Genomic DNA, 69,895 nt, shown 5'->3' on the forward strand with positions numbered 1-69,895 from the left:
ACTGATTGTGTTGTTCTTTTCACTAAGCCATGTGGTTTCATTCTTTCCTTTAATTGATTAAGGCCATAAATTCTCCACTGAGCACTGCCTTAGCTATATCTCAGAACTTTGAAATCTGATTTTGAATTATAATTTTTCTAGAAATTTTTGGTTTTTTCTCTCTGATCAAGAAAAAGACAGTTCAGGGGCGCCTGGGTGGCGCAGTCGGTTAAGCGTCCGACTTCAGCCAGGTCACGATCTCGCGGTCCGTGAGTTCGAGCCCCGCGTCGGGCTCTGGGCTGATGGCTCAGAGCCTGGAGCCTGTTTCCGATTCTGTGTCTCCCTCTCTCTCTCTCTGCCCCTCGCCCGTTCATGCTCTGTCTCTCTCTGTCCCAAAAATAAATAAACGTTGGAAAAAAAAAATTTTTTTAAATACAAAAAAAAAAAAGAAAAAGACAGTTTAACTTTCTATGTGGAGAATTATTTATCTTTTCTGATTTTTTTTTATAATTATCCAGCTTGTTCCATTAAGGTTAGAAGATAGTGTCTAGAAGATAGCATTTCTACTTTTAGGAATTTATAGAGGCTTTTTGTGCTGTAATATGTAGTCCATTTTCATTTATGTTCTGCTGGAACTTGAAAAGATGTGTTCTCTATTTCTTATCAATAAAGTTTAATGTAGACCCATCAGATCTAATTTTATACTGTTGGAGTATCTTCTGTGATCATCCTTTTTTTGTCCACTGAGAAAAGTAAATTAAAGTCACCTAACACTAGAACACTTCTGAATATTTTCCTTCTATCTCCCTTAATTTCAATCTTATTAGAGTTGCTGATGTGCTATTTGGAACTTGAATGTATCCCTTATATATGCATTATGAATTTTACACTTTACATTATAAAGTGCCTTCTTGTCTCAGTTTTTTTCTGTTTGAATTTCATCTGTTTAATAATGGTATCACGACTTTTGCTCTGCTTCCTTTTTGTTTACATTCTCTTGCTGTGCCTTCTCATAATTTTATTTTTTTAATACATGAGTGGACCTTCTGAGTCACTCTATTTTAGGTGTTTTGGGTTTTTTGTTTGTATGTTGTTTTTGTATATTGCAAACAGCAAAGTTTTTCTCTCAATCTAATCCAAAACTATTTTTATTTTATGTATCAGTAGGCTCATTTACAATTAATATAGCAAATAGATTCAGTGTAATTTGTGACCTGTCAGTAACACTATTTTCTGTTAAATATGCCGTTTATATGAGTATTTCTTTTAGAAAGTCTTTCATTATGTCTCATGTTTTTTGTTTTGTTTTAGTTTATTTATCTATTTGGAGAGAAAGAGCATGAGCAGATGAGGGACAAAGAGAGAGAGGGATAGAGAGAATCCCAAGCAGGCTCCACACTGTCAGCACAGAGCCCGATGCAGGGCTCTATCTCATGACTGACCTGAGATCACAACTTGAGCCGATATCAAGAGTCAGACACCTAACTGACTGAGCCATTGTGCTCCTCATTGTGTCTCATGTTTCCTAAATTGCAGTTTTTCAAATACTACAGACAAGGCCATCAGTAAGCTTGTTCTATATCCTTACTCATTTTTCCATTTAATCTATAATTATTGAGAAATATGTTTCTATTTGTCAGTTTATTCTTATAATTGTGTCTATATTTTCCGACACATTTTGTGGCATTTTTGCAAGGTGTACATTGACCCTGTTTTAGTATAATGTTCTAGTGGCTTCTTGCTAGCATTATGCAGTGATTGTCTTTGTCTCTACTAATGCCTTTGGTCTTAGACTATATTTTTAGATATCAAAGTGACTACATTGTCTTCTGTTAGTGTTAGTTTTGTGTATCTTATTGCATGTCTTGACTTTAACCCTTTCATGTCTTTAGGTTTTCTTTGTGATTAATGAGAAGAGCATATAACTGGATTTTGTGATCCCCTTTCCCACAGTTTCACTTTTTGCAGTTTCAGTGACTGCCCATAAGTCAATGATCCTCCCTCTGACATCAGGTCAGAAGGTCAGCCTAATGCAAGGTCACAATGCCTACATCACTTGCCTCACTTCATCTCATCACATAGTCCTTTTATCATTTCACATCATCACAAGGTGAAGAAGGGTGAGTACAATACAATAATTTGAAGGAGACAATACAAAACTTTTATTACAGCATATTGTTACATTTGTTTCTATCTTATTGTTAATTTTTGTTGTTAATCTCTTACTATGCCTAATTTATAAATTAAACTTTACCAAGTTATGCATGTATAGGAAAAACAAAGTATACATAGAGTTCAGTTGCTATCTGTGGTCTCAGGCATCCACTGGGGGGGTCTTAGAATGTATCCCCCTTAGATAAGGATAACTGTATTATTTACCCAATCTGAAAACCTTTTTCTTTTAACTCCATATTCAAGCTGTTTACATTTACTGGGATTATTAAATTATCTGAATTTGTTTCTACTATTATTGTGTTTTCTATTTTGTTATGTTCTTTGTTTGCTTCCTTTTTTTTCTCCTTTCATCACTCATATTAAATTGATTACATTCTAAAGTATTCTCTAATTTCCTCCTACTGGCATAAGATTTTTAATCTAATTTTAATTTTAATTAATTTTAATCTAATTTTAATTTCCTCCTACTGGCTCCATTGAATAAGCATCCTACTTTGGCTTGGGTCATGATCGTGTGGTTCTTGAGTTTGAGCGCCACATTGGGCTCGCTGTGGTCACCCTGTCAGCACAGAGCCAGCTTCAGATCCTCTTTTCCTCTCTCTCTCTGCCCCTCCCCTGCTCACATCATCTCTCCCAAAAACTAAATAAAACATTTTTTAAATAAAAATAAATAAAGAGGAATTTTAAATTCTAATTGTATTAGTTAAGAGTTACTCCTACATTTTTAACATGGCTACCTAAATTGGCAATATCCAAAGTTAATCTCTACCCTCCTTCCAAATAAGACAAAGGCTTTACAATGTTTTACTTTATCTGCCTCATTCTCATGTTGTGATTGTTCCATCATTTTCTTCCATTTAATAGTCATGTCTGTTAGTGATTTTTATAGTTACAGTCATTGTTCTTTCCTTATTCTGATCTACCAATATTTTTTTTAATTTATTTATTTTGAGAGAGAGTAACCATGAGTGGGTGAGGGGCAGAGAGAGAGGGTGAGAGAGAATCCCAAGCAGACTCCACACTGTCAGCGCAGAACCCAACATGGGGCTCAAACTCATGAATCGTGAGATCATGACCTGAGCCGAGATCGAGTCAGACACTTAACCAACTGAGCTGCCCAGGCACCCCTAATTTACCAATATTTTACACAGATGTTTTGCTGCTGTTGTTTTGTGTGTGTGTGTGTGTGTGTGTGTGTGTGTCTCATCTTTGTGTCCCAGTTCTTCTTGCTGAATTTAGAATCCTTCTTATGTAAGTGGTAGTAAAAACAAATGACAATACCATATAATATCATTTTTTATCCATAAGATTGATGAAATCTAAAAAATTAACAACATTTGGGATACCTGGGTGGCTCAGTTGGTAAAGCACCAGACTCTTGGTTTCAGCTCAAGTCATGACCTCACAGTTTCATGAGTTCAAGCCCCACATCAGGCTCTACACTGATGGTGTGGAGCCTGCTTGGGATTCTCTCTGCCCCCCACCCCCGACTCATGCTGTCTCTGTCTCTCTCAAAATAAATAAGTAAACTGAAAAAGATTATTTTTTAAATTAACACTTTGTGTTGGTGAGGAAACAGATGAATTCGTATATTGCTGATGGAACTGTGCATGAATATAAACTATATGAAGGCAATTTTGCAACAAGTATCAATATTAGTAATATATATACACTTAGACTCAGCAACTCCCCCTTTAGAATTTTATCCTACTGATATTCTTGCACATGTGTATTAATATGTTTATGTAAGGCATTGTTTATAAAACCAAAGACTTCCAATAACCTATAGGAGAAGACGGGTTAAATGAAATATGGTACTTCCATAAAACAGAATACTATATAGACATATGTTTCTAAGTGTAAAAAATAATGTTCACAACAGTGGGTCTAAGGACCTGCTCTTTGTAAAAAATAGGGAACAAGAACAGATACACATATTTGCTTAAATTTTCATAAAATTGGGGCGCCTGGGTGGCGCAGTCGGTTAAGCGTCCGACTTCAGCCAGGTCACGATCTCGCGGTCCGTGAGTTTGAGCCCCGCGTCGGGCTCTGGGCTGATGGCTCAGAGCCTGGAGCCTGTTTCCGATTCTGTGTCTCCCTCTCTCTCTGCCCCTCCCCCATTCATGCTCTGTCTCTCTCTGTCCCAAAAATAAATAAAAACGTTGAAAAAAAATTTTTTTAAAAAAAATTTTTTTTTCATAAAATTTCCCTGGAAGGACAATCATAAAGCTTGGAACATGGATTGTGCATGCAAGGGGTCTTGGTGAACCATGAGAAGGATGGGAGTGAGAGTTTGCCTTTGTATACCTTTTTGTGGCTTTTGAATTTTAAATCACATTAATATAAAGGCCTATTCAAATAAATTGTATCTTTAAAAAAGGAAATAGTAAGAAGGTAAGCAGATAGAGGGAGTATAGGCAACTCTTTCAAGGAGTTTTGTAGTAAAGCTGGGCAGAGTCCATCTTTTCCAAAGCTTTGTGATGCAGGCAAGTTAGTAAATGTGTCTGAACCTCCATTTTCTCATTCTTAGAATTGATATAGTAATATCTGTCACATAGGATTATCCTGAAGATAAAGTAAGAAGATACAAGTCAGGCACATAGTATAGCACTAGAATGATTATTGGCATTAAAATTCTTACAATTTTTGGGGCACCTGGGTGGCTCAGTCAGTTAAGTGTCTGACTTTGGCTCTGGTCATGATCTCATGGTTCGTGAGTTTGAGCCCCGCGTTGGGCTCTGTGCCAACAGCTCGGAGCCTGGAGCCTGCTTCGAATTCGGTGTCTCCTTCTCTCTCTGCCCCTCCCCAACTTGTGCTCTCTCTATGTCTCTCAAAAAATAAAGAAATGTAAAATAAAATAAATTTAAATTATTACAACTTTTAAGCCCATAAAACTCTAGTTTCAAAACCCAGTATTTCCTAGGACCACCAGATGGGCATCAGACTCAATAAGATGGGTGCTTTTTTACTCAGCACCAAAAACTGGGAAGATCTTTGTTTTCCCTACACCCTAGTCTTTTCCCCAAAATTCTGACAACTCCACTCTTCCTCCTCTTGAATCACAACTGCACTGTGGACTGTAAGTTGGTTACCCTATTGGGCTGGGGCATAAAGGACTTGAAATTCAACTCCATTTCCACACAGGGAAAAGCAGATGGAATGGGAGGTTTTCTGGGGGCTCCAAAAAAAATCTATGAGAGTTTCCTAAGGTCTCCCTTCTTCCTTTGGAAAGATTAAAATATGACTGAATAGAAAAGATGCTGAAGGTAAGTGACAAGATGGGGAAGTTGAGGGGCCAGAAGATCAAATGGCATTGGAGGGTAGGTGGGGTGAATGAAAAGAATTAGAACTTGGGCAATCCCTATCAAAATAACACCAGCATTCTTCACAGAGCTAGAACAATCCTACAATTTGTATGGAACCAGAAAAGACCCCGAATAGCCAAAACAATCTTGAAAAAGAAAACCAAGCGGTGCCTGGGTGGCTCAGTCAGTTAAGTCAGTTCTGGCTTCAGCTCAGGTCATGATCTCACAGGTCGTGGGGTCGAGCCCCGCATCAGGCTCTGTGCTGACAGCTCGGAGCCTGGAGCCTGCTTCAGATTCTGTGTCTCCCTCTCTCTCTGCCCCTTCCCCATTGGTGATCTCTCTCTCTCTCTCTCTCTCTCTCTCTCTCTCAAAAATAAATTAAAGAAAAAGAAAACCGAAGCTGGAGGCATCACAATCCTGGGCTTCAAGATGTATTACAAAGCTGTAATCATCAAGACAGTATGGTACTGGCACAAAAACACACCCTCAAACCAATGGAACAGAATAAAGAACCCAGAAATGAACCCACAAATGCATGGCCAACTAATCTTTGACAAAGCAGGAAAGAATATCCAATGGAAAAAAAGACAGTCTCTTCAGCAAATGGTGCTGGGAAAACGGGACAGCGACATGCAGAAAAATGAACCTGGACCACTTTCTTACACCAAACACAACAATAAACTCAAAATGGATGAAAGACCTAAACATAAGACAGGAAGCCATCAAAATCCTAGAGGAGAAAACAGGCAAAAACCTCTTTGACCTCAGCTGCTGCACAGCAAAGGAAACAATCAGCAAAACTAAAAGGCAACCAACAGAATGGGAAAAGATATTCGCAAATGACATATTGGATAAAGAGTTAGTATCCAAAATCTATAAAGAATTTATCAGACTCAACACCCAAAAAACAAATAATCCTGTGAAGAAATGGACAAAAGACATGAATAGACACTTCTCCAAAGAAGACATCCAGAGACATGGCCAACCAACACATGAAAAAATGCTCAACATCACTCATCATCAGGAAAATACAAATCAAAACCACAATGAGATACTACTTCACACCAGTCAGAATGGTTAAAATTAACAACTCAGGCAACAGCAGATGTGGAGAAAGAGGATCTCTTTGGCACTGCTGGTGGGAATGACAACTGGTGCAGCCACTCTGCAAAACAGTATGGAGGTTCCTCAAAAAATTTAAAATAGAACTACCCAGCAATTGCACTACTAGGTATTTATTCAAGGGATACAGGTGTGCTGTTTCAAAGGGGCACATGCACCCCAATGTTTATAGCAGTGCTATCAACAATAGCCAAAGTATGGAAAGAGTCCAAATGTCCATCAACGGATGAATGGATATATTTATTCATGTGATATATATATACAATGGAGTATTACTCGGCAATCAAAAAGAATGAAATCTTGCCATTTGCAACTACATGGATGGATCTGGAGGGTATTATGCTAAGAGAAATTAGCTAGTCAGAGAAAGACAAATATCATATGACTTCACTCATATGAGGAATTTAAAATACAAAACAGATGAACATAAGGGAAGAGAAGCAAAAAATAATAGAAAAACGGGGGGGGACAAAACATAAGAGACTCTTAAGTATGGAGAACAAACAGAGGGTTGCTGGAGGGATTGTGGGAGGGGAGATGGGCTAAATGGGTAAGGGGCATTAAGGAATCTGCTTCTGAAATCATTGTTGCACTATATGCTAACTAATTTGAATATAAATTAAAAAGTAATTAATTAATTAATTTTAAAAAGAATTAGGACTCTGGAACAAACCAGAATTAATAATATCTGTGGTTACCAAACAGACCACACTTGTAGGCATTTGCCTAAGGTCCACACTTTCACCGCCAGGGAACATTTTCAGAACGTGTCCCTGACATCAGGTCTACCTGGGGGTTTCCTTGAGATAGCCATCTTTCAAGATATCCTAAGATCCTAAGGTCTGCTACAACTTTCTGACCTGCCCATCTGGATGCCTGAGTTTTCTTCCCAGCTCAATCACTGACTAGCCGTGTGATTTCAGGCTGGTTTGCCTTTCTTTAAAATAAGATTTGACTGCTAGTTATTTTTAAGATGACTTCCAGGATTAAAGTATTAGGAATCTATGGGTGTAATTATAGTGAAGATATCAAAGAATTTTAACAAATCATCTTTTTCCAGAGGGCTACAGTTTCCATAAGGTTGAGAGATACAGGAATTATTATTCCTATTGTATAAATAGAGGAAGGAAGGAATCAGGCCAGATTTCTCTCCTTCCAAACAGGTATTTCATGCTCTGTGATAGTCAAGACATAAACAGCAGAATGAAGCAAAGGCTTATCTGCATAAGAAGCTACCTACTTTCACCCCACCCTGTTCCCAACAGTTGCCAGGCAAAAAAAAAAAAAAAAAAATCGAGAACAGCAGACATGCTGGCTAGTTCATTGCTTGAACTGGAAAGTACCTGCTGTTTCTGGAAATGTGAAAGTTTCTCTTTCCTAGAATAGGAACCTTCAAAGGTAAGGCCTTCCCAAAAGGCAGTAATGTACATGGCTTTGAATCTTCAGTGCTTGGCGTGTGTAGGGAGAACTGAGATTTATTCATTTGTGCAACAGACATTTGCTCATTGTCTACTATGAATGGAGCCCTGTGCCAGGTAGTCAATAGGAAGCTTAATAAGAAAAACAGCCTTCCATCCAGGAGTTCATGGTCTAGTGGAAGAACAAAGGTGTGGGAGGATAGTTTAATAAAAGCTGTGAAAAAGGCAAGCTCTGAAGCAACAAAAGTACTTTCTCCAGACTAAGGAGATAAGGAAAGTCTTCCTAGACCCGACCACTGAGTTAAATCTTGAAGAACTTGGGATAAATTGGAAGGGTGGTTCAGGGAATGGGAAGAACACACCACATGCAAAGGCACAAAGAACTTAGGAGGGCAGGAAGTTAGCTGTGGCTGAAGCTTAACACAACAGGAAAGGGGGCTACAAATGGGCTGGACCACCTTGCATACTCTGAGGAAGATCTGAGCAGAAAAGAATGAAGATCACTTGAAGGACTTCACAGAAGTGACATCACCCTATGTGTCTGCTAGGAAAACAATGACTTCGTGAATAATGGCTGGAGGAGATGAACCAATGGTGTGGAAACTTCTTTGGAGATGAGATCATATAAGACTAAATGAAAGTTGTTTGTTTTAGTTTTTAATTACTTATTTATTTATTTTGAGAGAGGACAGAGAGAGCTTAAACCGAAGAGGGACAGAAAGGAAGAATTCCAAGCAGGCTCCACACTGTCAGCACAGAGCCTGATGCTGGGCTCGAACCCACGAAACCATGAGATCATGACCTGAGCCGAAATTAAGAGTCAGATGCTCAGCTGACTGAGCCATCCAGATGCCCCTAAGACTAAATACAAGTTATAATAACAACGGGACTAGAGAGAGAGAGTGGATTCAGAGCCATTTACCTGATCTGATTATGAATTCAAGATTATGAACACAAGATATAATATAATTTGTTGGTTGAGATTGTGGACTCAGAGGTCAGGCCTGGATTCAACTCCAACTCCACCACTGTATAACCTTGGAAGTTATTTAATGTCTTTGAGACTGTTTCCTCATCTGTAAGATGGGGATAATAACAACCAATCTCATAGGGTTGAGAGGAAAAGGACTAAATATGATAATACCTGAAAAACATTTAGCATAGTTCTTATTCATATTAAAACTCTAATAAATGGTAGATATTATCAAATGTCTTATTAACACTGTTAATTAGGGAACTGTGCTCTACTCCCACCCCATACTCTACAGACATCAGTGAGAATGGGGAAAGATACAGAGAGGCAACCTGGTGAATATTTATGTCATATTGGCTAATATTTATCTGAAAGAACGGATAAGACACTGATAGGATAGCTGGCAAAGTAGTAGCTACGGTTACTTCTGGAAAGTGAAACAAGGGTTAGTTTTACGAATATGTGCCATTTACGTAATAAAACAATTTTTTTGTAATTTGACTTTTTTTTTACTTTTTAAAATTTACATCCAAATTAGTTAGTATATGGTGAAGCAATGATTTCAGGAGTAGATTCCTTAATGCTCCTTTACCCATTTAGCCCATCCCCCCTCCCGCAACCCCTCCAGCAACCCTCAGTTTGTTCTCCATATTTATGAGCCTCTTTTAATAAGAAAACAATTTTTAAATAGATGTATTATATCACAATACACTACTCAGCACCAGGGAAATGGTCACAGATAACGCCGCCCCCCCCCCCCACTGCCAGCCGCAATAAGAGCACACGTGGTCCAAACTTCCAGCATGCTCCCAGACTCCAGGAATGACTACCCAGAGACACGAGCCCAGGGAAACTGAAAGCACGAGCTGCTCTGGGTCACGGAGGTGGCCATGAGAGGGCTTGGTGTCCTGGGGCCTCAGTCCTCCAGGTGTGTCTGCAGCAGACGGGAATAGAGGTCCTGCCCCTCGGCGAGCTGAGTGTGCTCCAGCAGCTCTCCCTGCCTGAGCACCAGGATCTGGTCCGCACTCTGCACCGTCTGCAGCCTGTGCGCGATCACCAGCACCGTTCGGTCCCCGCGGGATCTCCAGTCCTGCAGCTGAAGGGGGAGGGTCACAACACCTCAGAAAGGTAAGAACGGGGTGGGCACCACGTCCCCAGTGGGCACCATCTCTTGTGGCACAGGGTGAAGCAAGCATGAAAGACCAGAAAGTTGGAATGAGTGCAAGATAAACTGCCCTTCCCTCTCAGCTGTCCCACTGCAGGAGGCGGATAGAAAAGGGAGCTGTGGAGAAAGAGGGGGTGTTCCCACACCCGGTATTCTCCATTCCATTCCCCACCCCCTGAAAAGGCACAGAGACTCAGAGACTCATCCGCCCAATTCTGCATAGACTGGTCCTTCAAACGTGCCTCCTCAGGTCCCACTGTCCTGCCCTCCCACACCAGTACTTACAGACTGCTCACACTGGACGTCCAGGGCACTGGTGGCTTCATCCAGGATGAGGACTTGTGGGTCCCGCACAAGGGCCCGGGCGATGGCCAGACATTGTTTCTGTCCCACAGCCAACTGATTCCCTTTCTCCCCTACATCTGAAGAAATGGAGAAATACCCTTCTTCAGACACCAGTGGCCACAACAACGTCCTCCTCAGGAGCAGGGGCAAGTGTACAACTGGTATTTCCCCTCGCACGCATCAGGGGGTATGAGAGCCGGTGTGAGGACCTGTGGGGGCTGCCCTCATAGAGGGAGCACGCTTCATAGAGGAGCACTACTCCCACCGGCTGTTGGGAACAAAGATTCCCGGACAGGACGGGCAACTAAAGAACTCCTGGTGTTGGGGAAGGAGAGGTCGGAGCCAAGCAAAGGGCAAGGAAACACCAGACATGGACTTGCGGGGACACAACCCACACCCCCAAGAATCTCCAGTTTCTCTTCTGACCGAAGGTACCTGAATCCAGTCCATGCTCCATCTCCTGTATGAACCTGTCTGCACTGGCACCACGGGCAGCAGCCATCACCTTCTCATCACCGCAGCTCTTCAGCCCATAAGCAATGTTGTCCCTCACAGAACCCGAGAACAGCACAGGCTCCTGCCCAACCGAAGCCACCTGTGCAGAGGCGATGGGCGCAGAGGGCTGTGCGTAAACCCCCATGGCAGGGATCCTCCTTACCTCCTCGTCTGCCTCCCTCAGAATGGACTCTTCATGGGGCGCCTGGGTGGCTCAGTCGGTTAAGCATCTGACTCTTGATTTCGGCTCAGATCGTGATCTCACAGTTCATAAGATCGAGGCCCGAGTTGGGCTCCACGTGACAACATGGAGCCTGCTTGGAATTCTCTCTCTCTCCTTCTCTCTCTGCCCTGCCCCCATTCACACACACACACACACTCGCTCTCTCTCCAAATAAATGAACTTAAAAAAGAAAAAAAAGCACGGGCTCCTTGTGTTTCTTCCACGGATCTCCCATGCTGTCTGCACATGGTTCTTCCCTCCTATCTCCTCCTAACCCTCTTCTTCCTCCCCACCCACCTGCCGGTGCAGGTAGCAGTGTTCATACTGGGAGACGGGCCTCCCGTCCAGCAGCACCTGCCCTTTAGTGGGCTGATACAGATTCTGCAGCAGGGCAGCCACGGTGCTCTTCCCAGACCCATTGGGTCCCACCAGTGCAGTCATCTGACCAGGACGTAGGGTGAACGTCAGCCCCTAGAAAAGTCAGGAAACAGTTAGAGGCTTGCCTCCGGACCCTCCCCTTCTCTTTCCGTCAGAGGTAAGATCAACTTCTCAGAGGCAAATGGTCTACAGGCCTCGCCCCCTGGGAGCGAGGGGTCCAGGTTCCCTCCCCCTTTCAGACACCTTGAGCACAGGCTGGTCAGGGCAATTGGGATATGCAAAAGAGACATCTTGGAATTCCACAAGCCCCTGCAGAGTGGAAGGCGCCAGCGTCCCCAAAGGAGGCATATTTGGCTCTCGGTCCAGGTATTGGAAAACTTTCTCGGCAGCCCCTATGTTGCAGAGCATATCTCCACACATGTATACCAGGGTCTGGAAAACAGAAAGGGAAGGGTCAGCTAATCAAACGTAGCTTCCCCAGACGCCAACTCCCCAGCTCCTCACAAACTCCCCTGCGACACCCTGGCCAAGTCTCTCCTCCCCTCATCCATAAAGGATCCCCTAGGGGCACCTGGGTGGCTCAGTGTGTTAAGCCTCTTCAGCTCAAGTCATGATCTCACAATTCGTGAATTCGAGCCTGGTGTCAGGCTCTGTGCTGACAGCTCAGAGCCTGGAGCCTGCTTCAGACTCCGTGTCTCCCTCTCTCTGCCCCTCCCCTGTTCACATTCTGTCTCTCTCTCTCTCAAAAATGAATAAACTTAAAAAATTTTTTAAAAAATAAAGGATTCCCTACCTTCAAATGTATAATTTAGATGGAATTTAAAGGCAACCCAAAACCCCACTTCTGCCAATTCACAACGTAAAGGATGGAGAGGTCCACACCCCTCCCATATGGCACTATTTCTATCCCCAGACCTTTCCTATCACTGTTCCGTATCATTTGGGCACACTCCGTCTTGTCTAACTAGATAGATAGGGAGCTCCTTAAAAGCAGGCACGGTGCCCACCTCATCTTTACAGCCATCAGTGTACCTAGCCCAATTCTCCATACATGTAAGATGTTTCACAAACATCTAGGAAAATTATACAATAAAGATCAAGACCAAGTAACTAATTATTTTTTGAAAACCAGTAAATATTGGGGAAGAACTAAATGCTCTTTTGCCTTTCCTACTCAACCTGTACCACTGGGTAACCGAAGAGCAGATGAGGGGAAGTCTCCCTGCATAGGCTAGTAAATGGAGGAAGGGGAATGTGTCCCTGTTTTGCAAATCCTAATAATTCAAGGGGTCTAGGCACTGAGCATTCATGGCTGACGCCCCCACACATATACACAAGAGAGAGATAAATGGAGTACATACACATATGTTACCTGTATGAAACCACTGTAGTGCATGAATTTGAAGAATTACTTGACTTTTTTTTTTTTTTTTTTTTTTGGTGTGATGAGGGCTTTGTGGCCAGATTTTGTAAATATAGAGATATTTAGAGATACGTACTAAAGCATTTACAGATAAAACTGTATCTTCAATTTGCCTCAAAATAACATGGGTGGGGGTACAGAGGAGACAGACTGGCCATGAGTTGAGAATTTTAAAGTAGGTGATGGGTACATGCAGATTCATTACAGTTTATCTTTTTTTTTTTTTTTTTTTTTGCATATGTTTGAAATTCTCCATAACACAATGAGTTGGGGGTTGTTTTGTTTTGTTTTGTATTTTTAAGGGCAGCAGATAAAGCCGAAGGCCCAGAGGCCAGAGAGGAAAGAAAACAGGGGGACAAACAGTATGCACAGGTTCCTGACTCACATGCACATGCGTGGCCGCCACCTCCTGGTAGAGCAGAAAGGAGAGCAGTGCACCCTGGGTAAGGTCCCCAGCCAGAATCTGCTGCAATCCACGGTACAGCATCAGTGCCTGCATTCCCAAACGCACCATCTGGAAGGTGAAAAGAAAGGCACTGAGAGGGGCACCTCAGTGGCTCAGTCCATTAAGTGTCACATTCTTGATTTTGGCTCAGGTCATGATCTCGCGGTTTGTAAGTTCGAGCCTCGCATTGGGCTCCATGCTGACAGTGCAGAGCCTGCTTGGGATGTTCTCTCTCTGCCCTTCCCCTGCTCCCTGATCATGCGCGCTCGCTCGCGCTCTCTCTCTCTCTCTCAAAACAAATAAATTTAAAAAAAGAGAAAGGCACTGAGAAAGAGTCCACATTCTTTGCCCTCCCCACTCCTACCACATTGAACAGCAGAGACCCCAGGATGAGCTGGAAGTTTCCCATTGCTTTCCTTGCCCCTACCTAGGTCCTACCCCCCACCCCCCACCGCGCCGCACTCCCCCACACCCCCAGGCCCCTTGGGCCCCCACCCCCCCTCACCTCTCCCCTCCATCCCCTGCCATGCAGCCTTCTCACCCTCCGAAAGAGCCCATAGAGGGTATGTTCCAGGTCTCGTTGCCACCACAGCTGCCGGCATCGCTCCAGGGCCTCCTTATAGAGACAGATCTCCAGCTCCTCGGCCGCAAAACTGCGCACAGTCTGCAGCCCTCCAACTGCCTCCCGCACCACCTGCCCTGCTTTTGCCACTGCGTTCTGGATCTCCTGGAGCACTGCCTGGGAAAGGAGGGCAGGAGCTATGAGGGGCTGACTTGGGAGAAGATAGGACACCCCCAGGTCTCATTCCTGCCCTTGGGATGCTCTGCTGATCTACCTAAAAATATCAAACTGTCCTCTTTCACTCTTCTTCCATTTCTTTCCAGGAGGACTCATGACAGCCGAGAGGGAGGGAACAAAATATTACCAAGGTCTCAGTGCTAGGTAGTGTGGGAGATACACGCTATTTGTGTTCCTTCATTTAAGGTAATTCACACCAGTTTCAGTGTCTGAATGAAGAAAGAAGGGGTAGTTTTCCTAAAGGGCCACAGCTAGTTAACAAAAGGTGGGGATGTAACTCAAAATGGATCAAAAACCTAAACCACAGCTAAAACCATAAAACTCTTAGAAGAAAACATAGGGGAAAATCTTCAGGACACTAGATTTGGCGATGATTGCTTGGATGTGACACTTAAAGCACAAGCAACAAAAGAAAAAACAGGTAAGTTGGTCTTCATCAAAATTAAAAACTTTCATGTATCAGAGGACTCCACCAACAGAGAGAAAAGGAAACCCACAGAATGGGACAAAACATTTCCAAATTATGTATCTGATAAGGGGCTAATCTCCAGAATATTGAAAGAACTCCTACGACTCAACAAGTAAAACACAACCCAATTTTTAAAATGAGCAAAGGACTTAAATAGACATTTCTCCACAAAATATATAAAAATAGCCAATAAGCACATGAAAAGATGCTCAACACCACTAATCATTAAGGAAATGCAAATCAAAACCATGGTGAGATATCACTTCATAACCATTAGGGTGGCCCTTATTTTTTATTATTTTTTTTTATTTTTAATGCTTTTTATTTTATTTTTGAGACAGAGATAGAGAAAGACAAAGCATGAGTGGGGGAGGGGCAGAGAGAGAGGAGGACACAGGATCCGAAGTAGGCTCCAGACTCTGAGCTGTGAGCACAGAGCCAGAGCCCGACATGGGGCTCGAACTCACGAACCATGAGATCATGACTTGAGCCGAAGCACTGAGCCAACCAGGCACCCCAGTCCTTATTTTTTAAAAAGTGGTACATATATGTATACAACAGAATTTTATTCAGCCATAAAAAAGAAGAAAATCCCACGATTTGCGACAACATGGATGGAACTTGAGGGCATTACACTAAGTGAAATGAGCTACACAGAGTAAGACAAATACTCTATGATGTCATTTATATGTGGAATCTAAAGAAAAAAAAAATTCCACAGAAAAAGAGATCATCAGATCTGCAGTTACCAGAGAACGGAGGCAGGGGTGGCTCAGGTCGTGATCTTGCGGTTTGTAGGTTCAATAAGGGATTGATTAGAGGAAGGTGGTCAAAAGGTACAAACTTCCAGTTCTATGCTAAGTACTGGGGAACGTAATAAAGAAGAAACAAACAGAAGATAACAAGTGCCGGAGCGGGATGTGGAGAAACAGAAATCTCTGGGTATTGCCAGTGGGAACGTAAAATGGTGCAGGCACTGTGGAAACCAGTATGGCGGCTCTTCAAAATATTAAATACAGAGGCACCATATGATCCAGTGATTCTACTGCTGGACATATGCCCAAAAGAACTGAATGCAGAGACTCGAACAGATATCTGCACACCCATGTTCACAGCAGCATTATTCACTATAGCCAAAAGGTGGAAGCTACCCAAGTGTCCAGCAACAGATAAACAAACTGGTCTATGCATCAATGGATGATTAGCCTTGAAGTGGAAGAAAATTCTGACACGTTCTACCACATGAATGAACCTGGAGGACATTACAGTAAATGAAATAAGCCATCACAAAAAGACAACTACTGTATGATCCCTCCTGTATGAGATACCTAGAGTAATCAAATTCATAGAGACAGAAAGTAGAATGGTCATTGCCAGGCGCCGGGAGGAGGGGAAATGGGGAGTTATCATCTACTTAGGTACCGAGTTTCAGCTCGGGAAGATGAAGAAAGTTCTGGAGATGGAGGGTGGTGATGGTTGCACAGCAATGTGGAGTGCACTTAATGCCACTGAAATGGCATAATTAAAAACAGTAAAAATGGTAATTTTTACATTATATATACTTTACCACAATCTTTGTAAAAAGAGAGAAAGTGGAGCTGATATTCAGACTCAGGACTTCCTGACTCCATGTTTCTACTTTTCTCTACACTCCATCCAAATTCCCTCCCCTAATTATAAAGGGGAAAATTCTATCTAAAACCCTCTAAGACAGCACTTTTAATCTTTTGTGGGGAAGGTATGTACAGACTCCTTTGAGAATCTGATAAGAAGTTATCCTCTCCCGGGGCGCCTGGGTGGCTCAGTCGGTTGAGTGTATGACTTCGGCTCAGGTCATGATCTAAAGGGTTCATGAGACTGAGCCCCATGTTGGGCTCTCTGCTGTCAGCATGGAGCCTGCTTCTGATCCTCTGTCCCCCTCTGTCTGCTCTCTGTATGCTATTTAAAAATACGTAAAATATTTTTTAAAAATTAAAAAAAAAAGTTTATCCTCTCCCCAGAAAAATGCTCCCTCTCCTTCCTGTCTCCTTCTCTCTCTCTCTCTCTCAAACACACACATACATACACACACACACACACACACATGCACACACACATATGCACACACACATTTATATAAAGTCCCAGGGGTCAGGGCCCTTCTGAAGCCTGTCAGAATGGCTGCTCTTGGGGCTGAGAAGAGAAGACCTTTGGGAGAGCTTTCTTCTCCCCTGGGGATTCCCCAACAGCCACACATACCTGATGGCGGACATTGTACATCTTTTCACCAGCTATTACCAGAGGCATCTCGAGCAAAGAGAGGAGGGTGAGTCGAGGGGACAGGCTGATCATGAAGCAATACAGCCCCACCGTTTTGACCAGGCTTCGCAAGAGCACATTGGCATTAAAAGCAAGCCACTGGCTCAACATTTTGGTATCCGAGCTCAACCTTGAATTCAGTTCCCCTGGGGAGGACAGAGCCGGGGAGGAAATGGTGTGTAATGGAAGAGCCCCAGAGACACCCCCCGCCCCGACCCTCCCCATTGACACAGCCCCCTCATCCAGACACCCCCTTCAGTTGCAGAGAGACGGGTGGAAGCCACCCCACTACCCTGTCCCAAAGAGCACAGCAGCTCCTTGTGCGGGCACGGCCGGTGGAGGCGGGAAGAGAAACTGTTTGGGGGTGGGGCGGGGAGGGGTAGTGGTCACTGAGGGGCAAGAAGTGTCCAGGGGAATCCCACACCTGGACTCCAGGCCCCACCTGTCTTAGTCTCCTGGAAGAAACTGAGGTCCTGGCGCAGAAGGGAGGAGAAAAGCTGCTCCCTGACCCGCACGTTGATACTGGACGCGGTGAAGGTGAAGATGCCTCCTCGGGAGCCTGCGCACAGGGAGCTGTGGGGTAGGGAGGAGACAGGGGATGAACAGGAAAACAGATGCAGGGAAGGAGGAAATGAGTGAGGGAAGCAGAGGAGAAATCACGGAATGAAAAGAAATGCAAGGTTGCAGAAAGTGTGCCACGAGACGCAGAAGAGAAACAGAGAGGGAGACAAGGGGAGGGGCGGGAATAAACAGAGACAGAAAAAACAGGTCCCGGTGAGCTAGATATGGGAACAAAATCATAACACATACAAATCCATGAGCATTTCTGGGGTTCACTCCACGCAAGGCACAAGGGAACACTGTAACAGCAATGAAGAGATGTCGTCAAGAGAAATAGCCTATGACTTGCTTCTGACCTGGCCTCCTTCGGTGCTGTCCTCCCAGCCTTCCCCTCTGTCTTGGTCTCTTTCCTCCCCACTCTGAGGTCTTTCTTCCTCGTCCCACATACTTTATTGTGGGAACCACAGCAATGAATTCCCTTGCCCTCCCATTCTCTGGAGCCCCAGAGTCATGCTGTTCCCTCATCTCTGCTGTCCCTGCTGTTGAGAATTCCTCTTAGACCAACCGCTTTTCCAACAAAACTTAAAGGAAAAATGTGAAAGCACAGAAGCAAGTACTTCACAAAATATGGCTTCCAACACAAACCTAGTTACTCTGTTTAGAAGGCTGCTGGGGTCGTCAGATGTAAAATGAAGAGGGTTTGAACTCTGGAGATCACAGTGAGAATGGACAGAAAAGAGCCACAGGAAAAACACTTTGAAAGCAGAGAGTGATGGGGCTAGTGTCTGAACATCAGAAAGGCATCAATGATACTGCTCCTTGGAGCCTAGGAAACTGATGATTTCATAAATGGGAATAAGAAGAGGAAGCCACTTTCAAGAAGACCAGGAGGGAGTATGATACATTTGGAGCTCTGGGTATGTGGAGTGTGAGATGAGAGTGGGTTGTCCAATGGGAATGACAAGGAGGCAACCGGATTATAAGATTGGGGCTGGGTGTAGAAATATGGATCCCGGAGTCACCTGCACAGATGAGCTGAGCTCGCCCAAGAGGAAAACGCTTTCTTAGAATCAAAGAACTGGGTCATGAGGAAAGACTATATTTGAGGGCCCAGAGAAGGAGAAAAAATTCTCCAGAGGATATAGAGTGGATTGGGAAGTATAAAGGGAGTCTATAAAAGCTTACTGAAGAAAGAGATCAATAATAAGAGATTATTCAAATGCCAAATGCCACAAAGAAGCAAAGAGAATAGAGAACTGATTTAAAAAAAAAAAAAAAAAAAGCAGTGGCTTGACCAATAAGTACTTTTGAGTAACTGGTTTCAGCAAAGGGTAGCAAGGATGGAATGGAAGTACAATGTTGGGTAAATATGGTGAATGAAAGAATGAGTGAATGGGTGTGTAAAATAGAATGGTGAATAAATAAACGCAGACATATTTTAGTTTAACTATTTTATGCTTTGTGAACAAAAGCATATGAAAACAAAGTTAGGAAATGGAGGGTACCTGTAAAGATGTGGGACTACCAAATGGACCCAAACATCACCTACCTCACAACGGATATGACGCACATGGAAAAGATGGCCCTGGCAAAGGCATCAGGCTTGAAATCCCCTCCAAGGATGTCAATGACACGACCAGTATAGTAAGGGATCCATGTCTCCCCTGGAATAGGTATGAAGGAGAACAGATGAATGTGCCGGCACCAAGGACCTTTGCCAACCCCCAATTCACGATGCCCTCTCCTGACTCACCCCATACGGCACCACCAAGGAAGATGAAGGCCAAAAGGAGGAAAGGCAGGTCTGGCCTGGAGAGCTTCAGCAGCTTCCACATCAAGTCTGTGTTGTTCTCCTGGCCCTGCTTCTCCTGGGCTCCTGGAGAGCTCAGCAGGGCCCACATTGCCCAGCTTAGCCCCGCAGCCCCGTACTCCAACAGCAGCCAGCTCCAAGGGGCCGAAGCCACTCTGACTGGGGGAGCACTCAAGGCCCCTGGAACCAGGGCTCTCAGGGAGAGAAACAGCGGGATCACCAGGCAGAGAGGGGGCAGCAGTGTTCTCACCAATCCTAGCAGTCCTCCCACCTGTAGCAGCCACCAGAGCCCTCCGAGTCGCAGGGTCCCCTCCAGCCACAGGCCTGGAAGCCCTCGGGGAAACAGAGCCCCCAGAGTCCCCTGAAGCAGCCAGAGTAGAGCCAAGTCGGCCAACAGCAGGAAGGCCCAGGCTCTCAGGCCACAGAAGCGCATGGTGTTATCTACGGGTGGAAGATGAGGAATTACAGAGGTGGGGTCCCAATCCTCGCCCTTAGCCTCACCATCCCGACTCTGCCCAACCCGCCCATCGGCTTCTCATTTTACCCACCCCTACCCTGAAAGATCCCCTGGGTCCCCGGTGCGCATAAGTACGTCTCTCCTACCATACAAGGCATCCTGCCGAGCAGAGGGAGCCTCATCCTTTTTTTTTTTTTTTTAATGTTTGTTTATTTTTGAGAGAGACAGAGCATGAGCGGGAGAGGGGCAGAGAGAGAGACAGAATATGAAGCAGGCTCCAGGCTCTGAGCTGCCAGTACAGAGCCTGATGCGGGTCTTGAGCCCCCAGACCGCAAGATCATGACCTGGGCCTAAATCGGTCGCTTAAATGAGCCACCCAGGCGCCCCAGGAGCCTCATCCTTTAAAAAAACTTCCCGTGATCCCCGACCCCGACCCCTCCGCCTCCCCCACCCCCCACCCGTCCGCCGCAGCCGAGTTCCGAAGAGCCGCCCTGCGGTCCCCGCCCGGCTCCCTCGCACTCCCCGGGGTCCAGGGGGACGGGCAGCAGGGGGCGCGGAGTGGGTGGCGGGTCGGGATGCGTCCGTTAGCGCTCCAGGCTTCCGGCCGCACGAACTCACCAGCGGCGGCTTTGGGACTGCAGTTCCGGAGGGCTTTCTGCTACGTGCTGAGCCCCGAGCTCTGAAACTCGCTCGCCCAGGCTCACCTTCGTTTCCCCCTTCTGTCTGCCCGCGACGCTCCTCGAGCTGGGGAGTCCCGGCGCCCGCCGCTTTCGCTTTCTCTTCCCCAGACCCAGCCCCGGTTCTGGGAAGGGCCGCCAGCAGGGGACGCGCGACACCTGCCGACCGCGGAGCCCCAGTGTGGAGCCGGGCGAGCATTCGCCAAGCCTGGCAGTGAGCTTCCTGCCCTTAGCAACAGTTACTCTGGAACAGAACACTGTTGCAAGCGTTTTTAAATTGTCATTAAGTAAAATAAAGCTATTTCAAGAGCTGAGATGTTTTGTCGTTGGAGAACCACTAGATTTTCTCGCCTCAAACTCTTACTACCTGAAGCTCTGGTCCTATTTTGAGATCTGCCTCTTCCTCCAACCAAGCCCCAGTTTTAGGGTCTGGGATCAAAACAGGGCCAGATCCTGAGCGAAAAACGCTCAGGACCTCTCCTAGATAGAAGGTTCCAGACACTTTCACCAGGGCCTACGTGGGTTTCCACTTAACCAGATTTTGAGCCAAAAGGCCCTGATTCTTCATTTTCATCTGCCCCCTCAACATAGTACCTTGAGCAGAGCACTTGTTCAGATGCCTCGACATTTGCGTTTCAAATTACGTTGGGAGCTCCTTTGGCATATGAGGAAAATGGACTTTTTTCCTGGTGTATTTTAACAGTGATTAAGCCGTAAACAGTATTCTAAATCCCGCCTGACCCAGGGCCCATCTATGGAACATGCAGGTTTGTTTATTCCAGAACTAGCTCTTCAGATTGAAACAACCTGCCAAACTCAAAATATCCCCAAAGTAAGGATCACTTGCATTCCAAACTACCCCTTTGTTACTGGGGTGTTTACCAATGAGGCACTTCTGGTTTAAAGAGGGGTGGGGGGGTTGAAGTAGGGGGTTACTGAAATCACTCCAACCTTGCCATTCTGGGATTTGAAGGCTCTCTCCCTGTTGAGCAAAAGCTCCCTGTTCAGCTACTTCCTACTTTCAGGTCTGTCCTCTGACTAACTCCTTAAGAGGTGACATACCCCATGACACGCACCTCCAGCGTGACTCAAAAAATCTCATGTCTGTTTCATATTTCTAACCTGCTTACTTTTTCTTCATATTCTCCTCTTCAAGGAGTCCTTTTCCTCTTCAGTCATGGTCCTGTCATGACCCATCATGAAATGGAACCCGTAGTGTCCATCTTTGCATTCAATATCCAGTATCTCCAAAGTGTTATTTGAGGTAAATGGTACCATGTTTACAATCACCATATACATGTGAGGTGGAAGCTTTTTCATCTGACTTCACAAAGTCAAAAACAGTTGCTCTAGTACCCTACTCCCAGACACCCAGACCATTAACAATGGACCACACAGGAGTCTTTAGGTCGCGTCCCTATAAAAAAGGATCCTAACCTAAACTAAATGGCAAATATGTGTCCACAGACAATGATGGGCCTTCCTGGGGGCATGGAGAGAGGAGTGTGGAAGGAAAGCCCAAGAGAAATGTTTGGTGAAGCCCCATTTCTTAGGTAGGGGTTTGGGTCTCTTCTCAGGGAAAACTTCTCTATTTCCTGCCCCTCCGCACAACAACCCCAGCCTCAAGCCCACTCGGCCACGACACAGAGGCACTTATAACCATTTTCCTTTATTGTGTTTAGTGGGGCAACCAGAGGCTGGGGGAGGGGGAATGATCCCTGGAACGGAGAACACCCAATAGGGTAAAATCCACCCTGCCCCCACTGGCCGCTGGTTCGCTTCCACAGAGCTCAGGTCAGGCCCCTCTTTCCTGTGGGGTGTAAGCTGGCCTGGTCCCTGAGTCGGCCACGTTTTGCCAGAGAAGGCGTGTCTGGCCGCCGCCATTACTGACTAGCCTCCCGGTACTGGTGCAGCAGGTCACTGACATCTGTACTTTCCAATTTCACCCAACCGTCTTCCTTCATGTGGTACACTGTGGGCAAATGAGAATGAACATGGAGTCACCTTTCACTTCAGCAAGTTTCTGTCAATGGTGTTATGTGGAAGGTGACAATAACAGACGCTGAAACATAGGCTCCAAACATACCTTATTACGAGACCGTCAATGCCCCTCTTCTGATGCTGAAAACCTCCTCCCTACTGTGCCTCCCCTGACACTCCCAATCTCAAATCCCCCCTCCCCACCCGGGAGCGTGGTAGTGGTAGCATTGGTCTCTTACTATTGACAACACCTCCAGAATAGCTGTCTCGGTGGGTGGCGTAAACGATAGCCCTGCGGCCCAGCTCATAGGCCTCTTCAGGACTCAGATCGGGCCGGTAGCCACTATCCATGACCCCATAGGCATAGGTGTTCCCACTGCCAGTGGAGAACATATTTCCTGAGAGCCGAGTCCCATCTGAATTCACATAGTAGAGTCCAGGACCCTATAGGAAGCAAGAAGGTTCCAGGTTGGTATTGGGGAGGGAGTTTTTAGTAACAAACGGGTTCAAGTATGAGCCAAAAAAGGGGATAAAAGAGTTACTGCAGGACCGCATCTTAGTAACAATCACAGAACTTCGGGAGGAAAAAAAAGTTGGAATCAGCTATTTTATCGAAAGGGACAAGCTTATGAAACAGTGGTCCACATCTGGACCCAGAAACAGCCCATGGATATGCCGGAACGGTTCTATAACCCAGTGTTCTCTGCGCCGCGCGTCTTGTAGGGCAGGGAGTGGGAATGTATGATGGGGAACCTGGCCTCTCATCTGTTCGAAGGCAATATGGAGAATGGAAAGCACCCACCTTCTTATCCCAGCCGCAGATCATACTGCCCATGGACAGGCCCATGCCCCGGTACTGGAACACCATGTTGGAGAGCAGTTTGGAGGCTGCCGACACTGAGATACGCTCCCCGTTCCGCAGATAGTACAGCCTGGGTACAACAGGGTAGGGGGGGCAGAACACTCAGAGGTGGCAGAAGGCTGGATCTCGGAGCAACCCACTTGATACACAGGAAGCGATTAAAGAGATAAGCATTTGGGAGGAATGGTTTTGTAGGATCTAAGGATCAGGGAGAGATTTGGGATTTAAAGTATCTAAACCACGTGAAGAAATCCTAGTAAATGATACCGTCCCACCAGGATTGATGATGCCAGGGCTAAACGACTGACAAATTATCTGGCTTACTAGCTGGAGCACAGGCTGAGATTTGGGAGAAGGCCTTTATCACCAAAAGGCTGTTTTGTGAAGTACTACATTAGCACAGGGCGAAGGATGAGGAGCAGTGATCTGGAGGTTCCCAGGCTCAGAATTGACCAAAAGGCTTAGGAGGGAGGTGAGAGGCCTCGCCTACCTGCACTCCTTGGCCAGCAGACGCTCCCAGTACTGACAGTCCGCCGCAGAGCCAGCCATGGTGCCAAGCAGGTAAGGGTTAATCTCAATCACCTTATTACACCTTGAGGTGGCTGGAAGAAGATGGAGTTTTGAGAGAGGAGGAATGACCCTGCAACTCTCCCTGTGCGTCCAAAATCAGTATCTGCTTCTGCCTTGGTGCAGATGTTGGGCTCCTGCTGAGAGGGGGGGCCCAGCTCCCCAGGTTCTGCCTGCTGGAACACACACACTCACCGATGTAAGTCCCAGCAGAAGCCCGAGAATCCACCGCCACAACCACTCCATGCTGGAACTTGAAAGCCAGCGTGGTGGTGCCATGGGCCATCTCGATCTGAACATTCCTTTCTCCATTCCCACCGTGGGACTGGAAGACTTCAGTGGGCTAATGAGAGAGAAAAGGCAGAGAAAGGGGCACTGAAAACTTCTGAATCACGGGGCTCCAGGAGAGGGCTTCGGAGAGTTTTGAGAACGAAGAGATAGGCAGAGATTCTCCAGCTACCAATAACTGGAACGGTTAATAACCAATCTCTACAAGGAAATGACCTGGGAAAAGAAGAAGCACGTGACACCAACCTTTTCCATTTTCCAGCACAATAGATATGAAAGGAAATAAACGTTCGCCGTAACTAAACATTGTAAGGGTGGCTTTAATGTTTTTTTTTTCCATTCATAAGTCCTTTAACCCCCACAATGGGTGCTGTTAATAATATCCCCATTTTACAGAAGCGATGCCCCAGACCTTGCTTGACTAAGTGACTGAGCCAAGACACAACAGTTGAGTGGCTGAGAGGAGGCTAACAGCCAAAGTTCGCCGGTTTTCCAAGGCACTCCACGGCCCCTATAGCATGCAATAGCCCCATGCCAAAGGCTCCGTGATTTGCGTGTGATGGAGAACTGGCAGGAAAGCTCTCTGGTCTTCCTCCACCACACCTCTAACTCTTTGCCCCAATCTGTACTTTCTAACCCTCAGGCGGTCGGCCCCCGATTCCCACGTGGCCCCCGCCCTGGCACCGCGCGCTGGACGCGGCTCTCCTTGACGGAAGGATGGCCCGCTCTGGGTTTCCTGGCCTCTGGGTAGTCTCAAGGGAGACCCCCCCATCCCCCTGCACCCTCCTCCCCGCCTTCCCTCGGGGTGTCTTACAACCCTGACCTGCATTCCTCGGGGGAGGGCGAACTCCGGAGATCGCAGAGAGAAACTGTAGTGTCCAGGGTCCGAGCGAAGCTGACTGCCCAGGGTGGAGAAAGCGCAAGCCTTCCTCTGCCCTCGGGGGGCTCCGCACACCTCCAGGAGCGCCATGATCGCCTAGGACCCGGAGATGTGTCGGAAAGGGGAAGCGAAAGCGAAAGCCCGCAGCCTTAAGGGGAGGGAAGCAGAATTTTTTCCGCATCCCCCTGCCCTTTCCAAGAAGAGGCCAGTGGGCGGCTGGAGACCAGGAATATTAGGAACAGGTTTCTCTGCGCCGCCCTTATACGGGTTGAGGAAACCATGGATGATAGACTGTCAGAAGAAAAGGAGAAAGAGAGGGGGCGACTTCGAAAGCCCTCTTGGCGCTGAGATTTCAGTAGACACCAACACGCCGCCGGGCATCTTCTGGACACTTAGGAAGTGGGTATGGGATTGTATGGTCTTAAAGGCTTAGCCTCAACCAGAAAGCTACAAGTCAGCGAGAAGTAGGGAGCAGTTTCACCTCCGGGAGCTGCGGTGTTCACAGAAGCATCATTTTATAAAAGTAGGAGAAAGAGGAGGACGTGGGGGCAGTGAGTCTTGAGGACAGGTTCTGGGACAACCGGCAAAGGAATATACCCGCAGCGTCTGGGGGAAGGAGAAGGCTCAGTGTCTGAACCTTTCGACTTGGCCCCTCAGGGCCCCTCCCGGTTCAACGATCCCTCTAACCTACAACCACCCGCAAGAACCGCCCTTTCTGCTCGCACCTCTTCGCACGACTCCCGCTCGACTGAGCACGGTGAGGGAACTTCTCTAAGCCCCGCCTCTCCTTGCAACCTGTATTGGCCTAAACTGCCCGGCAACTGTTTACGTCACACGACCATGGCCCTCCCAGAATGGACGAGATTTACTAGACAACCCCGCCCACTAGGCTGAAATTACCCGCGGCAGGTGCCACTTCTGAGCCCGGTGAGCTCTGGGGGAAAGGACCCAGGCGGGGCGGGGCAGCTGGTAAACTCAGCTCAGCGCCTGGCGCGCTTGCACTTCCTCTAGTTGCGCTCGCCCTCCATCTTCCACCTCAGAAAGGCCACCGCTCCGAGCTGCAACTGCTAGTGCTTGGAGGGCGCTGTATCCCACTCTGACTCATCCTTGGGGGCGGACGTGGGAGCATGGGGAAGTGGAGGGGTAACCATAGGAAACAGAAAACTTAAGGGAGGATATGGCATATTTAGGACTGTGAAGTGTGCAAATGCTGGTGAGCCATTTGGTGCACTGAAAACAGGAGAGACCACAGTTATAAAACACCACCTTTATTATAAATACCAAGAATCCAGAGTGTGTTTATGGGCCAGCATATGCCTTTAGTCCTATTGGAAAGTATTCTTTCTGTATGTTCTAAAGTTCTTCTCATTTTCAGGGTTCTATCCACAACAAACCTGGCTCTAAACCCAGTTACACTAAGGGGTTATGAACTCTGTTTTCTTCCAAGAAATCTGCATTATCAAGAGGAGCTTGGAGATGGGGTAACACTCGTGGCAGAATTTCAGGCATCGTTCTAGGATGTCACTCCTCCTAGAAGCAGCTGTCTATTGTGCAGCTCTGGTAACACCTTTGTTCCCAAATTCTCCACTACAGAGGGCAGAAAAACAAGGGAGGGAGGTGGCGTGTGCAGGTCTGAGAAGGCTTTCATTCCGGAGCACCTGACCCGTCAGCAGCCTGCATCATGTCCCAGTAGCGTCCGTTCCTCTCCATGAGCTGCTGGTGGGTTCCTGCTTCACAGATGGTGCCTCCTTCCAGAAAAAGGATTTGGTCAGCCTGCTCCACCAAGCTGAGACACTGGGTGATGAGAAGCACAGACCTAGAGCCCCGCTCAGGGCTTTTGTACAGGAGCTGCTCCACCTGAGAAAAGACACAGACTCTGTCAAGAACCCAGGGAGACACCTGTGTTTCCAGAGCAGGGGCAGATCTCACCAGGATCACTGCCACCTCTGCCAACAACCCCAAGGAGCTGAAGATTCTTGTTCTGAGTGCTCCTCTGTCCCGCTTTTGATTTGCTAAGGACTGTTTACATGAGGTGGCGACAGCAAAATAAAAGTCAGAGTCCTGTGGTGAAACCCATAAGGGAAGAGTAAAGGGTATCAAAAAGTCTCTCCTCTCTACCTATAAACTGGGGATTTTCTATTCTGTTTTAAAGAAATATAACTTAGTGGTAAAGAGCATGAGCATTCAGGTCAGGCAGGCTTGCCTTTGGGTCTACGCTCCACTATTCAACAGCTCTAAGACAGTGAGCAGGCTACTCAACCTCTCTTAGCCTCCATTTTATCGTCTGTAGAACGAGGATAACAACACCCAGCTCACAGGCATTTATGATTAGTAAATGAGTGAGACAGTACATGGAGAGAGCCTAGTAGCATGTCTGGCACATAGTAAAAGAGTAAAAGCTCAATTGATATTAATATTGTTAGGATGGTCATCTTATGTTTGGCTTCAGAGATTCGGAGTCTGTAGATAGTCTCTTTGAATTGGTTCTAAGCATCTTGGGGAGCAGCTGTTGGGAACTGAGAATTCCAAGGATTGGTTTGGATAATTATGTTAGTACACCTCACACAGGATGAATGAAGGAGGGAAGATTGGGTGGGATATAGCCACTAACAAAATGTCTCTCTCACCCGTAACTGGCTATTTGCATCAAGGGCACTGGTAGCATCATCCAAGATGAGTACACGTGGTTTCCGGATCAGTGCTCGAGCCAAGGCCACTGCCTGTCGCTGACCCCCTGATAGCTGGCCCCCAGCCTCGCCTACCTCTGCAGAGATAAGAGCCCAGGTGAGGCCTGGACAACCACATGTGCGTCCACGTGCTTGCCTGCGGGTGCGCACACGCATGCACGCGCACACACACACACACACACACACACCCCAAGGACTGGATGCATTCACTTTCCTTCTGGGAAGGTGAAGAAGTTCGGAAGATGTGAGGATGAAGAAGCCATAGGAACAAGATCCTACAACTTCAAACTGATCTCAGTGGGTTGGGAAGAATGCTGAATAAAGGTTTCAGTAAAGATGTCTGGGTAATGACACGAGCTAAGAGAGCACCTGTGTTATAGCCCTGAGGGAGTTCAGAGATGAAGCTATGGGCTCCAGACTCCATTGCAGCAGCTATGACTTCCTCCATAGTTGGCTTCTGGACCAGGCCATATGCAATATTTTCTCGAAAACTCCTTCCAAATAGCTGTGGCTCTTGTCCCACTGCAGCCACCTGGGACAAAATATGATGAAGAGGCATAGAACAAGGAACAGAGGAGTATGGTTATCCAGAGACTGATGACTCAAAATCTTTACTGAAAGCATATCACAAAATTCCACGCCACAGCCTCTCTCCTGACTACACGCCATCTCCACTCAAGGTCCATCACTCCTTAGCCCTCCCTTCAGAGTGCTTGGTGACAGTGTTCGTTGAGAGTTCTTCTTACTCAATGCCCCCTGCCCTCCCCCATGCCATCTTCTTGCTCACCCGTGTGTGCAGGTAGCGATGCTCATATTGGGGAAGGGGCTTCCCATCCAGCAGCAGCTGCCCCGTTGTGGGCTGGTAGAGATTCTGGAGCAGGGCAGCCACAGTGCTCTTCCCAGACCCATTGGGCCCCACCAGAGCCATCACCTGACCAGGATGCAGGGTGAATGTCATCCCCTGGAGGCCAGAGAATCAAAAAAGAAAAGAGGCAGACTAAGGCCTTGAGTCTGTCATTGTCTTGTTACATAGCATGATGTCTTACCCCAGAGAAGAAAGGGAGAAAAAATTGGGAAATACAGCCACTCCTACCCTCCCATAGGCATAGACCTCTGTTCCTCAGGGATGACAGCTCCCCAAGGAGTAGAGATGGAAGGTGAGGCAAAAACCAGAGCAAAGACCAAGGACTGCTATGCCACACACTTGGTATTACATATGAGAAAGCAGAAAAAGAAATCACGTTCTAAATCACAACTGGAAACAAAGAGAAAAGACAGAAGACTAGAGACAGATTTTGCTTCAGCAATTCCTTAGGATGTGAGACCCTTCCCCCTGAGAGCCTCTTCTCTCTTTAGAAGTCTCTTTAGAAATCCAAACCCGTTCTTGAGTGTGGGGCAGTTGTACGGAGTAGAAGGTGCTCATCTTTGCCTTCGAAGGATTAGGCAGGATCTATCTGAACCTTGTGTTAAGCAAGCTGAAGGCAGGAAGGAAGTTTGGGATGGCAGTGTCAAGAGTGCGGCCGGTGAACACCAAGGATCGGTAGGTTGTACCTGCAGCACTGGGACATCTGCACGGTTTGGGTAGGCAAAGGAGACATCTTGAAACTGGACAAGGCCCTTCAGGTTTACGGAAGTCAATACGCCACTGGCAGGACAGCGAGGAATCCGGTCCAGGTATTCAAATATTTTCTCTGAAGAGCCCACAGCCTTCTGTACCTTGGGGTAGGTGGAGAGCAGTACCTGGAGGCGAGGTATGAGTATTGAGAAGGGGGAGAACGAATCTCCTTGCCAAGGTTATGTGATACGAGAAGGGTAAAGAACAGAAGGAAGGTGACACAGGTGGTGACAGAACGTGGGACAGAAAAGCACGGGAGAATGAAAATGGAAGGGTCTCACCTGAACTACCGCGGTGAACTGGATCTGGTAGAGAATAAATGTGACAAGGTCCCCACTGCTTACAGCCCCACTTGTCACCAGCCGCCCACCGATGTATAGGATTCCCACCTTCAGCAGCATCTCTGAGAGCTATGGGAAAGCCACAGAGAAAAGGGATTGTGGTTGAAAAATCTCGAGGGAGGTGCAAAGAACTAGACTCATTAGTCATTATGAAGATGTAAAGTCCTTTTCCCCCAGGTAAGAGCCGGAGGCTCCCCAGGGGGACAGGAAGAATGCCGAGTGGGGGCTCCATGGTGTCTTGCTCAGTTACACCACAGAAGCCATCACCATCATTATCACTGTTGAGGAGCATTTTGCTCTTCACAAAAGGCTTTCGTGAATGTAGTGCCATCTAACATTCATATCAACAACGCTGTAGACAAGGTCGTACCAATCCCACCTTTTAAAATGAGGAAACGGTCTCCAGAGAAAATAAGTTACTAGCCCATGGTCATAGAGCTAGTAAACGGCAGCCACCAAGCCAGGAATTCCCAAATATGGCTCTGGTTCTCTTTCCATTATATGATGGCTCTCACTAGCACAGCCACAGAGTCCCAGCATGATGCAGGACCAGGTGCAGGAATTTATGGCTCCCTGAGTGCTGCCTGAGAGGCAAAGGAAGGCCCTGGGACTGGAAAACGTGGCCTCTCCCTAAAAAGGGGGCTGGATGGACTCTGCGTACCTTGGTGAAAGGAAGCCATCCAGAGGGCCTAAAAAGAGGGAGGCAGTTAGGAACGCTGAGTAGGATGAGAACACCGAACCAACCATTGCCCAGTGGAGGAGGAGTGTGGAACAGAGTCATGGAAAAGGGAATGGAGTCGAGGCATCTCAGGGGCAAGAGAATAGGCATTTATCTCCGGGTGCTCACACTGATGGTCCAGAGGTCGACTGCATAGGCCAGAGCCTCCTTCTGATGGAGTGTCTTCATATTCTGCAGCTTTTGCCTAAACTTCTGGGCCTCACCCTCCTCATTGGCAAAGCTCCGGACTGTGGGCATAGCTGACAGAACCTCAATGGCCACCTGGCTGGATTCCGCCAGAGATTCCTGGACCTGTGCTGCCAGTGCCTGTGGAGACATGGACAAGAGATGTCACACGGGGTTGGCAGACCGTAAGGGACACTCATACCTGAGTTACCTAGTTGGAGATTAAAGGTGAGAAGAGGCAGCTGAATGAAGAAAAGAGCAAGGGGCACCGTTATACTCCCTGGATACTAAAGAGGCACACAGGAGAGGAAATCACTGAGAAGGGTCGTAGAGAATCACAATCTTGAGACCAGTGATCATGTTTGTAAAGGAAGATTGTGGGCAGAAGTTAGGAGAGAGTACACACAGAACATGGAGCTCAACACTGAGCAATCCAGGAACAGGGCTTATAGGGCCAGGGAGTCCCGCGAAGATGGGGAATCAAGTGAGGGAGCCAGGAAAGAACCCTGAGAGGAATGAATTCTGCCTAGTCTGGGAAACGAAGGTCTGTTTAGGGTGAGGCATCTCCCTGGACATACCTGGTACCATTTCCCCAGCGTCTTAGGCATAAGAAAAAGCAGAGGCAGGACGACCAGGGTGACCATGGTGAGGGACAGTGACCCCCAGAGCATGAGCCCCAAGAGACACAGCCCCCGCACCAGGTACCACAAAAACAGGCTCAGCTCCTCACTCAGAGACTCACTCAGGGTGGATGTGTCCTCTGTCACCCGAGAAGTGATGGCTCCTGCCAGGGATTGGGAAGAAGACAGTGGATGCATGAGAGGCTCTGGTGGGTGGGACTAGCAATGAGCCAGGGGGAGGGGGAGGGGGGACAACACCATGTTCTGAGGAGGCTGAGGAAAACAAGGTAAGGGGGAGAGGGCAGTTGAGGGATCTCAGTGTAGGGAGAATGAGCATTAGAAAGAAAAAGCCCAGGGGCGCCTGGGTGGCTCAGTTGGTTAAGCATCCGACTTCAGCTCAGGTCATGATCTCACAGTTTGTGAGTTCGAGCCCCCATGTCGGGCTCTGTGCCGACAGCTCAGAGCCTGGCACCTGCTTTGGATTCTGTGTCTCCCCCTCTCTCTGCCCCTCCCCTGCTGGTGCTCTGTCTCTCTATCTCAAAAATAAACATTTAAGAAGGAAGGCAGGGAGGGAGGGAGGGAGACAAAGGAGAAAGCCTGGCGGAAGGAAGGAAGGAAGGCAGGCTCCCCATGTGAATTTCCATTTCTCTGACAGATTTTTGTTCCTTAAAGAACACGAATACCCCATGCTGCCTACAAGGGCAAGAAGAGCTTAAGCGGGTCACACAACAGAGCTGGAGAAAAACAGAGGGTGCTGCTAGAAAGCAGTCCAGAAAAGTATACTGAGCACTGGGCTGGGAATCAAGAGACGGGCTCTATCCCCAAGCGCCTCTCTATCCATAGGTGACCATGCCAGTTTCAGCATTTAGGGTCCAGGTGTCAGTTTCCTTCTCTGTAAAATAGGCAGCTGGACTCTGTGACCTCCAAATTTCCAGGTTTGAAATTCTGTAGCTTCTATCTAAATAGACACATAGGGATAAATCATGGAAAAATCTTAGATGGAAAAACTTCAGAATATTATAAGATAACATAACATAAAATTTTTGCTCTTGAGGTATATCGAGAATAAGAAATGACAATGTCTATGTGTGAGAGAGACCAAAGTTATAAGTAAAAGAGGATATATGGGGCATATAGGGAGAATGCAGATATATAACGAAAGAGTTTCGGGACACACCTGTTTGGTTCTTTTGGAAAAACTCTGTTTCCTGGCGCAGAACAGCCTGAAATACTTCTCCCTGCAACTGGCTGTGCACACGACCCATGGTGCTGTTATAGATCCCATCACCCACGAACTCCAGCACTGCGCTAGAGAGAGATGGAGAGAAAAAGGATCGGGGTGTGTTCAGAGGACAGAGAGAAGGTCCCAAAGAAGTGCACTTTGGACAGCTGCCCCAACTTCTATCTCCCCCTTTTTCTGGGCCCCCCATTCTCAACCTTCCGCCTTCATTCAGCCCCCAGACCTGGCTGTGGTGAGAATGGACATGAGCGTTATGTATCTCATGAAACCAGAAGCTGTCCCATCTTGTAGAATGAAGTCAATGAGGCGGCCGGTGAAGAAGGGCATGGCCATCTCCCCTGGAGAGAGAAAGGAGGGACCGGTCAGCCAAGCAGATAAGCTCCAACCAGACTGCCCCCCCCCTCCAGCCCATCCCACTGTTTCACTGTCACCAGTATCCTGAGGGCACCAGCAGAAAGAGGACACTGAGAACACAGCCCTGCGCCTGAACAGGTCACCTTGGAACTCACAACCTGGAGCCCCACCAGACTTTTGTGCGTTTGCTTAGGAAGGCCAGAGGTCATAGGGTGTGCTGACCAGAAGAAAGGACTGGCCCAAGGTGGCCGGTGAAGCAACGTCTGAGGTAGCATTGGAGTCCACGACTCCTGACTCAGACCCAGTCCAGAGCTCTTTCCTGGTGGTCTTCTCACGACCAGAGCTGGGTCGCCTTCCCCCATCCACATTTCCCAGAACCCACATTAACCGATCTCACTGCCCATTACTTTTGATGCCCGCCCAGTCCCCTACTGTCCGTCCCTCTTACCCGCATCCCTCTTACCAAGACAAGAGAGGACACACAGGACCAACAGGAGCGGGACGCGTCGTCTCTCTGAACCCAGGCAGCCTACAAGCCGGCGCACCGCACCTCCTGAACCCCCGTGACTTTCCGGCACACAAAGTTCCCTGAGCTTATGCCAAATGGCAGCGGCAGGCAATGCTGCTACATAACTGAGGGCGAAGGCATCCAGGCGACTTCCCCAGTGCAGGATCCTGGAGCTGTGAGAATCCCTGGGAACTCTCCATGAGCTCAGCTCTAGGAACAAGGCAAGTCCCGGCAGGGCCAAGCTCAGCGCCGCTGCCAACGACTGCAAAGCAGCCAGCCAGCCCCGGACTCCTGCGCTTTCGCTCCCGGAGCCGACCGTTGCCCTGAGAACCCCACGGGCCCCCAGCCACAGCACAGCCCAGCGGCTCAGGCCCACCACCCAGACCCGGAGCAGCGGCAGCGCGGTGGGCACCAGCACGGAGCATATTCCGGGGAGCGCGCCCCGGAGCAGCACCCAGTCGACGAGAACCAGCAGCGCTATCCCCAGCCACGCGAGGGAAGTTCGGGAAGGACAGAGGCATCCGCAAGGCCTGGGGGGCCCAGAGCTGGCCATGGGCGCGCGAGCGCTGCCGGGGGTCGCGCCCCCGCCTGGGACTCTCCGCTGTCCCCGCCGTGCCGGAGGCTCTGGGTGCCGATCGAGTCTGTGCCGGTGAGGGCGCAGGGACCGGCGGCCGGGAGAAGAGGGAAGGGCGGGCGGAGGCAGGGCTTTCGGAAAGTCCCGGGAACGCAAGGTTCAGGCCGCGCTAGCTAGAAGCCAGCCGTTTCGCGGAAAGGGAAAACGAAAGCGGCAGGCCGCTCTGTAGATCCGCCCCCCTTCAGAATGTGGCCCGCCCAGACTATTTTGGGAGAAGGCGTGGGAATCCGATCTGAGGTTCTGGAGAGAGAAGTCTTGAGGCTCCGCCTGCTCCATCAAGCACACTCGTCCTTCCTTTCATTGCTACCTCTTGCGGATCCCACTTGTCGGGACTTTCTTTACCCCAGCCTTGGGACCTTCTTAACCCCAGGCCTTTTCGTCACTTGTCTCTGGGCAGTTCTGTCCTAAGTAGGTTAGCGCCTGGGGCGAAGCCGCACCGAAAGGACCCCGGCGCCCCCTAGCGGTCTTGGTGAGGGCGCGGGGCTGTATAGGCTGAGTGCTGCCCTCGGTCCCAGGAAGAAAACCAGTGCCCCAGGCGGCAAGGAGAGCGGCGCCTCGCGGAGATGCTGCGGTCTGGCGAGGTCCACACTGGGGTAAGTAGTCTGTGCTAGAGGTTTAGCAGAGGGGCGGAGAAGGTGGCAAGACAGGGGGACCCCGAAAGCTCTGAGGTGTGAATATGGTGACTAACAGAGTGAGAAGGTAGTTTGTGGCAGCCAGTCAGTGCCTGTAGAGATGCCCTGCGATGAATACAGGACATGTCTATTCTGAAGGGGGTCTTGAAGGGGTCCGCGAAGGACTAGGCGCGCGACGCTGGTGGAGAAGGAGGTGCTTTGGCTCTTAGCTGGAAGTGTTGAGGGGAAGCTTCTCTGAAGCGCTTTCGCTTTCAACTCTGGACTAGAGAGAGGGGCTGGTTAAATCAAGGAAGGGGGTCGGAGAAGGTGCAGATGGATGAAGAAATGGTGCCCTGGGGGAAGTAGGAGCGCGCTTGGGAGAGGAGAATAGGGGCACTGATTGAGAAGGGACAGCTCATCACACAGATCTTTGATAAACTGGCCCCTGCGTAACTCATACCCCCAGCCCTGATAATGGGGGCTCCTTGCGAGCTGGTGGTGCCCTTCACCAGCCTGATCCACGAAGGCTCCTGCTTGGCCCGGGTGCTGCTGTGCTCCCTTCCCTGGGTCGTCCCTGCCCACTCCCATCCGCCCGCCCAGGCTCAAGGCTGGCTGGCTTCTGCTCCCAAACTACTGCCACCACCCTTGGCTTGGGGGCAGCTTTGTCTTAGAGAAATAACCTCTAGAATAGGGCTGCCCTTATTCAATGGCCCTCTCTTCATGGTAAGTCAATATGTCTGAAAGCACACTCAGGGCTATAGCCCCGGGGTCCAGAGTAACTTATGGGGTGATGAGAATGCACTAAAACCATTTATAAGGTAGAAAATCTCCCCTCCCTGCCTGATGAGCAGTGGGAAGTAGGAAACAGAAGTCAAAACAAGAGGTGGGAGTTAGACCTGGGTTTTAGTCCCAGTCTGCTATTAACTCTGGGTGACCTTGATAAGTCAGTTGCCTCCTCTATGATTCAGTCTCCTCATTCGAACCAAGAATCTTTAAGGCTCTTTCCAACTCAACAGGAGTAGAAACCGTATAGCTTTATTCTTTTCACCTTCCTGAATTCTTTTCCTTAATTTCTCTTCTTGACCTGAAAAAATCAGCTTTTCTTGACCTGAAAAACTCCCCCAACAAGCCGCCTCAACGGTACAGATCTCTTCCCCTAGCTACTGTTGACCTCTTGATCAGAAATCCTTAAATGAAAGCTTCATGTTAAATCATCTCATGTCCCTGGCTGCCTCCCTCCTTACTAATGCATGACCCTGCTAACCGCTGCGGCCCTTGATGTTTTCTGCTGTTTAATAAGCTAGTTAAGGGGGATGTGGGGTAGAGAATTGTGGGCCAAAAGAAGACATGACCCTGTTTCCCAAGGTCACAGTCACTTGCTCTGTGTTGGGTCCGTACCATATCTGCACACACACACACCAAGCACACGTGGTGGAAGTAATTCACCTGTGGGGCTGCCTTGCACCACAAGTACTGGGGCGCCAGTGCTTGAAAGTGCCCCCCTGAGCCAAATGTCTACCTCTGAAAACCTCATCCCACCTCTTTCTTTATCGTTGGGAAGGATTCTACTTAGGAAGGTTGGGACCTACGGATGTGGTTCTTTCGACCAGGCATTCTCTTGCAGCTAGGAGAGGAGATAGGGAAAATGGGAAGATGGAAGGGAAATCCCGTATTGGGAGTCATCTTGGCCTAAATTACTGTATGACCTTGAGCCGGTCACCTCCCCTCTCTGGGAATGTTTCCTCATCTGTAACATGAGAGAATCAAGACTCTTCCTGCTCTGACATCTCATCCTCCACATCTCCGCAGACGACCATCATGGCAGTGGAGTTCGACGGAGGTGTTGTGGTGGGTTCTGACTCCCGGGTGTCTGTAGGGTAAGTACCCGTCAAGGCGAATGCTTCTGGAAGGATGTCAATGGCTCCCAAAACGGATTTTTCTTACCCGTTCGTGAAGAGACTGGTAAGGTAGAACTTTGAAGAAATTGAGTTAACCTTTCAGAAAGGCCCCTATAATGAGATATATGGCAAGTGTATGGGTCCCTGAATTCATGGAGGAGAATCAGGAGCCTGAATGCTTACGTGGCCTGTCCCTACAGGAGTGGGTATATAAGAATAAGGTATGAGAAGGAGGTAGGATACAAAGATTTCAGGGTCCCTCCTTCCATCTATGTTTAGAAATAGAAAAGATGGTTCTGGGCACCTGGGTGGTTCAGTCAGCTGAGCATCTGACTCTTGATTTCAGCTCAGGTCATGATCCCAGGGTCGTGGGATCGAGCCCCAAGTCCTCACTGAGTGTGAAGCCTGCTTAAGATTCTTTCTCTCCCTCTCTCTGTTTCTCTCTCCCACTCATGCTCTCCCCCACTCATGCTCTCTCTCTAAAATGAAATGAAATGAGATGAATAAAATAGAGTAAAATAAAATAAAATAAAGTAGAAAGGAAAGAAAAGATGGTTCTGCCAAGCAGATATCCTAGCTTCTCATCCGGTACATGTTGAACTAATTTTGTCTCCTCCATTCTGACCAGTTTCCTCATATGCGAAATGGGTATATGGGATTAGGTCAATATTGCTTACTTTATGTCCCAAAGAACACACAACTTCCTCTAGATGGGTATAGTAAAGAAAAATTGCTTAAGCACATTATTCTTAAGGTACTATTTTTTGTTTTATTATAAACTCTAAGCCTGAAAAGTAAGTCTAATTTTGATCATTACTTGCAATATTTTGTTTAATTTGAGATGATTTTTTTTCCTGCTCCAATCCAAGTATGAAATTTCATGTACTCTGTGGTGGCTGTCCTCTTGTCAAATAAATTTGACAAACACTGGATGATTAACCTCAAAAATTGTGGCAACACTAACGCTGATGACTGTTGACTCCTTCCCAGCAGAAAGGCAGTGGTAAACCGAGTGTTTAACAAGCTGTCTCCACTACACCAACACATCTATTGTGCTCTCTCTGGTTCGGCTGCTGATGCCCAAGCCATGGTTGACATGGCCGCCTACCAACTGGAGCTCCATGGGTATGAAGCTTTGGGGTTCCCAGTCCACAACCACTAGAGTTCTCCCAACCAGAAAACCGCTATAGTGTCCTATTCCAGGAGCACTGCAGTGAAAAGTGAAAAATTCTTGTTTGGAGTCCTGTTTTTATTATCTTTGAAATGGCACTTGAATCCCAAACCTGGTTTCTGCATCTGTAAAGTGGAGATAATTAATAATACCTACCCTATCTCACCCAATGGTTATTTTGAGAATGAAATGATCCATGCGGAAATGACTTGAAAATTGTAAATCACTATCCTAATATAAATAACGAGAAAGAAGATGATGATGTGGCCTACCATACTCTCAGGCAGTTACCCTGTGAGAAGCCAAGATCACTTCTTGGTGCAGAAGTAAAGCTTATCTGCTTTTATCCAGAGAGGCAGGGCCGTTTCAGCCAAGAGTTATACAATTGGGGGGATGGGTGGGTAGGACAAAGAGTAAAGGAGGGGAACACTGAAATCTTCTTAACAGTTGGTTGTGTGAGATTGGCCTCCCTGTACATGTGGGAGAGAAGCTGGAGTTTGAACTATTACAAGTATGGGTTTCAGATTTCAGGTGTCCCTTGGCAGGGATCATGGGAACAGCACAGGAGGGTGGAACGTCTGGAAATTATATTGAGCCCTATTACTAACACTTCGTTTAGGTTGGAACTGGAAGAATGTCCGCTTGTTCTAGCTGCTGCCAACGTGGTAAGGAATATCTCTTATAAATATCGGGAGGACCTGTCTGCACATCTCATAGTAGCTGGCTGGGACCAACGTGACGGGGGCCAGGTGAGTCTTTCCCAATGTACTCCCTCCCTTGGTGTTCCCCACTACCCTAGAGAGGGAGATAGAGGTCATATGTCATTCTAGCAATGAGTTCCAAGGACACTGCCTTTAAAAGCATAGTATAATCTCAACGGACGGGAAAAAGAGATAGTGGGGCTTCGTTGCAGAATAGAGACACCCTGACTGTCTCAGTGGCAAGGAGAGGATTGATGCTTCCGTAGTCTGACCTGAGGACACCTCCCCTAGGTGTACGGAACCCTGGGAGGAATGCTGACTCGGCAGCCCTTTGCCATCGGTGGCTCTGGCAGCACCTATATCTACGGTTATGTGGATGCGGCATATAAACCAGGCATGTCCCCTGAGGAGTGCAGGTGTTTCACCACCAAAGGTAACTAACCAAACGGAAGGGTGCCTGGGGAGGGTTTTCAAACACAGGAAGGAAGTTGAGAGTAAGGAACACAATGAGGAATACACGAGTGGCCATTTAATGTCCAAACTGGAACACTTTTGAGAGTGAAAGAATGCAGGACAATGCTACACTAGATGGGACTTCAGAACAAAGGCAAAGATCTGACTATTTTTTTGAGTACCCCATATTAAAATATACAGTTACTCTGAGAATCACTGGTGTGCTAGAGTGGGCTTGGGCTAGCTCATGAGAGTCAATTGTTAAATATTCAAGGATTCATAAGCTGCTTATTTAGCTATTCATAACTCGAAATCCATTGTGGTGAGAGTTTTGAGACCACCAACACCAGGAGATGTTACAATAAAGACTTTATTTTTTTAAGTTGGTTTACCAGCACACCACTTGATATGTGTCCCTAGGAGATGGGTTTTCAGGTCTGAAAGTGGTAGTAAGCTTATAGACAGGACGGGAAGGAAAAGATTTCTGAGGCTAAGTCATTCTCTTTCCCTCTCTCCAACCTGAAACCCTCTGCAGCTATCACTCTGGCCATGAACCGGGATGGTTCTAGTGGGGGTGTCATCTACCTGGCCACTATTACAGCTGCTGGTGTGGACCATCGAGTAATTTTGGGTAATGAGCTGCCGAAATTCTATGACAAGTGAATCTTCCTCAGACCTCCTTTCCTTATTTTGTAAATAAACTGTCTGGGACCAGAACCTGGTATGGTCAACGGAAAATGGGTGCTCAAGGAGATGAAGGTTAGGGGAGGGGGCTTCTTCCCTCCCAGAAGTTAGATACCCTTTCTTAATGTGTTCATTCACATTAAAGATCAATACATGACAATTGCTTAAAATTGAATGATTTGTGAGTCTCAAAGAACAATAACAACCATCAAAACACTGAGCAAGGTATTCGCTAAATGCTTATAAACTTTATCTCTTATAACCCAAACAAAAGAACTTACATGGATTAGACTACTACTTCCATTTACAGACAGATGAAGGCTTAGAAAAGGTTGGTCCCTTGACCCAAGTCAAAGCAAATTCAAAAGCAGAAATCTGGAATTTAGTTCTTTTTTTTTTACCGTATGCCCTTCCTCTCCCACTATATGAAACTTTCCATTCCCTCAAGCATCGTATATCATGTCTTCCTTGAAATCTGCAATAGTTAGCCAGCACAGTGGTTGACACTCAAGAAGTTATTACCAGATGCCTGAGTAACTGTTGTTAAACAGGCCGACTTACAGCCCAATCTTTGCCATGCACTTCCCAAGTGACAGGACAAATTATCCCCCTTCTGTGAGCCCTCACTTCCTCTTCTGTCAGGCAGAGATGTTGAGCTACTTCTAAGGTGGGATATGGCTTGGATATCCAATGCCATCTTGCTAATAAGTGAGCAGATAAGAGATATATTTAACAGAAATCATAGTAGGCTACCCAGGAAGCTGCTGTCTGCTTTTCTTTCTGGATCTCGGGCTTAACATATAAATTCAAAGTACCCTAAAACAAGCCTATGCCCTCGGGAGTATGTGTTTCATTTGGAGGAGAAGAAAAAAATCTAAAATTGTAGAGACTTGAGTTCTTTCTAGCCATGGTATTTAATTTATTCTGAAGTTTAAAGTAATAGCTTAAGAACCTCTCTCTCCCACTGATCACAACTAGAAACTCTGGAAAGCAGACAAAGAGCAAATGCGGAAGGACTCTGAACAGTAGACAAAAGCGGGTGGGCTATGAGGAGAGCCAAAACTTGGAGAGGGAGCGCTCCCCATGGGTAGTTTTGGACTTGTCTCCCTCTTTCATCTCCCAGCTTTGTCCTGAAGTCAGGCCTCAGGTGCAAAGCCGAAGTGCCCTAAATTGCCTAGAGAAACATCATTGTTCTGGCTGGAGGAATGGAGGAACCGGAAAAAAAGGAACCCTGTGTAGGGGAAGAGTGCAGGGGGGTTCCCACACGAGGGAGCTGGCTGGAGAAGGGTATTCCTTGAGTCTAGGTGGGAACTCTCACGAGTACCGAGTGCCCCTGAGATACACACACGTGAGGCACAGCACGGACTTTTTGAGGGCTGAACTAAGATTTAAGCCTTTTGAAACTAGAAAGCTGTCTTTTTCTTTATTGGCCAATGAATTGTGTCTTGTGTCCCTCGTTCCAAAAAGGACTTGTAGCAGTTCACAGAGACAGACACAACTGAAAAAGGGGAAGGAAGAGAAGAAACTGGGCAGAGAGAAAATAAAGCTAGGAAATAAGTAAAGCCAGGGGATCAAACTAAAACACAAAATGAACATCTTCTGTTAAGATTCTCAGGATCCACATAACAGTAAAAACATATGGTATTTTCTTTCTCTGTATGACTTATTTCACTTAGCATCACACTCTCCAGTTCCGTGGGGGAGGGGAAGAAGAAAAAAGAGGTTAGACTCTGAGGGAGAGAGCCAAAGCATAAGAGACTCTTAAAAACTGAGAACAGGGGCGCCTGGGTGGCGCAGTCGGTTAAGCGTCCGACTTCAGCCAGGTCACGATCTCACGGTCCGTGAGTTCGAGGCCCGCGTCGGGCTCTGGGCTGATGGCTCAGAGCCTGGAGCCTGTTTCCGATTCTGTGTCTCCCTCTCTCTCTGCCCCTCCCCCGTTCATGCTCTGTCTCTCTCTGTCCCAAAAATAAAAAATAAACATTGAAAAAAAAAAACCTGAGAACAAACTGAGGGTTGCTGGGGGGTGGGAGGGAGGGGAGAGTGGGTGACGGGTAGTGAGGAGGGCACCTTTTGGGATGAGCACTGGGTGTTGTATGGAAACCAATTTGACAATAAATTTCATATTAAAAAAATGAACATCAAAAAAAAAAAAAAGAAAAGAAAAGAAAAGAAATGGAGTACTGGATTTGTCTTATACTGGCAAACAAGAGCAAATTGTAAAATATTCAGAAATTGTGACAGACGATTGTTAACCATGGGTATCTTAACATTGGCCATGATTGGAAGTATTTATTCTACAGAAACGAGGAATGTTACACGTCAGAATTTTTTCCCCAGAGAGCCAGTTTAACAGGGCATATATTTATCAACCAGCTACAGATGGGTAAAAAACAATTGGCTCTGAGCTACAAGGTGGTGAAAACAAAGAAGGAAAGGAAATCAGGTATGAGGTTCAAAAGATTCATATAAAAAGGTACAGCACTTGGGGCACCTGGGTGGCTCAGTCGGTTGAGTGTCCAACTTCGGCTCAGGTCATGATCTCGCAGTCTGTGAGTTTGAGCCCCGCATCGGACTCTGTGCTGACAGCCTGGAGCCTGTTTCTGATTCTGTGTCTCCCTCTATCTCTGCCCCTCCCCTGCTCATGCTCTGTCTCTCTGTCTCTGTCTCTCTCTCTCTCTCTCTCTCTCGTCAAAAATAAATAAACCTTTTTTTAATGTAAAAAAATAATAAATAAAAGGTACAACACAGGGAATATAGTTAATGATATTGTAATAGTGTTGTGTGGTGACAGATGGCAGCTACAACTTGTGTTGGACGTAGCATAACATAAACTTGTGGGATCACTATGTTGTACACCTGAAACTAATATAACATTATGTGTCAACCATACTTCAATTTTTAAAAATTAACTAAAAAGAAACCATCCAACAAAAACAACTCTATATACATGAATAAATTTTCAAGTCACATAGAGGATTTGCAAAAACAGGCTATGCATGATACCCTAAAGGAAACTACAGTAGATTCCAAAGTATCAGTATCTTTGAAAAAAGCTACATTTTATAGCCATATTATACTAAAAGTAGAACTTGATAACAAAAGGATACCTAAAATTCTCACAGTTTGCAAACTAAGAAAGTATTAATGAATAACGTGGATTTAAAAGGCAGTCATGGGGTGCCTGGGTGGCTCAGCCAGTTAAGTGTCTGACTTTGGCTCGGGTCACGATCTCACAGCCCATGAGTTCAAGCCCCACATCGGGCTCTGTGCTGACCATTCAGAGCCTAGAGCCTGCTTCACATTCTGTGTCTGCCCGTCCTCCACTCACACTCTGTCTCTCAAAAATAAATAAGTGTTAAAAAATAACAATAATAGTAAATGATAAATGGCAACGACATTTTAAAAAATAAAAGGCAGTCATGAGAGAAAATAACACGTTTAGAACTAGGTGGTAAAAATGTTGCATATCAAATTTTATGAGATGCAGTTAAAGCAGTACTCAGAATTTTACAGCTTCAAATACATTTATTACAACAAGAAAAGTTAAATATAAATGGCCTAAAATTTCTCCAAAATTTTGAAAAAGAGTGATTGAATAAACTTAAAGCAATAAGAAGGAAGGAAATTATAAAGATAAGAATAGAAAGCAATTTAATAGAGAACAAAAACTATGTAGTAAAAATTCACAAAACCGAAAGCTCCTTCTTAAAAAAATATTTGTAAGATACTCAAATTTAGAACAAGACTAATGATGAATAAAGGGGAGAGAAAATGAAGAAACAACATACGGAATGAAAAGGGGAGAATAGCCTACAAATATTACAGATATGAAACTTAATAAAGGGTATAATTATCAAATCGAAAATTGAAAAATTTCGATGAGACAGATAGCTCCTAGAAAAATTTAAACTAATGCAATTTGTACAAGAAATAAAAATTTGAGAATACCAATAAATATTGAAGAAATGAAAAAAGTTGCTAATAGCATCTGATAAAAATAATTTTTTTAAATGCCCACATGGTTTCACAGGTGAGTTCCATCAAACATTCAAAGAGTATACAACTCCTATCATATGTGCTTTTTTCCAGAAAATAGAAAAAAGATTAAAGCTGTTCAGCTAATTTTATTAGGCTAGCATAATCTTGATTTCAAAATGAGGTATGGGGAGGGCACCTGGGTGGCTGAGTTGGTTAAGTGTCCTACTCTTGATTTCTGCTCGGGTCATGATCTCACTTGATTTCGGCTCAGGTCATAATCTCATGGTTAGTGGGTTTGAGCCCCGCGTCAGGTTCTGCACTGACAGCACAGAGCCTGCTTGGGATTCTCTCTCCCTCTCTCTCTGCCTCTCTCTCTCTCTCTCAAAATAAATAAATAAACATTTTTAAAAGAGGCGGAGGAACAAAAAAGGTAATAGAATGAACTGTTAAGCACAAAGCAACTCACTTTGAATAAAGAATATATACACACAAAACAATACACATTTTTCAAGAATACATATAACCAAAAGATATATACAAAACACAGGAGAAGGGTTTCCTTTGGTGAAGGGAAAGAAACTGGAATTTGGGAAACGTGCATCAAAAGAAATAAATAGTAACAAACATAGAGAAGATTTTGTATGGACCAGTGATGACCATGTGCCATGAACTGAGGAATATAATTCTACTATTTGTGTGTAAGATTTTTTTTTAATTAATGACTCAAAGAAAATCATAGCTCTGAGAGCAATTTATTCTATATTTCCATGACAAATATTCGATAATTCCCTATTTTTTCCATCTAACTAAATACAGGGAATATAGTTAAAGTGTTCAGTTGAAGATCAGTATTTAGACAGGGGAGATAGAAACTAAAAAAGCTTAGATTCCTCCCTACATTTACAGCATCTCTTTCCAATTAATTATCTCCAGTAATATGTATTTTTTATTCTAAGTCTTTTAGAATCTAATAAACATCCTTTTTTTTATATAATGAGCCAGAATATATGGATTATCTTTGGTCCTCTTTACCAAATTCTTAACTCTGCTGGTTATGGGCATACATTGTAAGAAGAAAACTGTCTTAATTCCATTGACCTTATTCAGAAGCATTGGAAATTGGTTCAACAATATTCAACTTTACCCAACAATGTTTATGACAGAGTTGTATGTGGGGTATAGGTATGTGTAATACAGACTATATGCTCTCAAAAACTCAGAGATGAAGTACAGATATCCAATGTTTATCTAAACTGTGTTGTCAGGGAAGAGAGTGGATTTCTCTGGGAAGTGCTTTCTCTAGGAAATGTAATAGTCAGAGTCCTCTGGGTACCTGGGTACCATATCTGGGTACCATAGCCTAACCCAATTGACACAAAATCAGCCATCACATGGCTCAAGGTTCAACTTTGAGATAAATCTGGTGGGAATGTTGAGGAAGGAAATGGACTAGGTGCTAACCCATTAGGACAGATGAAAGATCACTGAAGTGTCAGACTGACCTCACATCCCAGGTAACATGCAAACAGGTTTTAGATTAAGTTAGGTACCAAACAAATACTGAGTGATTTCATTGAGGATTTTTTGTCCCTACCTTTATGGGCTAGCTGCCTTAGACTGCCTTAGAGAGCATACATAGAAAAAAGAACAAATTAATAGCTTTTCATCCAAACTCAAGACATGAATGAGAAATTCTAAAAAACCACTGTAGCAGTTTTAAAGGATACCTTTTCTTCTGTACCCTAGCACAGATGTAGATGAGGGTCATAAAGCTATTAATTGTATAACCCCATAGTGTCTCTTATGCTAAGGTAAGGCCACTAGTTGGGAAGATTCGGGCCCTGAGATATGACATGGTGATATATGAACAGATACAGGGAAGTCAGACAACTGTGAATCCTCACTCTCCCAAGCATCTTTGCTGGAAGAAGCAGACCCATTGCATTAGTTATTTATTACCCTGCCATACCCACTCTATTGGTTATCTATTGCTGTGTAACAAATGGCACCAAAATTTAGCAGCTTAAAATAATAAACATTTACTTTGGGGCATTATTGGGACAATAGGAGACATTTGAATATGCACTGTGTATTTGATAATATTGTATCAATTTTAAGTGTCTTGGGGGTGATGCTGGTATTGTGGTTATGTAGGAGAAATATCCTTGTTCTTGAAACACACATGCCAAACTATTGATGGATGCATTGTCATAACGTCCACAGATTATTCTCAAATGGTTTAACAAAATAGTTCCTCAATGGTAAATAGATAAATAAAATGTACTATATTCACACAATGGAATCCTATATAAGAAATCCATATGAAAAAACTAATAATTCAATAGCATGGATAAATCTGATAGAAACAATATTGAGTGAAGAAGGCAGACACACAAAAAATACATACAAGTATCTTTCAGTTATATATTGCTGTGTAGCAAACCACCCCTAAATTTCATGACTTAAAACAAAACCAATCATTTTATTATCTCCTGAGAGTCTGTAGGTTAACTGGGCTTTAAGAGGTACTGATGTAGCCCATGAACCAAAGCATTTATTCACGGCAGATCCTCCACACAGCATCTCACATTCCATATATGGACAACAGTTATGTTTTCTGGCTGACTATGGCTTGCCCTGCATTATGAGTCCTGCCTCCCCAGAGTAGAAATCAGAAAACTCAATTCCCTAGGCCATCTTTAAAGCTAGGGCACCAATCAAATTCATCCACCTGTGACTTCAGTTCAACACTGAGCAACAGAAGGAAATGGAGGTCCACTCTGCACTTATTTCACTAACAAAGGTGACAGAAGAAGTAATTGGCTTTTGGGGAAGCAGTGGTTAAAAAAAAGAAGTTCCTGGAACAGAAGTGGTTGAGGAGGTGTCTTCAATACCAATTGTGGTAAAGTCCCGTTCCTAACAACAGAGGAAAAAGCAAGCTTTAGAAGAAGTGGGACAGCAGCAGTGATGCGGTTTATCAGACATATTCTGTGTCTGGGTGGGGAAAGGGGTGCGGGGGGGGGGGGTGTCTTGTCCTGTTTATAATGAGCCTTCCATCTGTTGTCTCCACATTTCTACTCTAAAACCCTAAGTCTGAGAGAAATGTATTTTTTGGACTTTTTGAAGTCTTATCAAACTCATTAATGAAGGACCCAGGAAGAATAAAAGAGACTTGATTCAAAGACAAAAAAAGGGGGTGGGGGTGAGAGAGAGATTTGCAAAACCAAGATGAATGTAGTCAGGAAAAATTGCTGTTAGAGATTCAAAATGGTTAATGTACAACAGAGCAATAAAATCACAACCTTGACATATCTTCTTTACCAGAGAAAAAGCAAAACCATCATACTTTATCAGCTTTCTACAGATTAATCTCTAATAGTACAAGGCTGGCTAAGTTCTTTTTAGTCAAGTTACAATCCCTAACACACCCAAATTGTGATCAGGCAGAATTATGAGAAAGTATTCAAGTATGAGAGTGAATAATCAAGCAAGCAAAATTTTTGCCTTATTTCTAATTTTTAGAGCAGTTTTTCCTGTATAAATAAGATTTTTCAGAACATTTTCAGTAATGTTCTAATTCAGTGTCATTAGATGGATAGTCTCTTTTATTTAGCCAGTTTAGATTTCAGACATAAAGACTTCCTCGTTCCGTGTTTGACAAAGGCAAGGTCTTATTATTTATTTTTACTGAAGTGTAGTTGACACACAATATTATATTAGTTTCAGATGTACAACATAGTAATTTGACATTTATATACATTAAAAAATGGCTACCACAATAAGTCCTATTATCATATGTCACCATGTGTAGTTATTACAATATTATTGACTATATTCCCTATGTTGTACTTTACTTCCCTGTGATTTATTATAACTGGAATTCGTACTGTTTAATCTCCTTCACCTATTTAACTCATCCTCCCACTCTCCTCCTCTCTGGCAACCACCAGTTTGTTCTCTGTGTTTATAAATCTATTTCTGTTTTGTTTTGTTTTATTTGTTTGTTCATTTTGTTTTGTTTTTTAGATTCTACATATAAGTGAGATCATACAGTATTTGTCTTTCTGATTTATTTCACTTATTTTACCCTCTAGGTTTATCCATGTTGTCTCAAATGGCAAGATTTCTTTCTTTTTATGATTGACTAATATTCCTCTGTGTGTGTGTGTGTGTGTGTGTGTGTGTGTGTGTGTGTAGACCATGTCTTCTTGATCCATTCATCTATTGATAGACACTTAGGTTGCTTTCATGTTATATTTTGGCTATCATAAATAATGCGGCAATAACTATAGGGTGCATTTTTTTTCAAATTAATGTTTTTGTTTTCTTTAGGTGAGTACCCAGAAGTGGAATTGCGTGTATGGTACTTCTATTTTTAATGTTTTGAGGAACTTCAAATTATAGGATTATTTGTTCTTGTTCTGTGAAAAATGCCATTGGTGTTTTGGTAGAGATTACATTGAATCTCTATATTGCTTTGGGTAGTACAGACATTTCAACAATATTAATTCTTCCAATCCATGAGCACAGCATATCTTTCCATTTATATCTATCATTTTCAATTTCTTTCATCAATGTTTTATAATTTTCAGAGTACAAGTCTTTCACCTTTTTGGTCCAGTTTATTCTTATGTATTTTATTCTTTTTGATACAATTGCAAAAGGAATTGTTTTCTTAATTTCTTTCTGATAGTTTGTTATTATGATATAAAAATATAACCAATTTCTGCATATTAATTTTATATCCTACAACTTTACTGAATTCATTTGTTCTTCTAAAATTTTCTGGTGGAGTCTTCTCCCCTTTCATTTCTGATTTCATTTATTTTCCACCCCGCATCTTTCTCTCTGTCTTTTTTTTAATGAATCTGGCTAAAAGTTTATGAATTTTGTTTATCTTTTCAAAAACCAGATGTTGGTTTCATTGACCTTTTCTATTGAGTTTTTGGTCTCTTTTACATTTATTAAGTTCATTATAATCTTTATTATTGCCTTCCTTCTACTGGCTTTAAGATTTGTTTGTTCTTTTTCTAGCTCCTTTAGTTGTAAGGTTAGGTTGTTCATTTGAGATTTGTCTTGTTTATTGAGGGAGGCCTATGTTGCTATAAACTTTCCTCTTAGAAACTGCCTGTGCTATGTCCTGAAGATTTTGGACTATTGTGTTTTCATTTTTATTTGTCTCCATTTATTTTTTATTTACTCTTTGATTTTTTTAGAATGACCCATTGGTTGATTAGTAGCATTTCTGTTTAGCCTCCATGTGTTTGTGCTTTTTCAAGGTTTTTCTGTGTACTAAAGCAGTCCTATAATTCCAGTGCTTAAACCCATAAGTTTGTTCTCTCATTCTAATATCTGCAATATCAAGAATCAACAATACTTAGTAGAGTCATTTCCAATGAGCTTCTGAGATTGTTGTTTTCTATTATTTCTGCCAGAAGACAAAAAAAAATCTTTTTAATGTTTATTTTTGAGAGAGAGAGAGAGACAGAGTGCGATGAGGAAAGGACAGAGAGAGGGAGACACAGAATCCAAAGCAGGCTCCTGGCTCTGAGTTGTCAGCACAGGACCCGACATGGGGCTTGAACTCATGAGCCATAAGATCATGACCTGAACCAAAGTCAGATGCTTAACTGACTGAGCCACTCAGGTGCCCAAGACCAAAAATTTTAAGTTTTTATTTAAATTCCAGTTCGTTAATACACAGTGTAATATTAGTCAGGTGTACAGTTCAGTGATTCCATACTTCCATCCAACACCCAGTGCTCATCACAAGTGCACTCCTTAATCCTCATCACCTATTTCACCCATTTCCCCCACTCACTTCCCCTCTGGTAACCATCATCAGTTTGTTCTCTATAGTTAAGAGTCTGCTTCTTGGTTTGCCTCTCTCTTTTTTTTTCCCCCTATGATCATTTGTTTTGTTTCTTAAATTCCACATGTGAGTGAAATCATATGGTATTTGTCTTTCTCTAACTGACTTATTTCACTTAGCCTAATACTTTGTAGCTCCATCCACACCATTGCAAATGGCAAGATTTCCATTTGTATATATAATAATAATATTCCATTATATATATATATACATACATATATATGTGTGTATATATATATATATATATATATATATATATATATATATAGTACATCTTCTTTATCCTTTCATCAGTCTATGCACATTTGGGCTGTTTCCATAATTTGGCTATTTTAGATAATGCTGCTATAAACATCAGGGTGCATGTATCCCATTGAATCAGTATTTTTGTATTCTTTGTTAAATACCTAGTAGTGCAATTGCTGGATCGTAGGGCCTGGTTTGTTTTGTTTGTTTAGTTTTGGTTTTTTGTTTGGTTTGGTTTGGTTTGGTTTGGTTTTTGTTTTTATTATTCTTTTTTTTTTTTTTTTACTTAAATTCAAGTTAGTTAACATACAGTGTAGCACTGGTTTCAGGAGTAGAATTTAGTGATTCATCACTCACATATTACACCCAATGTTCATCCCGACAAGTGCCTTCTTTAATGCCCATCACCCATTTAGCCAATTCTCCATCCATCTCCCCTCCAGCAACACAGTTTGTTCTCTATACTTAAGAGTCTCACATGGTTTGCCTCCCTCTCTGTTTTTATCTTATTTTATTTTTCCTTACTTTTCTCTGTGTTCATCTGTTATGTTTCTTAAATCCCACATATGAATGAAATCACATGATATTTGTCTTTCTCTGACAGATTTATTTACTTAGTATAATACCCTCTAGTTCCATCCACATTGTTGCAAATGGCGAGATTTTATTCTTTGTGTTCTCTGAGTATTATTCCGGTGTGTGTGTGTGTGTGTGTGTGTGTGTGTGTGTGTGTGTGTGTTTACCACGTCTTTCTTATCCACTTGTCGATTGATAGATGTTTGGGCTCTTTACATAATTTGGCTATTGTTGATAACACTGCTATAAACATTGGGGTGCATGTGGACCTTTGAGTCAGTATTCTTGTAACCTTTGGATAAATACCTAGTAGTACAATTGCTGGATCCCAGGGTAGTTCTGTCTTTAACTTTTTTTTTTTTAATGTTTTATTTATTTTTAAGACAGAGAGAGACAGAGCATGAGTGGGGATGGGGCAGAGAGAGAGGGAGACACAGAATCTGAAACTGGCTCCAGGCTCTGAGCTGTCAGCACAGAGCCCGACACAGGGCTCGAACTCACAAACTGTGAGATCATGACCTGGGCTGCAGTCAGAGGCTCAACCGACTGAGCCACCCGGGTGCCCCTGTCTTTAACTTTTTGAGGAGACTCCATACTGTTTTCCAGAGTGGCTGCACCAGTTTGCATTCCCACCAAAAGTGCAAGAGTGTTTCCCTTTCTCTGCATCTTTGTCAATACCTGTTGTTTCTTATGTTGTTAATTTTAGCCATTCTGACCAGTGTGAAGTGATATCTCATTGTAGTTTTGATTTGCATGTCCCTGATGATTAGTGATGTGAAACATCTTTTCATGCATCTTTTGGTCATCTGTTGGTCTTCTTTGGAAAAATATCTATTCTTATCTTCTGCCCTTTTTTTAGTTGGATTATTTGTTTTGAGGGTGTTAAGTTTGATATGCTCTTTATAGATTTTGGACACTCACCCTTTATTAGATATGTCATTTGCAAATATCTTCTTCCATTCCATAAACTGCCTTTTCGTTTTGTTGATTGCTTCTTTTGCTGTGCAAAAGCTTTTTATTTTGACGTAGTCCCAATAGTTTTTCTTTTGTTTCCTTTGCCTCAGGAGATATATCAAATAAAGGTTACTATAGCCAATGTCAAAGAGGTTCTCCTCTGTGTTCTCCTCTATTATTTTAATGGTTTCCTTTCTCACTTTTAGGTTGTTAATCCATTTTGAATTTATTTTTGTGTGTGGTATAAGAAAAGTAGTCCAGTTTCATTCTTTTGCATGTTGCTGTCCAGTTTTCCCAACACAATTTGTTGAAGAGACTGTTTTTTTCCATTGGATATTCTTTACTGCTTTGTCAAAGATTAATTGACCACATAGTGGTGGGTTCATTTCTGGGTTTTCTATTCTGCTCCATTCATTTATGTGTTAATTTTTGTGCCAGTACCATACTGTCTTTATCACTATAGCTTTGTAATATAACTTGTAAGTCCAGAATTGTGACTTTAGCTTTGCTTTCCTGTTTCAAGGTTACTTTGGCTATTCAGCATCTTTTGTTCTAGCTTTGTGAAAAATGCTGTTGGTATTTTGATAGGGATTGCATTAAATGTGTAGAATCCTTTGGGGAATGTAGACATTTTAACAATATTTGTTCTCCCAATCCATGAGCATGGAATGTCTAGCCATTTCTTTGTGCCATCTTCAGTTTCTTTCATCAGTGTTTTATAGTTTTGAGAATATAGGTATTTTACCTTTTTGGATAGGTTTATTCCTAGATATCTTATTATTTTTGGTGCAGTTGTAAATAGGATTGTTTTCTTAATTTCTCTTTCTGCTGTTTCATTATTGGTGAATAGAAATGCAACAGATTTCTGTACATTAATTTTGTATCCTGCAACTTTACTGAATTTTTTTTCTTAGTTCTAGCAGTGTTTTAGTGGAGTCTTTTGGTTTTCTATATAGAGTATCATGTCATCTACACATAGTGAAAATTTTATTTCTTCCTTGACAATTTGAATGCCTTTATTTCTTTTTGTTGTCTGATTGCTGTGGTTAGGATTTCCAATACTATATTAAATAACAGTGATGATAGTGGATATCCATGTGTTGTTACTGACTCTAAAGGAAACATTCTCAGTTCCCCATCAAGGATGATATTTGCTGTGGGTTTTCCATATATGTTCTTTGTTATGTTGAGGTATGTTCCCTCTAACTCTGCTTTGTTGAGGACTTTTTTTTTTTTATCATGAATGGATGTTTTATTTTGTCAAATACTTTTTCTGCATCTATTTCAAGAATCATATGGTTCTTCTTACCCTTTCTTTTATTAATGTGGTGTATCACATTGATTGATTTGCCAATATTGAACCACCTTTGCAGCCCAGGAATTACTCCCACCTGATTGTGGTAAATGATTATTTTAACGTACTGTTGGATTCAGTTTGCTAGTATGTTACTGAGAAGTTTTGCATCCAGTTCATCAGGAATATCAGCCTATAATTCTCTTTTTCAGTGGAGTCTTTATCCCGTTTTGGTATCAGGATAATGCTGGCCTCATAAAATGAACTTGGAAATTTTCCTTCCTTTTCTGTTTTTTGGAATAGTTTGAGATGAATAGGCATTAGCTCTTCTTTAAAGGTTTGGTAGAATTCTGTGAAGCCATCTGGCCCTCGACTTTTGTTTGTTGGGAAATTTTTTACTACTGATTCAATTTCTTTCTTGCTTATCAGTCTTTTCAAGTGTTCTATTTCTTCCTGTTTCACTTTTGGTAGTTTATATGTTTCTAAGAATTTATCCATTTCTTCCAGGTTGTCCAATTTGTTGGCATACAGTGTTTCATAATATTCTTTTATACTTGTTTGTATTTCTGTGGTGTTGGTTGTTATTTATCCTCTCTTACTTGTGATTTTATTTATTTGGGTCATTTATCTTTTCCCTTTGAGAAGTCTGGCTAGAGGGTTATTAATTTTATTAATTCTTTCAAAGAACCAGCACCTGGTTTCATGATCTGTTCTATTTTTTGTTAGTTTCTATATCATTTATTTATGCTCTAATCTTTATTATGCCCTTCCTTCCACCGGCTTTAGACTTAGTTTGTTGTTCTTTTCTAGCTTCTTTAAGTGTAAGGTTAGGTTGTTTACTTGAGACTTTTCTTGCTTCTTGAGGTAGGCCTGTATTGCTATGTAGTTCCCTCTTAGGATCGCTTTTGCTCATTGCAAAGGTTTGGGCCATTTTGTTTTCATTTTCATTTGTTTCCATATTTTTTTTTCTTCTTTGATTTTCTGACTGACCCATTCATTGTTTAGTATCATGTTGTTTGACCTCTATGTATTTGTGGTCTTTCCAAATTTTTTCTTATGGTCGACTTCAAGTTACATAGCATTATGGTGAGAAAATATTCATGGTATGATCTCAATCTTTTTGTACTTTTTGAGGCCTGATTTGTGACCTGGTATGTAATCTATTCTGGAGAATGTCCCATGTGCACTTGAAAAGAATTTGTATTCTGCTGTTTTAGGATGAAATGTTCTGAGTATATAAGTCCATTTTGTCCAGTATGTCATTCAAAGCTATTGCTTCCTTGTTGGTTTTCTGCTTAGGTGATCTCTCCATTGATGTAAGTGGGGTATTAAAGTCTCCCCCTACTATTATTGTATTATTATCAATTAGTTCTCTTATGTTTGTAATTATCTTATATATTTGGATGTTTCAATGTTGGGTATATAAATATTTACAATAGTTAGGTTTTCTTGTTAGATTGTCCCTTTTATTATGATATAGTGCCCTTCTTCATCTCCTGTTACCATCTTTGTTTTAAAATCTAGTTAGTCCTGGGGCACCTGGGTGGCTCAGTGGATTGAGCATCTGACTCTTTTTTTTTTTTCTAACTTTATTTATTTGTTTTGAGAGAAAGAGAAAGCACACATGTGACCAGGAGAGGGCCAGAGACAGAGAGAGAGAAACCCAAGCAGGCTGTGCACTGAAGTCACAAACCATGAGATCATAACCTGAGCCAAAATCAAGAGTCAGACTCTTTTTTTTTAATGAAATTTATTGTCAAATTAGTTTCCATACAACGCCCAGTGCTAATCCCAACAGGTGCCCTCTTCAATGCCCATCACCCACTTTCCCCTCACCCCCACCCCCCATCAATCCTCAGTTTATTCTCAGTATTTAAGAGTCTCTTATGGCTTACCTTCTTCCCTCTCTGTAACTTTTTCCCCCCTTTTCCTCCCCCCCGGTCTTCTGTTGAGTTTCTCAGGATCCACATATGAGTGAAAACATATGGTATCTTTCTCTGCCTGACTTATTTCACTTAGCATAACACTCTCCAGTTCCATCCAAGTTGCTACAAAGGGCCATATTTCATTCTTTCTCATTGCAAGTAGTATTTCATTGTATATATAAACCACAATTTCTTTATCCATTCATCAGTTGATGGACATTTAGGCTCTTTCCATAATTTGGCTATTGTTAAAAGTGTTTATAAACATTGGGGTACAAGTGCCCCTATGCATCAGCACTCCTGTATCCCTTGGGTAAATTCCTAGCAGTGCTATTTCTAGGTAGATCTATTTTTAATTTTTTGAGGAACCTCCACATTGTTTTCCAGAGTGGGTGCACCAGTTTGCATTCCCACCAACAGTGCAAAAGGGTTCCCATTTCTCCACATACTTGCCAGCATCTATAGTCTCCTAATTTGTTCATTTTAGCCACTCAGACCAGTGTGAGGTGGTATCTCAGTGTGGTTTTGAATTGTATTTCCTTGATAAAGAGTGACGTTGAGCATCTTTTCATGTGTCTGTTGACCATCTGGATGTCTTCTTTAGAAAAGTGTCTATTCATGTCTTCTTCCCATTTCTCCACTGAATTACTTGTTTTTCGGGTGTGGAGTCTGATGAGTTCTTTATAGATTTTGGATACTAGCCCTTTGTCCGATATGTCATTTGCAAATATCTTTTCCCATTCTGTCGGTTGCCTTTTAGTTTTGTTGATTGTTTCCTTTGCAGTGCAGAGCTTTTTATCTTCATGAGGTCCCAATAGCTCATTTTTGCTTTTAATTCCCTTGCCTTTGGAGATATGTCAAGTAAGAAATTGCTGTGGCTGAGGTCTGAGAGGTCTTTTCCTGATTTCTCCTCTAGGGTTTTGATGGTTTCCTGTCTCACATTCAGGTCCTTTATCCATTTTGAGTTAATTTTTGTGCAAGGTGTAAGAAAGTGGTCTAGTTTCATTCTTCTGCATGTTGCTGTCCAGTTCTCCCAGCACTATTTGTTAAAGAGACTGTCTTTTTTACATTGGATACTCTTTCCTGCTTTGTCAAAGATTAGTTGGCCATACATTTGTGGTTCTAATTCTGTAGTCTCTGTTCTAATCCATTGGTCTATGTGTTTGTTTGTTTTTAAATTTACATCCAAATTAGTTAACATATAGTGCAACAATGATTTCAGGAGTAGATTCCTTAATGCACCTTACCCATTTATCCCATCCCCCTTCCCACAACCCCTCCAGTAACCCTCTGTTTGTTCTCCAAATTTAAGAGTCTCTTATGTTTTGTCCCCCTCCCTGTTTTTATATTATTTTTGCTTCCCTTCCCTTATGTTCATCTGTTTTGTCTCTTAAAGTCCTCATATGAGTTAAGTCACATGATACTTGTCTTTCTCTGACTAATTTTGCTTAGCATAATACCCTCTAGTTCCATCCACGTAGTTGCAAATGGCAAGATTTCATTTTTTTTATTGCTGAGTAATACTCCATTGTGTGTGTGTGTGTGTGTGTGTGTGTGTGTGTGTGTATCACATCTTCTTTATCCATTTATCCATTGATGGACATTTGGGCTCTTTCCATACTTTGGCTATTGTTGATAGTGCTGCTGTAAACTTTGGGGTGCATGTGCCCCTTCGAAACAGCATACCTGTATCCCTTGGATAAATACCTAGTAGTGCAATTGGTGGGTCATAGGTTCTATTTTTAATTTTTTGAGTAACTTTCTACTGTTTTCCAGAGTGGCTGCACCAGTTTGCATTCCCACCAGCAGTGCAAAAGAGATCCTCTTTCTCCACATCTTCACCAACATCTGTTGTTAGCTGAGTTGTTAATGTTAGCCATTCTGACAGGTGTGAGATGATATCTCATTGTGGTTTTGATTTGCATTTCTCTGATGATGAGTGATGTTGAGCATTTTTTTCATGTGTCGGTTGGCCATCTGGAGGATGGCGTTTATTATTGGAGAAGTGGAGAAGTGTTTATTTAGGTCCTTTGCTCATTTCTTCACTGGATTATTTGTTTTTTGGGTGTTGAGTTTGATAAGTGCTTTATAGATTTTGTATACTAATCTTTTATCTGCTATGTCATTTGCAAATATCTTCTCCCATTCCATTGGTTGCCTTTTAGTTTTATCGATTGTTTCCTTCGCTGTGCAGAAGCTTTTTATTTTGATGAGGTCCCAATAGTTAATTTTTGCTTTTGTTTCCCTTGCCTCTGGACATGTGTTGAGTAAGAAGTTTCTGTGGCCAAAGTCAAAGAGGTTTTTGCTTGCTTTCTCCTCGAGAATTTTGATGGCTTCCTGTCTTATGTTTAAGTCTTTCATCCATTTTTGAGTTTATTTTTGTGTATGTTGTGAGAAAGTGGTCCAGGTTCGTTTTTCTGCATGTCTCTGTCCATTTTTCCCAGCACCACTTGCTGAAGAGAGTGTCTTTATTCCATTGGATATTCTTTCCTGCTTTGTCAAAGATTAGTGGGTCCATTTCTGGGTTCTCTATTCTGTTCCATAGATCTGAGTGTCCGTTTTTGTGCCAGTATCATGCTGTCTTGATGATTACAGCTTTGTAATAAAGCTCAGAAGACCAAATTTTTAATGGTAGTTTATAGCAGAGTCCTTCAGGCAAGCATGAGAAAAAGGTAGAAAATATCTGTTTGTAACACAATGAGATCGTTCTGTTGAATCAATTACAGTAACCAACAATATCTGAATAAAGGGATAGAATCTTCTATATATCACAATTTCACAAAGACTTATAAGTCATTATTCAGAAGGTAAGAGCATGTTCTAGATAGTGAGGGTATTAACAGCTTTCCACAGTCTTCTAATCCATCCTGTAAAGTGCATACTAGGATTCTTACCAATTAACCTGAGTATTTTAAATTTTTTTAATGTTTATTTATTTTTGAGAGAGAGAGAGAGAGAGAGAGAGAGAGAGAGAGAAGGGCAGAGAGAGAGGGAAACACAGAATCCGAAGCAGGCTCCAGGCTCTGAACTGTCAGCACAGAGCCTGACGTGGGGCTCAAACCCACAAACCATGAGATCATGACCTGAGCTGAAGTCAGACTTTTAACCAACTGAGCCACTCAGGCGCCCCTAACCTGAGTATCTTAAACCCAGAAACAAAATCTTCTTAAATATATTAAAGTCACCATGCCTAACTTGGAATCTGAACAAGAATATATATGCGTTTACCCTTTCTGAAACATACACAGTTCTAAAACATTTCTTAATTGTTTTCTACCTGAGCAGAATTGATGAAGGAAGGTTGAACTGTTCTTTATTTGTTAGCTTTTCCCACATCAAGGGTTTGTTAGGGTAGCTCTTTTGATAGTTTAGAATTAATTTAAAGTATATAGAGCATGCCAAATGCACTTAATTACTTCTATCCTCCTGCATTTTATAAGGTAAAAGATTAAGCCATTGTGCTACCTAGTGGTCAAGTGGGTAATGACTACCTAACGGGAAAAACCAAAGTTTTTTGTCGTTGTTGCTGTTTTGTTGTTGTTGTTGTTGTTTTTAAGAGTAAAAAAATATTGACAGTTTTAATATTCTAAATCCAGGATCTGGGTTTCAGGAAGGCAACAACAAAAAAGAATTTTAGGCAGAAACTGATTACTTATTTAAGTGCACAGATACCTGAGAGTGAGCAATTGTTTTAGCTTTTGCTACCCCAATAACCAGAATGAGAATAAAATATTTAAAACTAAATATAATTATAAGTTTTAGGTCTCTCAGAAACAAAGGAACTTTATTTGTTTTAAAAATAATTTAAGAAAATGACACTATCAGCACAAAGCACTCAAAGTTATCAGGATTCTGAGTGAAAGTATTCTAAGATAAATTTCTGCTAGCTGGGAAGATTACACTAAAAGAAAAAAGAAATTTTTCTACCCCTCTTTAAGAGTATAATGAATATTCTGGGGCGCCCGGGTGGCTTAGTCGGTTGGGCGTCTGACTTCGGCTCAGGTCATGATCTCGCAGTCTGTGAGTTCGAGCCCCACGTCGGGCTCTGTGCTGACAGCTCAGAGCCTGGAGCCTGTTTCATATTCTGTGTCTCCCTCTCTCTCTGACCTTCCCCCATTCATGCTCTGTCTCTCTCTGTCTCAAAAATGAGTAAACGTTAAAAAAAAAAAAGAGTATAATAAATATTCCAAGACCAGTTTTGAACGACAAGCTCTCTCCTTTTTTGCTTGTTAATTTTAATTCATCATTATGTATGTTTTAAACATACAGAAATATGTATGTAGTTATATGACAATATTAATTAACTTCAGCTTTAAGATGTAACTAACTTCACTAATACAATACACCAATGTGTGTGCCCCCATTGAATTTACCACCTTAATTTGAGTTGTGCAAAAGTAGATACAGATAAGAGTGTATACATAAAGTTGCTTGATGACCCAGTACTCTTTCTCTCTGTCTCTATGAATTATTTCTTTTCAGAATTTTGTAGGTAATCAAAAGTCACTTATTGATTAACTCAACTTAATCCAAAGTCACAAAATCATTTAAGCTGAGACATAATCACTATTGAGTTTACAAATTTTTCCAAGAGGCAAAACTTTTAAATTTTACAAAGAAAGTTAAGTGGAGGAACTAAGTCAAATGATCTGCAGCATTGTCTAAAGTTCACAAGAACCCATCATTTAAAAAAGAAACATAGAAGCATGTCTTGTGAGAATTAGATTAGCTGCATATGTTTATATTTAGGTTTGCTTCCCAAAAACTTGAGACAACAAATGAGTTAAAGAACAAGGAACAAATCCCTTTCTTTTCTCCAAAACCAATTTACAGTGATAAAAATCAAAGTAAAAATAAGTAAAATAAAAATAAATAAATATCAAATTAATAGCTGCCTACAGGAGGGAGCGTGAAGAGATAGGAGAACTGACTTAAAAAGGGCAAGAGGGAACTTTTGGGAACAACAAAAATATTCTATGTATTGGTTGGGATAGTGGTTATATGGTATATACATTTTCCCAAACTCATGAAACGGGATACTTCAAATGTTTCCATTTGTTTTATGTAAAGTATACCTCAATAAAGTTGATTCAAAACCATAAAATGAGATCAAAAGTTTCAGTTGTGAAGTTTGTGGGCTTCAACAACAGGGACCAAAGAGGTCATTATGTCAAGGACAGCACAAACATACTTTTACCTTTTCAATTCTTAAAATTCAGTTTATTTAAACTAACAAAACAAACCAAAACAAAACCAGTTCACCCATTTCTCCCAGCCCCCACCGCCATAAATTCTTTTTGTAAGTCAGGTGGTTTATAATTTGCTTCCAATAAAATAGAAAGAGGATCTAACCAAGTTGTCAGCTGTTACATTATTTAAAACAATTTTTGAGGATGCTTCATTATGTGATTTAAAAAATAAAAGTATGCAAAAATTTACACAGTTAAGCAAAATTGCTACAGCAAAATTCCATCCATTACCACCTACTTACCTATGTGCACAAAGTTTCCAAGTACTTATGTATATAAAAGGAAAATTCAAAATAAAACTGATGCTACATTTTGTTTCATTTTAGAAAAAGATATTATTTATCCACAGATACGTTAAGTTTTAATTGGAAAAAGCTCCATCTACCCCATTAAGAGATTCATTGCCAAGATAATTTTACTTTTTTATGGGTGATAATTACTTATAAAAATGTGTAATAGATTTATACTGTTTTGATCTGTTGTGTGCATACCCAATTGCAATAAGTCAAACAAAAGAAACATTTTAACTCTTAGAAATTTATGGCAACAGAAACGTTATATGATAGATTTTGTTGGACTTTTTTTTAAAGATTTTATTTTTAAGTAATCTCTACACCCAACGTGAGGCTAGAACTTACAACCCAGAGATCAAAGTTGTGTATTCTACTGACTGAGCTAGCCAGGCATCCCTATAGATTTTGCTTTTGCAGAGAAGTAAATATGGTGATCAACCAAAATATTTTGCATGTTTAGATTTAGGATAAAATTTAGGCAAGTTGAGAATGGAACTGGAAGAAAGAAGAACAATGCAAAACAAAGGAATCTACTCCTGAAATCATTCTTGCACTATATGCTAATTTGGATGTACATTTTAAAAAATAAAAAACAAAACAAGTTATTAAAAAAATCTGAATGTTTATATTTATGAAACAGATGCCAGGTATAAACTCTTGGATACATTTTTTAAATGACTTAACAGTTTTCTTTTTCAAATGCCAATATTGACCATAAATTTACATATACTTAAACTTAAAACTGAGAATTTCCTTGTCAACTTCAAAATGTATGGGGAGAAGAATTCTGCTTCCAAGATAGAGAGTAGATGTACTTTTTCCTGTTCCTCCTGCTAAAGGAATAACTAAAGACCATGGACATTATCATAAAACAAATATAAGAAGACTCTGAAAGGTGAAGAGAAAGTAGGCTGGCTAGCTACTTCAGGACCCAAGGAATCACGCAATGGTGAGTTCCCTGAGATTCCCCTTTGCCTTATGTATCTCAGACTTAGAGCTCAAAAAGTCAGCAACCGAGAAACACCAAAAGTCAGGGGGAAAAAAGGAGGTGGGGCAGCCTAGCAAGGCAGAAAACTTTAGACAACTGCTCTACTCCAGCCAAACCCCACAGAAAATCTGACTCCACCCCCACCAGCAAAGGCCAATTGAGCTTAGACTTCCAACCCTCCAACATAACACACACACATCAGGGTGGCATCAGTGAACGTGAGTAGGAAACCTGAATGTTCATCCCTTTCTGGTGGAAATGGGCCCAGCCCCCAACCCTCACGGTGCAATTGGAGACCTAGACTTCTATCCCCCATCAATAATGAATCACCTCTTCCCGGCCCCTCTGGGGTGGTATCACACAATGCCTAGTGCAGAGTCAGGATTTCTATCACCACCCAGAGCTAACAAGGCAACCACCGCCACCCCTATCTTGGTGTCAATAATACACAGGTGGGAAGTAGTAAGATGCACTCCTACCCCAACCAGCCAAGAAGGTATCAGTGAACACTGAATGGGGAATCAGAATTCCCATTCCAGTAATGAGGTCCCCACTGGGGTGTCAATAGAGGATGAATGGGGAACCTGCACTTCTACCCCTACCTGGCAGTAAGGAAGGTCACTCGCCTACCCTTGTTGGAGTGGTGTCAGAAGAAGCCATACATACTGTATGATTCCATTTGTGTAATAAACATGAAATGACAAAAGTATAGAAGTGAAAAAAAAAGATTAGTGGCTGTCTGTGGTTACAGGGGTGATGGATGTGGGAGGAAGGTGGGATGAACCATAAAAGGGCAAGATGAGGGACACTTGGAGTGAAGAAAATATTCTGTATCTGGACTGTATCAATGTCAATATCCTGGTTGTAATATTGCCTACAGTTTTGCAAGATGGTTACCATTGGAGAAAACTGAGTAAAGAATAGAGTTTTCGGGGCACCTGGGTAGCTCAGTTAAGCATCAGACTCTTGATTTGGGCTCAGTTCATGATCTCAGGGTCATGGGATCATGCCCCACATCAAACTCTGCACTGAACGTGGAGCCTGCTTGGGATTCTCTCTCTCCCTCTCTTTCTGCCCCTCCCCGACCTCTCTCTTTCTCTCTCTCTCTCTCTCTCTCTCTCTCTCTCTCTCTCTCTCTTTCTCTCTTGTCAAAAAGGAAAACGAGGGGCGCCTGGGTGGCGCAGTCGGTTAAGCGTCCGACTTCAGCCAGGTCACGATCTCGCGGTCCGTGAGTTCGAGCCCCGCGTCAGGCTCTGGGCTGATGGCTCAGAGCCTGGAGCCTATTTCCGATTCTGTGTCTCCCTCTCTCTCTGCCCCTCCCCCGTTCATGCTCTGTCTCTCTCTGTCCCAAAAATAAATAAACGTTGAAAAAAAAATTTAAAAAAAAAAAAAAGGAAAACGAGAAGGAGAAAGGGGAGAAAGCGTTCTATTAGTATTTCTTACAACTGCATATGAACTTACTATCTCAAAATAAAAGTTTTAATTTTAAAAATAAGTACGAAGATGTATGTAGTTTTTAAAAATATTTTTAATTTTTCAAAATATTTTTAGGAAGTGCACCAACAGAAAGTTTGAGTGAACCAAAATTATACCTAGAATTCTGGATGCAAATAAGCCTGGAAAATTTAGCCCAATTTGTGGTCCAGTGTGGTCCAGTTCTAGACCATTGTTCTCAGTTCTGCTATTGCTCACTGTTCATGGTGAAGCCAGATATGTCTTGAGTTGCAGGACCACCAAAATCCCATGATCCAATTTATTTCCTCTCCTTGGCCTTTGGGAGAGAAAAGGAATGGAGATGGAGACGATGATTCTCCCTTTGGCCTATTGTCCTTTGTTTGGGGATGAATTGTATCCCTGCTCCCCGCACCCCCACCCCCAATCCTCCCAAAATTCCCATGTTAAAGTCCTAACTCCTAATAGCTCAGAAAGTGACTGTATTTGGAGGTAGTGTCTGTAAAGAGATAATTAAGTTAAAATGAGGTCAAGAGGGTAGGACCTAATCTCATATGACTGATACCCTATTATAAAGAAAAGACATTAGGACACAGGCATACACCAGAGGGAAGGCCATGTGAAGACACAGAGAGAAGATGGCCATTTCCAAGCCAAGGAGAGATACCTCAGAAGAAAGCAACCCCACTGATATTTTGATATCGGACTTCCAGCTTTCAGAACTGTAAGAAAATAATTTTCTGTGGTTTAAGCTTCCCAGTCTGTGGTACTTTGTTGTGGCAGCCCAAGCAAATTAGGTCCTATATTTGGCCCCAGGCATTGTCCTTATTAAAGAAGGAACTTCTAATGTGAGACGGTAACATTTAATATGATTGTACTGAAGGCTTGGGCACAATGCAAGAAAATTATAATAGGAAACTCTTCAATTCTGATGGAAGAGGATACCGATTGTAGAGACCACAGGCCCTTCTTAGAGCTTTCCAACTAGAAACAGAACAGAGGTTGCAGATGCTACCAATGCCTGCCCATGTCTTTTAAGCCATCACCCTGCAGTGCTCACTGGCTGGGCTCCTACTCCTAACATTTGCATCTCTTTCCTGAAGGCTTTCTCCAAAGCTGTGGAAGCCACCGATCTACTCACAGTGAACTAGGAGGGACAAGGAATTCATATGCCAGAAAGCTGTTTTCTTTTTTTGTAATATAATTTATTGTCAAATTGGCTTACATACAACACCCAGTTCTCATCCCAACAAGTGCCCTCCTCAATGCCCATCACCTGTTTTCCCCCTCCCCTACGCCCCATCCACTCTCAGTTTGTTCTCTATATTTAAGAGTCTTTTGTGGTTTGCCTCCCTTCCTCTCTGTTTGTAACTATTTTTTCCCTTTCTCTTCTCCCATGGACTTCTGTTAAGTTTCTCAAGATCCACAGATGAGTGAAAACATATGATATCTGTCTTTCTCTGACTGACTTATTTCACTCAGCATAATACCTTCCAGTTCCATCCACATTGCTGCAAATGGCATGATTTCATTCTTTCTCATTACCAAGTAGTATTCCCTTGTGTATATAAACCACTTCTTCTTTGTCCATTCATCAGTTGATGGACATTTAGCCTCTTTCCATAATTTGGCTATTGTTAAAAGCACTGCTATAAACATTGGGGTACACGTGCCCCTATGCATCAGCACTCCTATATATATATCCCTTGGGTAAATTCCTAGTAGTGCTATTGCTGGGTCATAGGCTAGTTCTATTTTTAATTTTTTGAGGAACCTCCACTGCACCAGTTTGCATTCCCACCCACAGTGCAAGAGTGTTCCCATTTCTCCACATCCTCGCCAGCATCTATCGCCAGCATCTAGATTTATTCATTTTACCCACAAATATAGATTTGTTCATTTTAGCCACTCTGACCAGTGTGAGGTAGTATCTCCTTGTGGTTTTGATTTGTATTTCCCTGATGAGGAGTGACGTTGAGCATCTTTTCATGTGCCTGTTGGCCATCTGGATGTCTTCTTTAGAGAAGTGTCTATTCATGTTTTCTGCCCGTTTCTTCACTGGATTATTTGTTTTTCAGGCATGGAGTTTGGTGAGCTCTTTATAGATTTTGGATACTAGCCCTTTATCTGATATGTCATTTGCAAATATCTTTTCCCATTCTGTCAGTTGCCTTCTAGTTTTGTTGATTGTTTCCTTTGCAGTGCAGAAGCTTTTTATCTTCATGAGGTCCCAATAGTTCACTTTTGCTTTTAATTCCCTTGCCATTGGAGATGTGTTGAGTAAGAAATTGCAGCGGCTGAGGTCAGAGAGGTTTTTTCCTGCTTTCTTCTCTAAGGTTTTGATGGTTTCCAAGTCTTGCATCCATTTTGAATTTATTTTTGTGTATGGCGTAAGAAAGTAGTCTAGTTTCATTCTTCGGCATGTGTCTGTCCAATTCTCCCAGCACCATTTGCTAAAGAGACTGTCTTTTTTACATTGGATACTCTTTCCTGCTTTGTCAAAGATTAGTTGGCCATACATTTGTGGGTCCAATTCTGGGTTCTCTATTCTATTCCATTGGCCTACGTGTCTGTTTTTGTCAGGAAGCAGCTTTCAACCAATGACCAAAGTAAGGCACCTGGTTTTCTTAACTGGCTTCACAGCAGTACAAGTCAACTTCTCTCCATCCATTGTTCAAGAGTAATTAACCGTGACTCTTGAACATAGTGCCTGGGTCTCTAGCACCCTGTTTCTCAAAAACTTCTTATTCCTGTCTTTCCTCTCACCAGGATTTTTCCTTCTCCAGAATGCATGACAGCCCATTCTATTGAATATTAAGCAAAGGCAGTTTAGAAACTGTTAGAAATAGGAATGCCTGGGTGGCTTAGTCAGTTAAGCATGGGACTGTTAGTTTGGGCTCAGATCATGATCTCACAGTTCATGGGTTCAAGCCCTGAGACTGGCTTCAAGCTGATAGCATGAAGCCTGCTTTGGATATTTCTCTCTCTCTCTCTCTCTCTCTCTCTCTCTCTCTCTCTCTCTTTCTGCCCCTCCCCAGCTGTCTGTCTGCCTGTCCATCTCTTTCTCTCTCTCTCCCTCTTAAAAAAAATAAATAAACTAAAAGGGAACATTTTTATTTTGTTCAAATTTGTAATGAGAGACAATATGCCCCCCCTCTGGTCCTGTCCTTATATGCCCAAAGTATCTAAGTGTGGGGGAGCACTGATCATCTGTGACACAGTTTTAAGGGATTATAGGGCACAAGGCCCCTAGACTGGCACCATCTCCTCAGCCCAGGGATTCTGTATCAGTTCCAAGGCAAGAAAACTGGCTCTGACTTCATTAGGAGTCCTTCATAAATCTATTATTTATAGCATAAACACTGACTTCAGACATTTACTAATCTAGGCCTTTCTTACACCTTGCCTCTACCATGGTTTTCAAAACTAAATTTTAAATTCAAGAGCTTAATCTTTTGATCATCATTCGTCTGCTGTGGTCACCCAAGGCATGAAAGGGAAATGCCTTATCTGCCTCAGAATTAGAAAGACAAAACAATCCCCAGTTGACAGCTCAGAATTTTTCCTGCCATACGCCTGAATATGTGGAAGCACAGGAAGTGTCCTAGCAGATCCCTAACATTGCAGTTACCCTTGGGAAGCAGTGAAATGGCAGGGGAGTGTGACAAAATGGGACTTTTACCCCACACTCTTCTCTACGGTTTGAACCTTCTATAACAAGAACAAGTTCAGGGGTGCCTGGGTGGTGCAGTCAGTTGAGCAACTGACTCTTGATCTTGGCTCAGGTCATGATCTCACGGGTTTGTGGGTTTGAGCCCCGCATTGGGTTCTGTGCTGACGGTGCAGAGCCTGCTTGGGATTCTGTCTGTCCTTCTCTCTGCCCCACCCCAGCTTGTGCTAGCTCTCTCTCTGTCTCTCAAAATAAATAAATAAACTTTTAAAAAATTAAAAAATAAAAGAACGAGTTCAGGTGTTTGCTGTGGAATTTTTTAAATCATAAGAAATAGGACTTTTTTTTTTAATGAAGGAATTTCCACTAGGTGGTAGTAGAGAATCACAATCATTATCAGTCTGACACTGAAGGGCAAAAGGTGAGAATCAAATGTTGTAGCCCAACAAATATTTATTTACTAGTTCAGACTAAGGTTTGATTTCTTCACTAAATGCCACATGATACATATCATGCTCTTTAGAGTGATGTTTTTCTACTTACATTCTCCTATAACCTGTTTTTCTATAAACTGGCCTGTATCCATTTATATAGGACTATTGAAATTGAACAATTGGAGTCCATTACGGTTGGAATGATAGAATTTGGAGAGGAGATACACACACCGACAATAAAAATACATACTTTTTCCTTATGTGAAATAAAATTATAGTAATATACCTTGGATCTGCACATATTCCTCTCTTTAAGTCTCCCTGGGTAAAATGAGGCAAGTGCATTCTGGAGGAGTAACCACAAGTGGGATACAGCATCCTTACCTAATGTCCAACATGTTTGACCAGGCTGCATCTTTGACTCTTGGGTCTCTGCCCATTTTTTTTTTTTTTTTTTGCCCATTTTTTTTTAAATTCTAGCCTATCCCTAGCTCCAATCGGGCCAATACGTGTAAGATCTGGATATTCTCACCTGTGATATGCTGTTTCTTTTCCCCAGAGGTGGCTGGATTTGCGTTCTAACAGCCACCGATCCAGTTTTACAGGGATCCTTTGAAATAGGTGGCCAGATTCACCTCATTATGACTGGGTACCACCATGACCCCACAAATTTATTTCCCTTGGGATCTAAAATCTGCCCAGACTGAACAGCAGTTTAATCCTCTAATGTGTCCTATTAGACCCTGGTTCATGACCCTTGCTTCTCATCTTCCGTTGCTCCCTCCCCAGCTGTGCCTTATTTAATTTTCTTTGATTCTCACTCATGCCAATTCCAGGAGAGACATAGTCTCCTTCATCATTGGTCAGAGTTCCCAGCAAATTGTGCTAGAAATCCTTGGCATTTTAACAATGGAATCACTGCTCACCCATGACTAATAGGCAAACCACGCCCATTTCTGAGTTCAAAAGTCTCTGCCTCTGGGTCACTTAATCTTAAGTGTTTAGTTATTTCACTTCAATGCCCAAAGCATTTTTCTTACTGTTTACTTTCACATTTGGTTCCCTGCTTGTTCTTGTGCTCTTTTTTTAAATCCTTGGACATGGCACCTTCTTTCTGCTTTGGCAGAAAGTCAAAGTAAATTTCTCTCACTTTGGCACCCTGAGTCCCTGGCAAGTAAACTTGATAATGTTAGGTATTTTGATTTTTGTCTATCTAGTGATTTTTAAATGTGATTTCAAGGGCAGTTTTAATTCACCATTCTTTGATAATTATGATGGACATACTTTTAAATGTATTTATTGTTCATTTGTCTTTCCTTTTCTATAATCCATATTCATGTCTTTGACTATTTTTCTCTTAGATTATTGTTAAATGCTCTGAATATAATGCTATGTAAATTATGTGTGATGCAAATAAACCTAGTTTGTGGCTTTTGGGTTTTCTTTCTTAGAGTGTACTCTGAAAAAAGTTTCTAATTTTAATGTGGCCAGATTTATTAATCTTTTCTTTTATTTTTATATTTCTTTTTAAATTCTATATAGTTAACATACAGTGTTATATTAGTTTTAGCTGTACAATATAGTGATTCAACAGTTCTATACTTTATTCAGTGTTCACATGATAGGTGTGCTTTCCATCCCTTTTACCTATTTCACCCATCCCCTGACCATCTTCCCCTCTGGTAACCATCAGTTTCTTCTCTATAGTTAAGAACCTGTTTCTTGGTTTGTCTCTCTCTCTTTTTCCCTTTGTTCATTTGGGGTTTTTTTCCTCTTAAATTCTATATAGGAATGAAATCATATGGTATTTGTGCTTCTTAGACTGACTTCACTTAGCATTAGACCATCTAGATCCATGAATATTGTTGCATAAGACAAGATTTCATCATTTTTTATGGCTGAGGAATATTTCCATTGTATATATACACCATATCTTCTTCATACATTCATCTATTGATGGATACATGGGTTGATTCCATAATTTGGCTGTTGTAAACAAACGCTGCGATAAACATAGAGGTGCGTATATCTTTTTGAAATAGTGTTTTCATTTTCTTTGGATAAATACCCAAATGGATCATATGGTAATTCTATTTTTAATTTTTTGAGGAACATCTGTACTGTTTTCCACAGTGGCTGCACGAGTTTGAATTCCTACCAACGGTGTAAGAGGGTTCCCCTTTCTCCACATCCTAACCAACAATTTGTTGTTTTCTGTATTTTCTATTTTAGCCATTCTGAACGTTGTGAGGTGATATCTCATTATGGTTTTGATGTGCATTTCCCTGATGATGAGTGATGTTGAGCATCTTTCCATGTGTCTATTGGCCATCTGGATGTCTTTTTTGGAGCAATGTTTGTTCAGGTCTTCTGCCCATTTTTAAATTGGATTATTTGGTTTATTGGTGTTGAGAATATATAAGTTCTTTATATATTTTGGATACTAATCCTTTATTGTATATGTCATTTGCAAATACCTTTACCCATTCCATAGGCTTCCTTTTAGTTTTCTTGATTGTTTCCTTTGCTGTGCAAAAGCCTTTTATTTCAGTGTAGTCCCAATAATTTTTTTTTTTTTTTTTTTTTTTTGCTTTTGTTTCACTTCCTCAGGAGACATATCTAGAAAATGTTCCTATGGCCAATGTCAGAGAAATTACTGTCTGGGGTCTCTTCTAGGATTTTTATGGTTTCAGTTCTCATATTTAGGTCTTTAATCCATTTCAAGTTTATTTTTATGTATGATGTAAGACAGTGGTCCAGTTTCATTCTTTTGCATGCAACTGTCCAGTTTTCCCAACACCACTTGTTGAAGAGACCATCTTTTTCCCATTGCATTTTCTATCTTCCTTTGTCAAAGATTAACTGATCATAATTGTAGGTTTATTTCTGAGCTTTCTGTTCTGTTCCACTGGCCTCTATGTCTATGTACCATACTATTTGGATTAGTACAGTTTTGTAGTATGTCTGGATATCTGGGATTGTGATAGATCCAATTTTGCTCTTCTTTTTTCAAGATTGCTTTGACTATTCAGGGTCTTGTATGGTTCCATACAAATTTTAGAATTGTTGGTTCTAGTTCTGTGAAAAATGCTATTGGCATATTGATAGGGTTTGCATTAAATCTGTAGATGACCTTGTTTTTGAGCAGTATGGACATTTTAACAATATCTGTTCTTCCAAACTATGAGCATGGAATATCTTTCCATTTGTTTGTGTCATCTTCAACTTTTTAAATCACTGTTTTATAGTTTTCAGAATACAGGACTTTCACCTCTTTGTTTAAATTTATTTCTATGTGGGGCACCTGGGTGGCTCAGCCAATTAGGCATCTGACTTCAGCTCAGGTCATGATCTCACAGTTCGTAGGTTTGAGCCATGTCGGGCTCTGTGCTGACAGTTCAGAGTCTGAAGCCTGCTTCAAATTCTGTCTCCCTGTGTCTCTGCTCCTC

The 69,895-nt window shown here is 43.1% G+C and overlaps 4 protein-coding genes across 9 annotated transcripts; 1 reads left to right on the forward strand and 3 right to left on the reverse strand.

Annotated features, from left to right (window-relative positions):
* Nucleotides 1–9,617: 9,617 nt before the first annotated feature.
* TAP2 (transporter 2, ATP binding cassette subfamily B member) lies at nt 9,618–20,635 on the reverse strand. Of its 3 annotated transcripts, none has more exons than XM_040473134.1 (12): nt 20,459–20,635; nt 19,327–19,824; nt 19,123–19,237; nt 17,455–17,585; nt 16,953–17,158; nt 13,988–14,185; nt 13,387–13,515; nt 11,822–12,010; nt 11,498–11,671; nt 10,918–11,077; nt 10,423–10,559; nt 9,889–10,068 (listed from the first exon to the last, which is right to left on the reverse strand). In XM_040473134.1, the coding sequence occupies exons 2-12, from the start codon at nt 19,814–19,816 to the stop codon at nt 9,889–9,891; spliced, it is 2,109 nt and encodes a 702-aa protein (XP_040329068.1). In that variant the 5' UTR covers nt 19,817–19,824; nt 20,459–20,635. The 3 variants fall into 3 exon arrangements, with proteins under 3 accessions (XP_040329070.1, XP_040329068.1, XP_040329069.1); XM_040473135.1 differs by lacking the exon at nt 20,459–20,635 and adding an exon at nt 20,299–20,422; XM_040473136.1 differs by lacking the exon at nt 20,459–20,635 and having other exon boundaries at nt 9,618–10,068; nt 19,327–19,816.
* Nucleotides 20,636–22,166: 1,531 nt separating this feature from the next.
* PSMB8 (proteasome 20S subunit beta 8) lies at nt 22,167–25,877 on the reverse strand. The gene is made up of 7 exons (XM_040473139.1): nt 25,820–25,877; nt 25,038–25,190; nt 24,122–24,269; nt 23,850–23,961; nt 23,300–23,429; nt 22,737–22,941; nt 22,167–22,489 (listed from the first exon to the last, which is right to left on the reverse strand). The coding sequence occupies exons 2-7, from the start codon at nt 25,182–25,184 to the stop codon at nt 22,401–22,403; spliced, it is 831 nt and encodes a 276-aa protein (XP_040329073.1). The 5' UTR covers nt 25,185–25,190; nt 25,820–25,877; the 3' UTR covers nt 22,167–22,400.
* Nucleotides 25,878–26,346: 469 nt separating this feature from the next.
* On the reverse strand, nt 26,347–33,916 carry TAP1 (transporter 1, ATP binding cassette subfamily B member). Its single transcript, XM_040473137.1, has 11 exons — nt 33,319–33,916; nt 32,725–32,839; nt 32,439–32,569; nt 31,220–31,425; nt 30,585–30,782; nt 29,678–29,806; nt 29,333–29,521; nt 28,569–28,742; nt 28,151–28,313; nt 27,722–27,858; nt 26,347–26,951 (listed from the first exon to the last, which is right to left on the reverse strand). Exons 1-11 carry the CDS (start codon nt 33,914–33,916, stop codon nt 26,739–26,741), a joined length of 2,253 nt encoding a protein of 750 aa, XP_040329071.1. The 3' UTR covers nt 26,347–26,738.
* Nucleotides 33,917–33,920: 4 nt separating this feature from the next.
* Nucleotides 33,921–39,679, forward strand: PSMB9 (proteasome 20S subunit beta 9). Of its 4 annotated transcripts, none has more exons than XM_040473142.1 (6): nt 33,921–34,590; nt 36,233–36,485; nt 37,497–37,631; nt 38,297–38,426; nt 38,670–38,811; nt 39,367–39,679. In XM_040473142.1, the coding sequence occupies exons 2-6, from the start codon at nt 36,427–36,429 to the stop codon at nt 39,492–39,494; spliced, it is 594 nt and encodes a 197-aa protein (XP_040329076.1). In that variant the 5' UTR covers nt 33,921–34,590; nt 36,233–36,426; the 3' UTR covers nt 39,495–39,679. The 4 variants fall into 4 exon arrangements, with proteins under 4 accessions (XP_040329076.1, XP_040329077.1, XP_040329074.1 ...); XM_040473143.1 differs by having other exon boundaries at nt 37,500–37,631; XM_040473140.1 differs by having other exon boundaries at nt 36,418–36,485.
* The last annotated feature ends 30,216 nt before the right edge of the window (nt 39,680–69,895 follow it).

The sequence above is a fragment of the Herpailurus yagouaroundi genome, unplaced genomic scaffold (genome assembly GCF_014898765.1).
Source record: "Herpailurus yagouaroundi ecotype Mexico unplaced genomic scaffold, PumYag 139, whole genome shotgun sequence".
NCBI lineage: Eukaryota > Metazoa > Chordata > Mammalia > Carnivora > Felidae > Herpailurus > Herpailurus yagouaroundi.

What these genes read in the sequence shown, in the direction of transcription:
- TAP2 (XM_040473136.1), bottom strand. Translation starts at nt 19,816, where the DNA reads ATGCGCTTCTGTGGCCTGAGAGCCTGGGCCTTCCTGCTGTTGGCCGAC. An exon ending in CCTTGGTGGTGCCGTATGGG is followed by an intron (nt 19,238 to 19,326) that starts GTGAGTCAGGAG and finishes TACCTATTCCAG; the next exon opens with GGGAGACATGGATCCCTTAC. An exon ending in CTGACCAGCCTGTGCTCAAG is followed by an intron (nt 11,672 to 11,821) that starts GTGTCTGAAAGG and finishes TGACTTTTCTAG; the next exon opens with GGGCTGACGTTCACCCTACG.
- PSMB8 (XM_040473139.1), bottom strand. Translation starts at nt 25,184, where the DNA reads ATGGCGCTCCTGGAGGTGTGCGGAGCCCCCCGAGGGCAGAGGAAGGCT. An exon ending in CCCTCCCCCGAGGAATGCAG is followed by an intron (nt 24,270 to 25,037) that starts GTCAGGGTTGTA and finishes CTCTCTCATTAG; the next exon opens with CCCACTGAAGTCTTCCAGTC. An exon ending in CTGCTGGCCAAGGAGTGCAG is followed by an intron (nt 23,430 to 23,849) that starts GTAGGCGAGGCC and finishes TGTTGTACCCAG; the next exon opens with GCTGTACTATCTGCGGAACG.
- TAP1 (XM_040473137.1), bottom strand. Translation starts at nt 33,916, where the DNA reads ATGGCCAGCTCTGGGCCCCCCAGGCCTTGCGGATGCCTCTGTCCTTCC. An exon ending in TCCATTCTCACCACAGCCAG is followed by an intron (nt 32,570 to 32,724) that starts GTCTGGGGGCTG and finishes ATCTCTCTCTAG; the next exon opens with CGCAGTGCTGGAGTTCGTGG. An exon ending in CAGATGTCCCAGTGCTGCAG is followed by an intron (nt 28,743 to 29,332) that starts GTACAACCTACC and finishes TCTGGCCTCCAG; the next exon opens with GGGATGACATTCACCCTGCA.
- PSMB9 (XM_040473140.1), top strand. Translation starts at nt 34,561, where the DNA reads ATGCTGCGGTCTGGCGAGGTCCACACTGGG. An exon ending in CTGGCGAGGTCCACACTGGG is followed by an intron (nt 34,591 to 36,417) that starts GTAAGTAGTCTG and finishes ACATCTCCGCAG; the next exon opens with ACGACCATCATGGCAGTGGA. An exon ending in GACTCCCGGGTGTCTGTAGG is followed by an intron (nt 36,486 to 37,496) that starts GTAAGTACCCGT and finishes ACTCCTTCCCAG; the next exon opens with CAGAAAGGCAGTGGTAAACC.